This window comes from Neolamprologus multifasciatus, chromosome 12 (assembly GCF_963576455.1).
Source record: "Neolamprologus multifasciatus chromosome 12, fNeoMul1.2, whole genome shotgun sequence".
Classification (NCBI taxonomy): domain Eukaryota; kingdom Metazoa; phylum Chordata; class Actinopteri; order Cichliformes; family Cichlidae; genus Neolamprologus; species Neolamprologus multifasciatus.
Window position 1 is genome coordinate 551,195 of NC_140450.1, and position 68,241 is coordinate 619,435.

At 47.5% G+C, this 68,241-nt stretch overlaps 3 protein-coding genes across 6 annotated transcripts in view; all 3 read left to right on the top strand.

Moving 5' to 3' along the window:
• The first annotated feature begins 24,979 nt into the window (after positions 1-24,979).
• On the top strand, positions 24,980-46,959 carry LOC146506037 (far upstream element-binding protein 3-like). Of its 4 annotated transcripts, none has more exons than XM_085179612.1 (19): positions 24,980-25,124; positions 29,303-29,411; positions 29,732-29,762; positions 29,982-30,028; positions 30,524-30,595; positions 30,682-30,739; positions 30,816-30,978; positions 31,699-31,797; positions 32,302-32,403; positions 32,479-32,581; positions 33,152-33,252; positions 33,344-33,482; positions 35,486-35,646; positions 35,715-35,785; positions 38,555-38,640; positions 41,972-42,040; positions 42,260-42,331; positions 43,613-43,716; positions 43,805-46,959. In XM_085179612.1, exons 1-19 carry the CDS (start codon positions 25,032-25,034, stop codon positions 43,811-43,813), a joined length of 1,689 nt encoding a protein of 562 aa, XP_085035738.1. In that variant the 5' UTR covers positions 24,980-25,031; the 3' UTR covers positions 43,814-46,959. The 4 variants fall into 4 exon arrangements, with proteins under 4 accessions (XP_085035738.1, XP_085035736.1, XP_085035737.1 ...); XM_085179610.1 differs by having other exon boundaries at positions 24,981-25,124; positions 29,729-29,762; XM_085179611.1 differs by having other exon boundaries at positions 24,981-25,124; positions 29,729-29,762; positions 30,685-30,739.
• Positions 46,960-50,887: 3,928 nt separating this feature from the next.
• On the top strand, positions 50,888-60,015 carry LOC146506038 (PR domain zinc finger protein 12-like). The gene is made up of 6 exons (XM_085179618.1): positions 50,888-52,439; positions 53,590-53,655; positions 53,757-53,881; positions 54,825-54,980; positions 55,814-55,928; positions 56,895-60,015. Exons 1-6 carry the CDS (start codon positions 52,193-52,195, stop codon positions 57,365-57,367), a joined length of 1,182 nt encoding a protein of 393 aa, XP_085035744.1. The 5' UTR covers positions 50,888-52,192; the 3' UTR covers positions 57,368-60,015.
• A 1,578-nt stretch (positions 60,016-61,593) lies between these two features.
• The window catches only part of c5 (complement component 5), a 33,000-nt gene continuing 26,352 nt past the window's right edge, over positions 61,594-68,241 (top strand). Inside the window, exons 1-10 of the mRNA XM_085179609.1 lie at positions 61,594-61,735; positions 63,580-63,775; positions 63,859-64,012; positions 65,431-65,501; positions 65,576-65,673; positions 65,743-65,825; positions 65,909-65,999; positions 66,087-66,195; positions 67,069-67,201; positions 67,282-67,397. Coding sequence (XP_085035735.1) covers positions 61,668-61,735; positions 63,580-63,775; positions 63,859-64,012; positions 65,431-65,501; positions 65,576-65,673; positions 65,743-65,825; positions 65,909-65,999; positions 66,087-66,195; positions 67,069-67,201; positions 67,282-67,397 — 1,119 coding nt within the window. The 5' untranslated portion in view covers positions 61,594-61,667. The remainder of the gene's footprint in view (positions 61,736-63,579; positions 63,776-63,858; positions 64,013-65,430; positions 65,502-65,575; positions 65,674-65,742; positions 65,826-65,908; positions 66,000-66,086; positions 66,196-67,068; positions 67,202-67,281; positions 67,398-68,241) is intronic.

The window sequence follows — 68,241 nt, forward strand, 5'->3', positions numbered from 1 at the left end:
TCTGTGTCTGTGTGTGTGTCTGCGTGTGTGTCTGTGTGTGTGTGTGTGTGTGTGTCTGCGTGTGTGTGTGTGTGTGTGTCTGCGTGTGTGTCTGTGTGTGTGTCTGCGTGTGTGTCTGTGTGTGTGTGTGTGTGTCTGTGTGTGTGTGTGTCTGTGTGTGTGTGTGTGTGTGTGTTCAGGTGCTGCCCTTGGCTGCAGATTGTTAGCTGGACAAAGCTCTGTGGTCACTGTGTGTCTGTGTGTGTGTCTGCGTGTGTGTCTGTGTGTTAAAGTGAAGGACGACACTGTAAAATAAACTCGACTCACTTCGTTCTGACTTTTCTGCTGATTTCTTCCAGAAACAGGATGAAAAACGGTTTCGTGGAGATTCTCAGAGCTCGACGTTTGTTTTCTTTAACCTTACAAACCGTTCAGCAGTGAGTGAGGCGGCGGTGATGGCTTTATGCTTCTTCATGTTTCATATTTGTCAGACGTGTGCGTCCCTGTTTCCTCACACTGTGACAGCGGCGCGGCTCCTTCACGTCTACAGGAAGACGTTTCTGCTGCGGCTGCTTCACCGGCTGATGTCTCTGCTCCTGCTGACTGTGGACTCGTGCGCAGGTGTTTTGAAGTCGGCTGTTTTGCAGTGCAGACGCTGCGCGGCCTCTCCCGCTTTAACTGAATATTGAACTGTTTTCATTCCTTCTGCTCCGAGTGGCCTTTTAAACAACCTCTGCAGAGCTGCTCGTCTCGCTTCAGCACATAAAACCTACATTACTGTCGTTCCACAGAAAACTGGCGCTCTCCCCAACGGCGTGGAGAAAAACTCATTAACGTTACAATCAGCTCTGATCAAGAAACCACAGAAACACGACAGCTGAGGATGTCATGAACAGCACCGTGAAGTCGGCCCAGAGCAGATCACACACAGCTGGAGCTTCCAGTAAAACCAACCAGAACATCGAGCCCTCCAGTTTGGCATAAATGTGTGCCTGCAGTGCCACATGTCTGTCTGTAGATGGCGCTCCTGTAGTTCAGGACTGAACTCTTTAGTGTGAGAAAGGTTCCTGTTGTTTTTATTGAAATATTGATGGAGGCGCAGCACTGATGACATTTACGCCTCCATCGAAAATAAGATGCATTATTAGGATTTTTAACAAACTGTAAATCAAAGATGGCGATCATCAGAGCGACAGCGCCCTGATGAAGAGCGGCTGGCTTCGAGCCATCAGCTGTGAAACGTGCAGACATGGCACAAAAAAACACGACGATCGTGTCTCAGACACCACGAGAACATGATGATCTGGTGGTGAGTTGTGTGATGACATCACAGCCAGCGCAGCAGCGTGTTTCCTGATTGGACGGTGGACTCGTGTCCCATGTCTCCTCGTCACTAACCGTTTTCATGCAGACTTGCACGGCTCGCTGTGAGACGCTTGCAGCCCTGCGTCTGAAGCTTCAACACTTTTTAGGATTTATTCTTCATCATCATCATCTTCACCTTTTGGTTCTGCCTCCACCTCCCAGCATCTTCCTCTTCTCCTCCTGCTCCATCTTCATCCTCCCTCCTCTGCACACGCTCAGACCATCTCAGCATCTCTGAGTCGAGCTGAGGTCTGATTGGCTCATTTCATCTTATGTGTGTCACCTGTGGTCTCCACCCTCCTTCACCTCTCTGCTCCCTGTGCTCCGGGCGTCTCCACCTGTCTCCACCTGTCTCCACCTGTCTGGCTGTCACCTGTGTCCTGTCCTGGGACGTGTTTCAGGGACAGCTCACCTGAGCAGGTGCTGTCACTGACTTTTTGGTGTGAAATGATCGTTTTCCAGGACACCTGCCAGCCAATTATCCGCTGATGGTTTCAGGCCGGTCGATCGGTGGGACGGACGCCCGGCGCCACGTTGATAAAGTTTTAGTTTGAACATCTCGTGATGGAGCGCAGAGAGGATGATGATGTTGGCGTGCGAGCGGCTCTGTTATTGATCCGTGAAGGCGTCTCATTGATTGTCAAACAGGAGACGTGGTGATGATGAGATGCTCCCGCAGGCAGAACTAAGCGATGTCAGAGGTGCAGCAGGACACCAGCTTCAGACTCGCACGGCGAGCTCAGATCAAACCGATCAGGTGACTCAGACGAGCTTCTTTGTGTCTGTTTCTGGCTCGCTGGGTTTCAGTAGTCTGACTGAGTCCAGCAGCATCTCAGGAAGTGTCTGCTGTGAGTTCTGGTTTTCCTTCTGGCCGGTGGATCAGGAGCGTTCGGGGCTCCAGCTGTCTCAGAGGCCAGATTAAGAGTAAATACACGCACTGAGCTGAGTGCGAGCACCACGACACGTCTCACTACTGAAACTCTTCCTGTGTATGTTTGTGTTGCTGATGTGGATTACTTGAAGCCCACATCCAACTGATTTGAATTGAATAGTTTGTGGAAAAAGGAGGCGGAGCTTGTTTTCTGTGGTTGCTGTTTGTTTGATTTCTTTAAAAAGCTGTTGTGTGCACGCGTGTGTCCTGTAACTCGTCCTGCAGCTTCACGAAGACGAAAACTGCATTTATCCACCTGCTGCCGACACAAGGCCAGAGCGAGCTGAGAGCCTCGTCCACGCTTTTAATTCACTTTCATTTGCTTTATCTGCATTTGAATGTACCTGCAGGTAAGTGTGTGTGTGTGTGTGTGTGTGTGTGTGTGTTTGTTTGTTCCTACATCCCGTCCAATTAAGAGGAAGTCATTAATAGTGACAAACAATGACGTACAAGGTCAAAGGAGCTGGCCTTGTGAAGCGCACTGGTCCTTTTAGTACACACACAGACACACACACACACACACAGACACACACACAGACACGCACACACACACATTCTTACATATATGCTCTGCGGGGACTTTATCCCACGTACACGTTTGAATTGACAAAATTATGTTTTAGGATTTATTTTTAGACTTTGTTTCCTTTCCTTACATTTGTCTCCTTAATTCCTTGATTCCTTGATGTCCCCGTTTTCATTTTGATCTCATTATAATGTTTCCTTTCCTAACTCCTTCACTTCTGTGTCCTTTTCCTCCTCACTTCCTTCCTTGTCTTTAAACATATTAGTCGACTTGGATTAAAGTGAGGACATCAGCTAACATCACTTTTGGCCTGTTTGTCCATAAATCAAATGTTTTCTAAAGGAAAATTACTCTTTTAGGACTATTTTTGTCCTCCGTCCTTCTCAGCCTCTTTGTATCCTTTCTTCCAGCCTTTCCTGCTTCCTTAATTCTTTCCTCTCCTCATTTGTTAGATGAATCTGTCATGGCCTCGCTCTGTTTGGTTCTTTAGCTCCATCTTTGTTTTAATTGCAGTATTTTTATTTGATATCAGATGCTGTGTAGATGTGGGCGACTTGTGTCTGTACAGTAATGATTTCTGCTTTCTGAGGACTGCATGTCCCCACAGACATGCAGGCGGTGTTGTCCTTCAGAGTCACTTTACTTCATAATGGAGAGCAAACAGTGCAGCTCTGCGTCTCTCTCTCTCTTTAATGGCAGACGCTGAACTTCGCTCTTTGTTTCTGCAACGATTTAAAAGCTTCCAGCTGAATCCAAACATCGAATAAAGCAGTTTGGAGGTTCCCCTCAGAGCGGCTCTGTGTGGGAGGTGCTTTCATTCGTTTGGTTCGCCTCGCAGACGTGACACAGATGAAGGTGCAACATCGTTTAGTGTTAAATGCAAAATGAGACAAAAACCACACGAATCACTCGTTGCTGTAACGGTTTAAACATGAAATCACGTTTGGTCTTCTGTCTGTATGAAGTCGGTCAGTCGGACACTTTTCTGTTGTTTGGCTCAAACGTCTGATCTGAAGGCGTTTAGAGCCGCCGTCAACACGTGGACGTCGTGGCTGCGATTCGTTCTGCTGCTGACGATCTTTCCTGCAGAGTGTGGGAGATGCTGAAACCATCATCACATATAAACGGATGTTTATCTTCATTCACGTTACAAATGGAGATATTTACATGAAATCAGAGCCGTCCCTCACAGCCGGCGTTTCTCTCCACGCCTGTGCTCCCGTGTTTCACTGTTTGTGTTTTGCTGAATCAGCGTTGCTGCCTCGTTCAGCTTCACGTCCACGTCACACACTACCACAGCTGGTTACGGCGTGATTTTGCCACACCAGTCAAACACTGCATCCAGGCTGAGTGAGTGAGGAAGATGATGGTGGTAGGACAGGTAGCTTTATCACATATTCACTTCAAGTATTGAAGTGAATGAACGGTGTTGCTGTGGAGGGTAGGCAGCACCAAGTTCCTGCGTGTGCACATCTCTCCTGGTCAGCAAAGCCCAACAGCGACTTTACTTCCTCTGCAAACTGAGGACAGCGAGAGCATCAACCTCCACCATGAGCAGCTTCTACACCCTGGAGAGCATCCTCACAGCTGCATCACTGTGTGGTGTGGCTCCTGCTGCTGCTGGAAACAGCTACAACGGGTAGTGAGAGCAGCAGAGAGGATCGTGGGTACCTCTGTTCCCTCCCTCCAGGACATCTGCTGCACCCGTCTCACCTGAAAGCTCTCTGCATCACAGGTGACTCCACCCATCCGTCCAACAGCTTCTTCAGTTTGCTGCCATCAGGAAGGAGACCGACGAGCCTCGAGGCCAGAACCAGCAGACTGAGAGACAGCTTCATCCATCAGGCTGTCAGGATGCTGAACTCTCACCACCTCCACACCTGCATCCACCTCTCCCCTCTTAGATCCGCTGTCTTTGCTTCCCTTCCTCATTTCTCACTTTTTCATATTTTTTCTTCTTTTATTTGTTCTTTCATGTCTCATTTGATTCTTCATCTGTTATTTCTTTTCCATCTTCCCCCAACCTCCAGAATTCCTCCGTTTCCTTCCTCACAGCTGCTCCTCTCTCCATCCGTGTTTTATTTCTGTCTAAAAAGCTTTTGTTCTGCTACCTGTGTGTGTGTGTGTGTGTGTGTGTGTGTGTGTGTGTGTGTGTGCGTGTGTGTCTGTGTGTGTGTGCATGTGTGTAATTAGCTGGCACTTTCTACCCACTGAGTGTCTAACAGCCTCATAATGTCAGTCTGTCAGTCAGAGAGGAGAAAAGGTGGAAATGGGAGGAGAGAGGAGCTAGGAGGCGACCTGAAGGAGAGAGAAGGATGAGGAGGAAGCAGCAGATAACAACTGATGAGGCCTGCATCAGCTGGTATTTATAGGATTTTTTTTTTGGTCTGTAGATTCACACAGTGATCATTTTGCTCAGCTTCATGTCATGAAGGCGGTTTGTTGCTTCACTGCACAGTTCCTCTTATGTGATCGTGTCTCACTATCATTGCTATCTGCCAACAAAAACACTGAAATACTGAAAAAGCTCTGAGAGGTTAGGAGAGACGGCATCCATCCCACTTTGGATGGAGCAGCTCTCATTTCTAGAAATATGGACAAATTTATTAAACCCCTCAAAACATGACTATCCAGAGTTGGGACCAGGAAGCAGAGTTGCAGTCTTACACGCCTCTCTGCAGCTTCTCTCCTCCTGCTACCCCCCCCAAAAAAACCCATCTCCATAGAGACTGTGTCAGCTTCCAAAATGACAAAAAACAAACTAAAAACCAGCAACAAACAACTTAAACATTTACAAAGAAAGAACAATACAGTATCCACATCTAAACCAAAGAGTAAAACAGTGAAATGTGGATTATTAAATATTAGGTCTCTCTCCTCCAAGTCTCTGTTAGTACATGACTTAATAATTGATCAACAAATTGATTTACTCTGCCTTACAGAAACCTGGTTGCAGCAGGATGATTATGTTAGTTTAAATGAATCAACACCCCCGAGTCATTCTAACTACCAGAAACCTCGAAGCACAGGTCGAGGGGGAGGTGTGGCAGCAATTTTTCACACCAGCCTGTTAATCAACCAAAGACCCAGACAGACTTTTAATTCATTTGTAAGCCTGATGCTTAACATTGTCCACCCCAGCTGTGAAACTCAGAAACCAGTCTTACTTGTTATCATCTATCGTCCACCTGGGCCTTACAGAGTTTCTCTCTGATTTCTCAGACTTTTTATCTGATTTAGTTCTGAGCAGGAGGAGAAGAGGAAAACCTCCGACAGTATTCACTGATGTAGACATCAACCTGTCAGCCTTTTTCCTCCACAGCTGACTCTGATCCCACTCAGTGGAGCTCACACTGCTGCTCCAGTCTTCCTGTGAACGTCGGCTGGCAGCGTTAACATCCAGGATGGGAGCGCCGATACGACTGCTGTGTCCAACAGTAACCCATCAACACTGCAGCCAGAAACCATCCATATCCAGCAGGAAGGTCTCCATCATCATCATCATCAAGAGGACTTCCAGGGCTTCCTCAGCCCCGAGACGTGTCCCAGTTTTCTACAGTCATGCTGTAATGCTGATAACACATTATATGTAACTTATAAGTAATGGAGTATGTTGCTTAATTACTCTAAACTACTCGCTACATTACTTTCATGTTACGTCATAAAATGACCTGAAACATAAGAACGAGGGAACAGTCCAGCCCACCTTCACAGACCTCTGTCCGATTGAGGAGACACATGCAGAACGAAGACGAAAACCAGAACAAGCTGACCTCGGAGTGGTTGTCATGGTGATTCTACCGTAGAAACGAGGCTGCAGCCTGACTGCCTTTGCTGAAGTTCCTGCTCTGGCTGCTGGACTCGGGTCTGTGTACACTCGGCTTTGCCATCACACTGGGTTCTTGGCTAGCTTAGCGTTAGCAAGCTGTCAGTGATGGTGCTGTGTTTGCTCTATAAATCCAGCTGTTTCTGGATCCAGATCACTGATGAGCCTGAATTTGTACTGAATTTAGTACATTAACATGTTTCAGCTCAGTTCAGTTTCATTTGTCATATGCAAGTTAGCACAGGGTCAACATTGCAATGAAATGCATTTGACGAGCAGCAGACAGTAACTCAGCAGTACAGTAAGTAAAAAAAAAAATCTCTCTCTATACACATACATACTTACATATGTGTTTGTGCGGGGGGGGGGGTTCTTGTAAAACAGAGGGGGCCCTAGCAAAAAAAGTTTGGGAACCACTGCGATAGGGGAACTGAAGAGGGTCGAGTGTGTCGGGGGGAGGAACAGATGTGACCTTTGACCAGCCGCTCCAGGCACTTCATGATGACGATGTCAGTGCAACAGGACGGTGGTCATTCAGACAGGAGACCACTGATTTCTTAGGAACGGGGATGATGGTGGATGTTTTAAGGGACGTGGGGACCACTGACTGCCTCAGGCAGAAGTTGAAGATGTTGGTGAACACCCCTGCCAGCACACGCTCTGAGAAGCCGGCCTGGGATGCCGTCCGGTCCCGGAGCTTTGTGAGGATTGACCTTTTTGAAAGTCCATCTCACAGCTTCTGTTTTGAGAGTTACAGCCTCCCTGTGCTCCTGAGGGTCGAGGATCTGCTCTCTGTTGTCTTCATCAAAACGAGCACAGAAGCTGTTGAGCTCGTCTGCGAGAGATGCAGTGGGCTGAGCACTGACCGTGTTGTCCTTCTTGTAGTCAGTGATGCAGTCAGTCCATCCCACCGTCGCCTGGTGTCAGAGCTGTGGTAGCTGGACTCCACTTTGTCCCTGTAGTCCTTTCTGGCCTTTTTATGGACTTTCGGAGGTCGTACCTGCTGCTTTATATGCATCAGCATCCCTGGAGTTAAAGGCTGAGGTCCGCACTTTTAGCTTAGCACGAATGTCTTTAATTACCCAGGGTTACTGACTTGGATATATGTTTCTTTACTGTGTTACTGAAAAATGTAATCTGATTACACTGATCATACATCACCATTATGTGGAAGTGATCACAAACAGAAAGATCTGCAGCTGCAGCGAAGGGTGGGAAACATGCAACAATGAAGCCGGTGGAAGGTGATTCTGCCATGGCTCTGCTCTTTTCTTCTTCAGAAGCTAAATGCCAAAATTGAAATCTGTGCTGGAAAACTTCAGTTTGATCAGATGTGGTCCGTCTACATGACGGGGTCCTGATCACAGAGGCCTCCCCGCCCAGCGGGAGCTTGGGATCTGTGTGGGCCAAACTGAAGGATTCTGGGAAGTCGACACCTAACCTGCCGCTGATGCAAAGACTCTGTTCAGCTTTAGGCTGCACTTCAATCCATCCATGATAGCATGCAACTGCAGAACCTTTCTCCTGAAATCTGTAATAAACGTCCGTATTAGAACGAAGCTGTGCACAAATCGCTGCCATCATTTTTACTTTTTAGTGCCACTGAATGAAAAAGGTGTAATTCACTTGTTCTAAGTGTTTCCTGTCAGGTTCAGACCTGCGGCTCAAACAAAGCACAAAGAATTCATTCACATTCACATTCAGAGAGAAAGCAGCCACAAAATGATCCCCCTTCAGGCTGACGCGTCCCCCGCAGCTCACACTCACATGCAAAGGTAACCTCCCTGCTCAGCATTAAAAGGCAGCTGTCATTAAGGCCACTGCAGTGTGCAACCACGTGTGTGTGTGAGCTGCCATTAGGCGCCCACCGCAGAGCAGCTCGGTCCACTCTGGCCCACGGCATGCTGGGAAAATCTTCAGCTTCCCTGCCGGTCTGAGCTCAGAGCCAGAGAGCTAAATGACAGGGTTGGCTCCTCCTGGACACCCCGCACGGCGAATCCAGCGCTCCCTCCACTGCTACCCTGCAATTAACACACTGCTGAGAGGAGAAGGAGGAGGAGAGAGCTGAGGGAAAATAAAAGTGATGAATGTGTCAGATGAGGATAAAGATGTACTGAAGGAGTCGCAGCCATGATGGAAAAGCTCCATGTTCATGTATGTAGTCTGTGTACCACTCAGCCTCTCCTCACTGCTGCTGAATCATCATTCAGAGCCTGAAGAGTTCATGATGTAAATAAAACAGCAGAATAGCAAAACAGTCCTCTTTCATCTAACTGATGAAGTAAGAACGCTTTGAGTCAATTCAGATTAAACTTTGGGGTGAAAAAAGCACCAGGGAGCCTCCTGGGTGGGTATTTCATTACCAACATCATGGAGACCCAGATCATGCTGGGGGTGGATGGAGGGATGACAGATGGAGGGATGGATGATGGATGGATGGATGGATGGATGATGGATGGATGATGGATGACAGATGGATGGATGGATGACAGATGGATGGATGGATGACAGATGGATGGATGACAGATGGATGGATGGATGATGGATGGATGACAGATGGATGGATGGATGATGGATGGATGACAGATGGGTGGATGGATGGATGATGGATGGAGGAATGGATGACAGATGGATGAATGGATGGATGGATGATGGATGATGGATGGAGGGATGATGGATGGATGACAGATGGGTGGATGGATGGAGGGATGGATGACAGATGGATGGATGACAGATGGATGGATGGATGGATGACAGATGGGTGGATGACAGATGGATGGATGACAGATGGATGGATGGATGGATGACGGATGGATGACAGATGGATGGATGGATGACAGATGGATGACGGATGGATGACGGATGATGGATGGATGATGGATAGATGGATGGATGGATGGATGGATGATGGATGGATGATGGATGGATGGATGGATGACAGATGGATGGATGGATGATGGATGGATGGATGAATGGGTGGATGGATGGATGATGGATGATGGATGGATGATGGATGGATGGATGGATGGATGATGGATGGATGATGGATGGATGGATGGATGACAGATGGATGGATGGATGACAGATGGATGGATGATGACAGATGGATGGATGGATGATGGATGGATGATGGATGGATGATGGATGGATGATAGATGGATGGATGGATGAATGGGTGGATGGATGGATGATGGATGGATGGATGATGGATGATGGATGGATGGATGGATGGATGATGGATGATGAATGGGTGGATGAATGGGTGGATGAATGGTTGGATGTTAAGCTGCATCTGTCCTGACTGCACGAAATTTAATGCAGATATTTGCATTCTAGTAAACAAAGTAAACAGACCTACAAAGCTTTGTCTCTCTCAGGTCATCTTCTGACCTGAAGGTCGATAGTTTGATGCCGGATGCTCCGGTCCACATGCCAAAGTATCCTTGAGCAAGATGGGACCCTGAGCTGCTCATGATGGAATTACTGAAGTGTGACTGTGTGTGGTGACATATAAAGTGCTTTGAGGGCTACAGTGGAAACGTGGAAACAAGGACCGGTCCTGATGACCTGCAGCTGACGGCCCTGCACGTTCCACACTGACGCATCATGATGTGACGCCGACTGTGGATCAGAGACGCGTCGGACGAGCTTAAACGTCTCGCAGCGTCTGTGCTCAGTCTTTATGTGATTTATTATGTGATTTATTGATTGTTTTGTAGCGATCAGCAGTCAGACTGACGGCTGCACTTCCTGTCCTCTCGACTCAGAGTGCTAATTGGATAATTATCCAATCAAACATCAGAGCTTGTCCACAAATTAGCTGCTAATTGACCTGAGAGCCCCGAGAGAGCCAGAAACATCCACCCCCGCCTCTGTGTGTGTGTCTGTGTGTGTGCGTCTGTGTGCGTCTGTGTGCGTCTGTGTGTGTCGCAGTGGGGGTTACTAATGGAGCAGGTAGGCAGTGAATTCATTACTGTGTCATTTCTAAGGAGGCCGTTTAAATGACCGAACCCCACGGAGCGCAATTACAGGTCTGTGTGTGTGCGTGTGTGCGTGTGTGTCTGTGTGTGTGCGTGTGTGTGCATGTGTGCGTGTGTGTGTGCATGTGTGCGTGTGTGTCTGTGTCCCCGTGTGTGTGTGTGTGTGCGTGTGTCTGTGTGTGTGCGTGTGTGCGTGTGTGTCTGTGTGTGTGCGTGTGTGTCTGTGTCCCCGTGTGTGTGTGTGTGTGTGTGCGTGTGTCTGTGTGTGTGCATGTGTGTGCGTGTGTGCCTGCGCGTGTGTGTGTGTGTTACCGTCTGAAGGTCAGATGTGTTTTCAGGTGGAAATAAATAAAAGTAAACTAACAGTAGAAGATGATTTTACTTTCCTAACCTTGATCGTCTGCAGGCGTCTGTTTCAGTCTCACCTGTGTTTTTATTGGTTTCCAGTGCGCTGAGCCTCCCACACTCTGCGTGAGTCGTCCTCCAACACGAGCTCGTGGTCCTGGTCTAGAGGAGATCACATTTAAACCCGTCTCGTCTCTACGCCGTCCTCAGACCGCCACACAGACCGAGCACGTCCAAACTTTCTCATCTCTACCATCATCTCGTGCTTCTTAAAAAGAAGACAACCTCCATTTACCCAAATGTAATTCACCAATGGCACGTCCTCCTGACGAGCGTGACAGGAGCGCTTTCATTATGTCTGAACAGACGTGTTTTCGCCACCATCGTCCATAAACAGATTTCTCCATGAAAACACACAAAGCGCGTTTATGACGAGGAGGAATGAGACAAAACGAGAGCAGACGCCGCCGTAGGAACAAACGGGGACGCTCAGGGTCTTTCATCACAAACTGCATCTGAATGAAGACAAAAGAAATCCCATTTTCATCACGCAGGTGGAACAAAAGGCAGGAAACACAAAGAGCTTCCTGTCGAGCTCTTTGTGTTTGTGTCAGAGTTTCTGACAAACACCAGGAGGAGGAGGAGGAGGAAGGTCGTTTAACCTGTGTGAGCAAACATCCTAAAAGTTCACATCATCACTGAACGGCCTCTAACATGTTTTTATTACTCTGCAGCTTTGTGTGTTCTGGTTTTACACTGGTTTACACTGGTTTTACACTGGTTTACACTGGTTTTACACTGGTTTTACACTGGTTTATTCTAGTCAGTTTTTTGTTTTTTACTTTAGTTTTGTCTCATTAAATTATGCAGAATATCACCAATAATTAAAACTCAATGTAAACTGAAACTGGATTGTTTTACTTTCCAGAAACTTCCTTGATTCTCCGGATGAAATAAAGCATCACGGGAACATCTCCATCACGAGCGTCTCCTGAACGCTAACGAGCACCTCCACCCGAGTCTCAGTCCCGCGTCTGAAGAGAGGACCTTACAGGCTCTGCTTTGTCATTGGTCCTCACGTGAGTCGCACACACACACACACACACACTGTAACTGGTACATAATTGACTCACGAGTTGTTTTCACTGCGTGGATCGGCTAACACGCCGTGACTTCTAATGGACGTCCGCACAATGAGGCCTCATTAGTCGGCCGACCGCCTCTCCTCGCTGCGAGGCCACAGCTGTGGGACTTGTTGCAAACAGATGGACTCGTTTTTGCGGGCGGCCCTCGACACGGCGCGCTCGGCCTGTATTGTAGCGGCACAAAGAGCAGCTGGTATTTAGCGGCTGCTGCAGTCATGTTCGAGGAGGAGGAGGCCGCTGCGCGTTCTTAATCTTTTGACTCTCGAGGCTTTAATGATCCTTTAATGAAAACACTCATTTGTCACATTTATTGGTGGAAAGTCGTCGGCGTGTGGAGGCCGCGGGAGCGCCTGCAGATATTTGAAACTGCAGCTCAGCCGGTGAAACGTAACAATATTAATAATAATTATCTTTTCTTTATATTATTTATATTTGTTGTGTGCAGGAATCCGACAGCGCTCCTGTTTCCCATTTTAAACATGACAGATTTCCAGTGGTTCCCAAACTTTTTCTGCTCGGCCCCCCTTTGTTTAACAAGAAAAATGTTCCCCCCCCCTCGCACAAACACATCCTCCAACCACACGCGCCCATAAATATTTATTTCACACCTCAAACATTTAGTAAACAATTAAACAAATAAAAGTAAACAGCAATAAATTACAGGCAGTAATAAAATAAACGACTAACTCTGCGTCTGCACCTACACGGGTGATTTGACCACGTAAACGGCGTTTCCAATCACCGAAAACTGAGATTTTTAAAACTCCTTTTTTGCGTTTAGTTTTAGTTTGGTTATTATTTCACTTTGAAACAGGAAGTCGTCTGTTCAAACGCATCATCAATAGTCCTCGTGAAACAACACAGTAATCAGATTACCAAAGGCTGCCAGTACAAACCGTGGCAGTGAGAACAGTCATCAATCTGTTGACCTTGAAGGAGAGGTCAGAGGTCAAATGTGACACCATGTTTGAAGTCCTATGTTGACAGCACGCTCATGCTAATAAATCCTGACTTGAGCTCGTGGATAGACCGTTACCGTGAGCCCGTTCGCTCTGACGTCTGTGGCGTTTATGTGGCGGGACGCTCCCATCGCGCTGAAGTACCATCAGCAACACGTGGCGTGTGCAGCAGGCCTCCACCCTGGAGCCCGTTTTCCTCCGAGCGCGTCTCTGAGGGCTTGTGCAGCTGGCAGTTTGTCCCGCGAGCTTCACACTTTGTTTGGGGCTCGTCGAGGGCTCGGAGCGAGCCGCCGTCTTCAGCTCTTTAAGCTCAACAGATTTCCGCTCTCACCGCTTCATTTGCAGCCTCGACAAACACAAAAAGAAAAGATGAATATTTTTCAAGGAAAGTGACGCTATTGAACTGCATGACTTTGTCCTCCAGAGCCAGGCGGAGATCGACGAGCGCTAATTTTCCCCCTGAAAGGCTCCTATTCAGTAAGAGGACTTTCTTTCAGCGCTGAAATCATTATGATTAACATTATTATGAAAAGGAAGAAAAACTAAGGTCAACACGTCTCCCACAGGTCAGCAGCTGAGAAAAGCTCGCCCATTAGCACACGCATGACAGCTGATAGGAGAGAGAGGGGTGATACTGAGCCACACACACACGTTTGTCCTTATATCCCTGTGGGGTCCCAGATCAGTGCCGAAACAGGAACCTGCTTCTAGCCAAAATAATAAAAATACAAAGGTCCCCACAAGCTATATTAATCTGTCCTGACAGATGACAATTAATTTTCCTTTTAATCTAATTTTACATTCAATTATTTTTGAATTTATTTTCCATTTTACTTTATTTTTTATTCTATTCAGACTATTTTTGTATTTTCCTGTAACATTTTAATGTGATTTTTATTATTTGTGCTCATTTTATAGTTTTCCCTGCAGCATTTTCAACTTTAAACTCATGTAATTTTAAACGTGCACACATCATATCATCTGCAGGTAAATACACTTAAATGTTCGACCTCCAGCACGAGCTCAGCTTCACGGTCTGTCTCCATGAAGTGACATTTAATATTATATATAGTATTAAACACCATTGAAATGATACTCTTGTAGGACCCGAGCATTTCTCCCTGAAGCCGAGCTGGTTTAAAGTGTCCTCGCAGCGTTGGTTAAAAGCTGAGGCCGGTCCTCACAGAGGTAGCCCGGCGAGCGCACACACACACCAAAGATTCAGAATTGCTAATTGAATTTCATGGCCTGTCTTTGTCGCCGGCTCGCCACCTTCTGCTACTGTTGTCGTGCTCTGTAACAGTGAATGAGTGAAAGTGTGTTTATGGGGGGGAGGCGATGAAATGGCTCTTTGGCAATAAATGGCTCTTTTCAGTGGCGGTGTGTGTGTGTGTGTGTGTGTATATGGGGGGGTAATAGACAAGCCTATATACTCCCAAACAATAGCTCCCCTCCCCTGGTGGAGGTGGGGGGCGGCGGAGGATCAAGGCCTTTCCAGCCCATGAATTCATTAGTGCTGCTTTCTGGGCGAGGGGGCGCGCTGCCTCGTCTTTATCGTGCTGAAATGAGCAATAAAAGAGGCTTAGGGAGGTGACGGGGGGGCGGCGAGGGCTGACAGGACTCGGGCGAGGGACGGAGGGTGGATTTAGGGAGACAAGAGAGAAACTTTTGTGGAGGTGGAGAGCGAGAAGAAAAGTGGAGGGTGTGGAGAATGGGGAGTGACGGGTGCGCTAATCTGGCATCCATCTGCTGCTGCTCGTATGTGACTGCCGGCGGCCCCCAGCACCTCGAAATGACACCAAAACATTGGACTAAATGTTTCTGGATTAGGGGCTTTGTCAGTGACACCCCTCAGCACCCGGCCCGGTGCATGACAAAGAGCCCCCCCACCACCAAATGGTTAATAATTAGATTAAAACTGAAAATAAATGAGGTGTGAATGAGGCTGAAAGCTGTCTGCCCGTCCCCAGTTCCACTCGTGGAACCAGTTCACAGCACTCTGCTGGTTCCCAACGTGCAGCTCGGGCCCCCCCAAAGTTCAGACAGATGATTAATGGTCACGGGCGTCAGTCCGCGTGCACGCTCAGTCGTACAGGTCGCTGTCGACTTCTCTGTGCCTCGTGAACATGTTTAGATCCTGACCAGCGGCCTTCTGCTCGACCGCGGATCTCTGCAGCAGTCACTTTATTAGGAACACCTGCGTGTCACGCAGTGATCGGACGAGTCAGGATGTGACAGGATGTGACAGGATGTGACAGGATGTGACAGGATGTTGCCGATTCTTGACCAACAAAACAAGAGAACGGCGTGTGGCATCACTGAGATGAAATGAGCTTTTCTACTGGTTTCTGATCAGTTAGTGAATCAGAACGAAATAAATAAAATATGAGAGAGGAATAAAAGTTCCCGGTCCATCCTCCCAACCCGCGCCCATGATCTGGATTTGCTTCGTGACTGGACCGATAATATTTCAGTTTGAATTTCATGACACGATGCAGCTCAGAGCGTCGAGTGTTTGGCACCAAACATCCTCCCATCTGCACACACACATCTCACCAGAGTCCACTGACATTTTCCCAATTTTTAGAGTTTTGTGACAGAAGCAGAGGCTTCGATGCAGAGACGTGCGTTTGTGCGTGTGCACAGAGATAATGCAGGCAGGACGAGGCGGCTCGTCCCTGAAGCTGTAATAGCGTCGATGTTGTTGTTGTTGAACCATCTCGGCGCTCAGCGGCGGCGTTCGAGGAGATTGAGGCGCAGATGACATTTTGTGTTTGGAGCTGATGTGAGTTTTCCCAGCGGGAGGTAAAAAGGACTCGACTGCACTTTATTATCACTTAGACACACAGGAGGGTGAAATCAGGCTGTTTGTATTCAGCCTGACACTCCTCTTCATCACCTCCTCCTCCTTCCTGCCTTTCGCTTTCTCTCCTCTTTTCTCATCCTGCACACCTCACTCGGTTCAGTTCAATGATTCAGTCAGCAGGCAGTGCTGGAATGTAACTAAATACATTTACTCGAGTAAATCAGATTACTCGATTACTTTCTTTTTAACTCGGCAGGAAATATTCTGCACTTCCTGGATCCAGTGAATGCACACTGAATGAGTTCATGTTGATGGTATGGCTATAAAAACATAAAATATGCAAAGTTTTAGCACCTCTGCTCATTTTAATATACGGCCATCATCATCATCATCATCATTATCATCATCATCACCAGCTGTACCTTAACAGCTCCGGACTGAAAAACATATAAATGCTGTTTTTCTGTGTGTTTAAGACAACAGCTGTGATTGGTTATGACGCCAGTCGACGTCCACATGGAAACACCAAACCTGCAGTTCCTCCAGCAGCCAGCAGGGGCAGCAGTGAGTCAGCCCCACACACTTCCATGTTAAAACTTTCCAGCAGAAATAAACATGTTTACAGCCGGATACACAAACTGCTCGTCTACAGATCAGCGCCCCCTTGGTTATTTTTAGGGGCGTGGCCTCTTTGACTGACACTGTAGCTGCTTGCTAGCTGCCTGCTAGCTGCCGCCTGCTAGCTGCCTGCTAGCTGTCGCCTGCTAGCTGCCTGCTAGCTGTCGCCTGCTAGCTGCCTGCTAGCTGTCGCCTGCTAGCTGCCTGCTAGCTGCCGCCTGCTAGCTGCCTGCTAGCTGTCGCCTGCTAGCTGCCTGCTAGCTGTCGCCTGCTAGCTGCCTGCTAGCTGTCGCCTGCTAGCTGCCTGCTAGCTGTCGCCTGCTAGCTGCCTGCTAGCTGTCGCCTGCTAGCTGCCTGCTAGCTGTCGCCTGCTAGCTGCCTGCTAGCTGTCGCCTGCTAGCTGCCTGCTAGCTGTCGCCTGCTAGCTGCCTGCTAGCTGTCGCCTGCTAGCTTCACCTGAACTCGACCTCTGGACCGTGTTTGTGCTGTTGGAGCCTTTTGGGACATTTAGAGTTATATGACCAGTAACAGGTTACTGTACTAACAGGCCGTCCAAGAAGCTCCAGCTTTACTGAGAGAAATTGTGGTCAATTTATGTTGACTCCACCCTCTCATCCCATTGTGGTCACCAACGCAACGACAGCCACAAAGCAGTCGTTGCCCGTTGAAGTCGATGATCTCAGCCGGCTTTGCTGAACGTTGCTTTGAGCTTGAGTCACAGTGATACCGTAAACACGCCTCCGTCTGATTGCGCCCAAGTGCCTGAGAGCAAAACAACCCCGAAGACGAGTAAAGAAAGAACAACAATTAAAAGCGTGGTAAGAGAGCAAACTGAGCTGAGAGCCGTGCTCGTCGTCACCGATGGAGCTGCCGTGAATGCGGCAGCGTCCACAGTCTCCCTGCAGTCTGCGTTTGCTCAGTCGGAGCACGCTCACTGGGCTGAACGCCTTTAAATGTGATGTTCCAGAGGAAAAGTTTGTGGCTCCATACATTTGGATGTGCCGGGCGTCTGCCTGTCTCAGTAATGTGTAATGGATTGAGTCTGCAGGAGGCCGCCATAATGAGTCGTCTAAAAGCAGCAGGCCTCTGATCATCTGTGCGATCAGCCCTCCTCCGCACACTTCAATCAGAGCTAGCCGAGCGGCCACAAGTATGTGGACACGCTGCTCAACGGGAAGAGCTTTTTATTCTTTGAATGATGATGAGCACAGAGGCAATCTGTCAGAGATGATTCAGAGAGCAGAGCCTCTCCTCAGCAGCACATACATCCCTCATAAACTGTATGTGTCTGAACACCTCTCCTTATCACACTTTGTGCTTATCTTTTACATATTTAGCGACATCCATCCATTTTTAACCATTTGTCCGGCTTTCCTCACCTCAAGCACCACTTCCAGCTTTCCACTGCGAGTCATTCCCAGGCTGTAGTATCCTGCAGCGAGTATGGGTTTGGAGCAGTGGTGAGCCGACAGCTTCTCTACAGACGCTCCGTCTGTGTTATTGACAATGATTCAATTCAACTTTATTTACACAGCGCCAAATCACAACAACAGTCACCTCAAGGTGCTTTATATCGTAAGGTCGACCCTACAATGATACACACAGAGAAAAACCCAACAATCATGTGACCCCTGTGAGCAGCTTTTTGGCGACAGTGGGAAGGAAAAACTCCCTTTAAACAGGAAGAACCAGGCTCAGGCAGGGGCGGGGCCATCTGCTGTGATTGGTTGGGGTGAGAGAAGGAAGACAGGATAAAGACATGCTGTGGAAGAGAGACAGATTAATAACAGTATGATCACCTGCGATGGTCTTTGGCTAGAGTTGGCTCTGTGTTTAGGTACATGTGATTATCAGAAACTAGCAGAGACGCACTTTTTAAATGACGTCTCCTACAGTCAGGCGGGAAAGTCTGTAAAAAGGAGAGGACGTTAACCACACCCTAAGCCTGGATGGGTCACCGGAGGCCTGAGGTACGCAGTCAGGTGTAGGACTGTCATTCAAGTGCTAAACCAGGCCTGGTGTGTAACATGATGTTAGTTCATGCTTCATGTTTTATTATAAGAGTATGAGGGGCATCAGACTGCAGCTTGTGCGTCACCGTCCCATCAGGACAGAAACCTTTCAGCAGCTCTGCGCCGACCTGAAGCGGGACGAGCGGACCCAAACCCGCCGCTGCAGGAGCCTCAGCTATTACTCAGAATCACAGTCTTCCTCATCCTCGCTGAGAGCTCCCTGACCCGTGCAGCTCGGGCCCCGCCCTGCTCTGCGATTCCAACAAAGAGTCACTCTGAGCACGAAAACCGGACTTCTTACAGCAGCTCGCTGACCCGACCGTCGTCATTCTGAGACGTGACTGATGGTTGCAAACGCTGACCCCACCCTCTCTCGTGTGTAAGTATATTTAATGTCTGCAGCAGGAAGGACGTACAGGCTCCTCCCCCAGGATGCATTGTCATGGCAACCAAAAGAGGAAAGCTTTAAGGAGAAGCGGCAGGGTTTTCCATGTCTGAGTGTGTGCGAGCGCTTTGTCCACAGCTGGCCTTCAGTCAGCCCAAACTCCGCCTCAGGTCCAGCTGCTGTGGGCCAGATGTTACTATTCATCTCATCTGTAAAGGCCCGTGTACGGTAGTACCATACATGCTGTCGTTGTTGATGAGAGGCCACTGCCCGAAAGCAGAAGAAGGTACAGTTCAGTCTTCAGCTGATCCTCGTTGATCTGATGGAGCGAAATCAGTAAAGTGAAGCAGCGAGGAGGTGCCAGACCGTTTCTGATGTTAAACACCAAACACACGCTTTTCTAAACTGCAGACTCTCACCGAGGTGGGACTGCACATCTTTTTAGTGGAGCGCTTCGGTCAAAAGCCAAAGTTGCTGTCAGGTGCTGGCAGCAGACTGATGGTCCTCCAGTCAGTGATGAAGGCCTCGAACTTTGGTCTGAGGTTGTGTTTGGTAACGTTTCCGGCGTCTGCTGAATGTGTTGTGGTTGGTAGGACCTCCGTGTACCCCGACTTACACTCGTCCAGCTTATTTTAGACGCTGCACAGACGGCTCTTCAGCTCATTCAGACACACTTGCACAAACTTGTCGTACTTTCTGTCGCCAAGCACACTCACTTCCTCTTCCTCTTTCACAATAAAACTTTATATTATACATAAAAATTATTTATATATAGGTAATTTTAAATTATTAAAATTATGCATAAATGTTCTTTTAAATTCATGAAAATGAATCGTGAATTTTCAGAATCACGTTTCATAAATTTAAAAGAGCAAAATGGATTCAAAATGTTCGAAATCCTTTAAAAATGAAAATCTGATGAAAGTTATGAGCGAGTGAGACGCTGCAGTAAAACAGCTGTTAAATCCAGCAGGGACACAGACGGGACACAGATGGGACACAGACGGGACACAGACGGGACACAGACGGGACACAGACGGGACGAGGCCACGCAAGACTGAGGAAACCCACATCTACATGTTGGATTCTGCAAAAGGGAGCGGTGAGATTTTATGGGAACATTTAAAGCAACCGCGTTTTTTTACAGTTAAAACTGCTGCGACTTCGTCACTGATTCAGTAAATAAGTCAAAAAGATTTTTGATCCCACAAACACAGACGGGAGTAAAAATCTCGACATGTTTCTCAGACTTACATGTATGAAATCAAACTGTAGGTACAAACAGGCCATTATCCTTCGTCCAGCCTGCGCGCTAAACACGTCCACGGTGTCTGTCACAGGTACAGGATTAATAAATGTGATATTTTTACATTTACAAATATCAACATGATACATATGATTTATTCTGTGGGGTTGTTTTTATTTTACATTTTGCTGTTTTTCTTTAACTGCTTTGTTTATTTAGGTAGATCAACACATTTCTTTGTAATGAGGTTAAACTGTCAGTTATTAAAATGTGTTGAAATATTAAAAATGTTGAAATCTGTTGTAACATATAAAATAATAATGTTCAACGTTTTTTCAGCTTTTATTCTGAAAACGGTCCCTGAATTTATTTAATCAGCAAAAATGTTGCGACATGATTTCACTAATGACGTCATCACCTTCAGATCATTTCTTTCTTCACGCAATGAAAACGTCGAGTCACGTTTCTCCACGATCACTGAGTCTGTCTGACGTCAGAGCAGAAACAGGTTTAACTTGTTGTCTTTAAATATTCACGCGTATTTTTTATTTCCCGTTTTTCTTTTTCATTTATGCTTCCGCCCATAAACACGTGCAGCGGGAGGCCTGCGCACTCCACACCTGTTGAGACCTTTCACACCTGTGTCCTCCGACGTGGAACACGTTCACCTGTAATGCCGTCTCTAACACGGGAAACGTGACGTCAGCCGTGTCGCGCGCTGACCTGTGGAAGTGTCCCGGCCTCAGGCCCGCGGTGACCTCAGCCAATCAACAGCGTGTCCGCCGAGGTCCCGCTGACCTCGGCGTGTTCGGGACCGTCGCCGCTGCGGGGACCTCGGGCGGTTCAATATCGGAGAAAAGAAGAAAAACAGGAATTATCCACATGATTAGAGCAGAAACCTTCACTTCACGCACCATTTCACTCCAATACTCCCCCCAATGTCTCCGCCCCCCGCTGGGATCACGCACACCTTCAGGAGAAAGACTCAGTCAGGAGCTGCTGGAAAAATCCTCAAGTACCAAAGTGCCGCTCGTCCATCAGCGCTGCTGCTTTGCTGTGCCGCCATAATAATAATAATAATAATAATAGTAATAATAATAATAATAATAATAATGCTCTCTCCGTGTATTTAATAAATGATTTGGAGTTTCACAGCCTCTCCTGATGCCAGCGAGGATGAGACCGGTTGTTTGACACCAGCACGCAGTTTCCACCTCACGCCACGGCTGACTGCAGACACGGCACAGAAAGCCCGACAGACCCCAGTGCGTTCGTGGCCAAACTGACATCATCTGTTGATGCTTATAAGTCCGTTTTTATCTCGAATTACTTCCCATTTTTATTCTTTCTGCTTTTTATTTAGTGCTATTTTATCCGAGGCGCACGAAGTTGTTTCCTATAATAACGATTCAGATCTTTGCTTTATGAATGCTGAGGGACTGACAGGCTGTCTCCATCTCTCACAGACACAGATGATGCTTTGATTTAGCACCAAAACCAGGTGATGCTGATGAAGCATTCGTAGAAATGACGGTGAGGTGATGACTCGTGTGCGCAAACAGTAACAAATGCAAGGAGCGAGCTTTCAAAACGCCAGGTTTGAGTAGGGATGGATATCGTTTAGGTTTTATCCCATACCGGTGCCAAACCGGTACTTTTGAAATGGTGCCGGTGCTTAAAGAATGGAGAACACAAACTTTGTCCAAAAACCTCTCATGTTTAACTGTTTTCCACTTTTTCTTTGGTCATTTTAGCCTTTTTGTCCAGGGTGAAGGGAGTATCTGCCATCAAACAAGAAGACAGCTGCATGTAGCTATGATGGTGTTTGCTAGTTCACCTTACATACATTAATGTAATAACGTGGTTAGCCTACTCAACGTAAATTACACACGAACAACATTAAGCTTCTCACGCAGAGAAGAACGGCTGCTGCTGCATCATCATCCTCATCATTTCTGCTACACTAGCAGGGCTAGGGGCCAGGACTCTCCTCTTCGGGTTTTTGGGGGATGTTGCTAACTCCGGGTCCGATAACAGGCACCACACCCGCAGTAGATGTGCTCGGTGTGAGGTCTCGCAGCAAGCTATTAAATACGGCGCATTTCTCGGCTTTTAAAAAAACGCTATGTGTCGCCAGGTGTTTCATCAGATTTGAGGTGTTACCTCCTTTGACAGCATCACAGTATCAGCTTAAAGCACTTGTTGCAGCTGCTGAGTTTGCATCTTTTGCTGTGAAGTACAGCCAGACTTTGACCACTTCGCCTTGGACATTTTTAATCTGTAGCTCTGCTCTAAAAGAACGTACGTACCTGGACCCGCCTACTATCCTCGGAAACGTAAAATGATTGGCTAGAATCTAAAGTGTATCACAGCTCAGGGGAAAAAAAAGCACCGAAATGTGCGCTGCTTTTCGGTCTGGTTACTACAGTTTATGTCAGAATTGGCCATCATGGCACCGGACACCGGTACCCGTCCATAGGTAGGAGCAGCGGGTGCAGCCGTGCACCTCCTGCGGACATGGACACTTTGAAAACACACTTTAATATTTGTACTTTTTGGAAACGAAGCTCCAGAAACATGAGCTGTGAAACTCCTTCAGCTCTTTAGTCTGTGACGTTTTCATGGCCGTAAATAATCCGAGTTCTTTATCGGCCCCAGTGCGTGGATCGTGATTCACCAGCGCGCTGTGATGTTGACATCAGCACTGAGCTTTAAACAGAGAAAAGGTCAAACCAGCTGCTGCACGAGCTTTTTATTTTTAACCTCGTGCACGACAAACGATCCAGAAAACATCAGACGCAGATTGAACGACTCCACGCGTGTCTGCGGAGTGCTCCACATGAAACCACAATACTTGATTCATCCATCAACAGTCACGCACTGGATCACGTTAAATAACACAAGTGCCTGTGCAGTATCCCATCTGCCCTCACGTCATATTTCTTTTCAAGATTTTCTTATTTAATCACTAGTGTACATATATTTATATTTATAGATACATATATATTTAGTCATTTTTTCTCTTTTACCATGTCTCTCTAATATTTAGCTCCTTACTATTTTTATATTTTATTATATTTTATTATATTTTATTATATTTTCTCCTACTGTATCATGCTGCTGAGTGACTGCTGCTCGTCAAACACATTTCATTGCAATGTTGACCCTGTGCTAACTTGCATATGACAAATAAAACTGAAACTGAACTGAAACAAAAAATGACAAAGTTTACAAAACACTCCTCTTCGTGGTGTGTGTGTGGGAAGCAGATGGAGAGGATGAGAAAGAAAAAACTGGAAAGAGGAAATGAAAATATAAAAACGTTCAGATGTTCTTTGAAACAGATCCTGGTGATTTTAAACTTCAGGTAACTCAGAATTATTCTGCTGTTGTTTATCTGATGCTCTGTTAACTGTTTTTCTTCTATCTGAAACAGGAAAGTGATTAAAATGATCACTGCAGCCAACTGTGCAGCACAAACTAAGCAGAGGAGGGTAAAAAGTCGTGATTCATGTGTAAGTTACCGACTGGACGTGACCTCTGACCCTCATCACGTCCAGCAGGGTGGACACACTCTCTGCAGGCTTTAATGTGTGTGATAGAAGAAAGGCCCACATGGTCCAACAGGAGAACCCTCACTGTAGGACACACACACACACACACACACACACACACACACACACACACACACACACACACACTGTGGGTCTTAATGCCACTTAAGGCTGTTAGTGTTTCCTGTTGATGGTCAGCAATAACCTCTTCAGAAGCCATCCTTTTCCACTTTGCAGAGCTACACACACACACACACACACACACACACACACTGCAGTCTGAAGTCTCAGACGGAGCGATTACGGGGACACCGACTGGCTCTTCATAAATCACAGCAGAAAGCATAAATCAGATTGGTCCTTAAACGCCTCGCTGCTGTGACACTAAAGAGCAAAAAATGTGTATATTAAGAGTAGAGTAATCTGATTACTTCTTATCCTTATTGCTGTGGACTACACGGTGAAGTCAAGTTGAGTCTTTATGTGCAGTGGAACCAGAGGTCAAAGGTCAGAGGTCTGTTTGCACACACACAGAAAACCTCTGCCTGATAGATCCTCCTCCTCCTCCTTCATCTTCTTCTGCTGCAGCTTAAACTTCACTCCGCTCTCCACCTGTGGAGCTGGCTCTGACACGTGACTCAACGCGGAAGCGGAAACAGAGCAGCGAAGTGGCAACAGCTGAGCAGCCCAGCAGAGATCGTCTATGACGGAGACGCTCCGCTCAGAGTTTAAAGAGACCGGAAACGGCTCCGGAGCACGTGTTCACCGAGAGCTGCAGGAAGTGCAGCAATGAACAAACATTAAAAACCGATCAGTGTTATTGATCACTGATAAATATCAGACAACAGTGAGAACTCTTAAAAACATTTTTATTGACCGGAAACATTTCACACAAATTCTTTGTGGCCTTTTTAGGGTCATTTGTAGGTTTTCACGGGTCTTTGTGAGTCTCTGAGTTGGTTTGTGATGTTATTTCAGTCAAAGCTCTGATATATGTCCATCGAGCATTAAGACCAGGATTCTTTATTAAAGGTCTGAATCTTTTTGGTCATGCTGAGCTTCCTTGTTATTGTTGTTTAACGGTTTGTGTTATTTTGTGCGAGCTTCCGCATCATTTGTGTTGATATATTTGCTAAAGTTGTATTATTTGGTAGAACTGGGTTTAAAGCCAGCTTTTATCGTGTCCGTGTGGCCACGCGGGCTCGCACTTTCAGTAGAGTTTCATTCGAGCGCGGTGCAGCTCCGGGTCTAGTTTTTCTCTCGGAGTGACACCTCTCGCCTCTTTTTTCAGCGCAGCTAACAGCGCGAGCTAATCCGGCTAACAGCTAACGGCTAACGGCTTGCTAGTGGCGCTATGATGGCGGAGCTGGTGCAGGGACAGGCCTCGATGAACCAGCCGGGGCTGAAGTCAGAGGGCCTGGCCGATGTTTTGCAGCGGGCCCGGCAGGTAACAACTCCACCCGGGCTCAGCCCACACCCGTTCCGGGCCGAATCGGGTCGTTTAGATCGAGCCAAAGCACTTTTATCGGAATTGTCCGTGTTTTGCTGCTGCTACTCGAACTTGTACCACACACACACACACACACACAGTTACACTCACACACTCCGCAGCATGCTAACTAGCTAGAAGCAGCTCGGAGTTGGACTTGTGGCCGCTTGTGTAAACTTTTCCGGGGCTGACACGCTCCGGGAGAGAGTTTGGGGGGAGTTTGCCGAGCTGTCACCCGGAGGGGAGCGCGCTGGGACGGCGGAGGGGAGACGAGGGTGGGGGGAGCGGGACAGAAGTTTGGCCACACGTGTCACTCCGCCAGCGGGCAACCTGTTGGGCTGCGAGGGGCAGAAAGGACGCGGGTCACAGGGGTTACTGCGCCTTCTGCCCCCGACGAGGGTCTCCCGCAGGCCGGGGGGTGTCTGTACCGAGTCCCAGCGGTTAATCGGGGAGCCGGGCCCCCTCCCCCCCCAGGCTGCTGTTTACTGTAAGTTGGTTAGAAAGTAGGCTGGCGTTACGCAACAGCCTGAGAGCCATATACAGGCAGGAGGTGTGTCTGCGCCTATAGACAGACAGGTTCACCCTCCTGTGTCTGCGTGCACCTCACTCTGCGCTTCTGCCTGCGTGCACCACACCTAAGAGTCAGCCTCAGGTAAACAGACGAGTGAGCGTGCCCTTTAAATTGGCACCCTGACCTCTGAGTGCCACCCCAGCCAATCACAGCCTGCTCCCCCAGGACTGACTGAAGAACTCCTCCAGGCACCGGTAACTTTCACCTGAAGACCTGAGAGCTCACAAAGTCACGGCGATAGTTTCCCTGTTAATGGGTCTGTTTTATTGGACCAGAAACAAGCCAGTGCCACAGGTGTGTTCCTCCAGGTGTCACTGCGGTGACCTCAGGTGTGAGGTGCAAGCAGTCGGCAGGAAGTTGGATCATTTGTGTTTTACTTCCTGTTAGTGTGTTGTCTCTTAAACTCCCTTAACTCTCAGCCACACTCTGTCACACTGGGTAAAAACATCCGTCACTGCCCGCTAACACCTGGGGTGACGCTCGGTGGGCGATGCAGACTAACCAGGCGCAGTCCTCCGTGTACAGAGTGCTCGCCGACTTCCTGGCAACCACCAGTTGCTAAGGAATGATGTGTTGAGTGGTTGCTGCTTGTCATCGCGTAGAATTGGTCACGAAACGATGCTTTACCAAAAACCTCGGTGCGATTGGTCACCAGCACGTTGATTCGATCGCCTGTAGTTTACATGCAGCCAACCTGTCTGCAAACTCTCACAAAGCGAAGTGAAACGTGCGACACAAACCGGAAATGTAGAACGCTCGTCTTCAAAGTAAAAGCTGTGCTTTTTGTTAGTGATAAAGGATGACTTTTACTTTGAAGGCAAACGTTCTACATTTCCGGTTGGTGTCACAGTGTATTTAGCGTCTTCCATCAGCCAGCTCGCTGATTTGATGGTGATTAGAATTTTTTCCCCCCCCCAAGTCTGGTCGAAGTTTAGCTCCACCCTGTTCCTCTGATGATGGTTTACACCAAGTGAACCTCCACTAAAGAAACTGTAACACCTCCAGCAGATGGTCAGGAATCGCACACTTCGCCTCTCATTTACTACGTAGGAAGTGATGTCACAGTGTTACCATACTGAACTGTGGAATCACTTCTTTTTGAGTGCAAGTGCTGCTGCTGACCAATCAAATTATGCTCTGTAAATCTGTTAGGACAGCGAGCTGGTTGTGAGACATCGGCCTGCTGCAGGTTGGTAACCTGCTGCTGCCAGCACTGGTGATGTTAGCTATGTTGTGCTAACTCACAACGTGTGTGTGTGTGTGTGTCAGATGTGCAACAGACGTGTGAGACATTTAAAACGTGACTGGTTTTTAAGGTTTGTGACTTGATGTTTGTGCGGTCAGCGTTGAGCTCCCTCTCGGTTTTTCGGCTGCTCGTGGCTGCTCTCGTGTTTTCTCTTAATGAGTCAATTTGTTGATGCGTTCATCCTGAGAGCAGTCAGCAAGCTCTTATTTTGAAAAGTCAGTTGTTGTTAACCAGTTGTCCCTGGTCCTTACGAGTAAGTCACGACAGTGGTTGATGTCATTAGCAGCTTCTCGTCCTCTTGTTGGAGGCTTCTCCTCCTTTGTGCCGCACTCCAGGTGTGATGGTAACCTTGGTTCTGTTCTTCACACCAGAACCTGCAGCAGGTGAAAAATGGTTCATGAGCAGAACTGGGACCATTTGGAGAATAACGTGGAGAAGAATGAGTGTTCGAGCTCAAGAGAGGCGGTGGGGGAGCCTCTCCTGAGTGTGGAAATCTCACCACTAATGTCAGTAGATTGGAATTATTTAAGTTCTGTTTTCTTTCTCCTCCAAGTTTAAGGGCATAATCTTCGCTGTGTTGGCTGCTGAAGGACAAACAAATGTAGCTGCTGTTGATCTCCAGTGAGTGTAGGCTTTCAGCCTGCTGTGTACCTCAACTGTCCAGGTGTGTTTACTCTGGAGGCTATAACACTGTCTGAAAGTACGATACGAGCTCACTTCTGTCCAATGACGCTGTTTCTAGCCTTTGTTTAGCCTCAGGTAGCTTCTCTTAGATGCTGTTAGCCTCAGTTGGCTGCTGTTAGCCTCAGTTAGCTGCTGTTAGCCTCAGTTAGTGACTGTTTGCTGCTGTTAGCCTCAGTTAGCTGCTGTTAGCCGCAGTTAGTGACTGTTTGCTGCTGTTAGCCTCAGTTAGCTGCTGTTAGCCTCAGTTAGTGACTGTTTGCTGCTGTTAGCCTCAGTTAGATGCTGTTAGCCTCAGTTAGTGACTGTTTGCTGCTGTTAGCCTCAGTTAGCTGCTGTTAGCCTCAGTTAGTGAATGTTTGCTGCTCTTAACCTCAGTTAGCTGCTGTTAGCCTCAGTTAGCTGCCGTTACTGAAACTGCCTTCGAAGTGAGTATAAAGTAGTTGGAGTTTGATGGCTGGTGAATAAAACCTCACACGATGTGAAATCACTGGGAAAGCATGATTCTTTAAAAAAAAAAAATAGCGTAATGTTAGCAGTTGTTGATGTTTAGCTTGTTAGGTGTCAGTTGACCAGCGATGGGAGGGTCACATGTCTAATCTCCTGACAATAAGTTAGTGCAGCATTATCAGGAGTAAATGAGCACGTTTAGTGTTCGAGCCCTGACCACAGTTCAGCAGACGAGGCTTGAGCTGAGGACGAAGAGGGCGACGCCTCCGTCAGGTGTCGGGTCAGAAACCTTTGTTTAAAGTTTGCACGTTTCAGCTGAGAGAGTTTCAACGGTTTATTTTCTTTACTAGCTGTCTGCGGCTCACCTTCTACAGGTAATACTGTGAGGCTGTGGAGCACTGTGAGCAGGTGTGAGCAGGTGCAGCAGACTGACTCCGCCCACTGGACTATTTTTACTGAGCAGCAGATTTAGTCTTCATCAGGAAAACACTGAAGGTTTCCTCTGTGTGCGTCTGTCTGTGTGTGTGTGTGTGTATTTAATAGTATTTGCAGTCTGCGTACCGTCAGTTCGTCCTCACAGTTTTAGCTCCTCCCCCTAAATGGCAGCTGAAGTCTTGATGTCATTTCCTGGTTCTTTGTGGCCTTCTTTATAGTTTGATGAACATTTTCTGGGTGTTTGTGGTAGAAGAACATCTGAAGAAGATGATGGACGCGATGAGGAAGGTTTAGTCTCCCAGGTAGAGCTGTGATGTTTGAGGCTCACACTTTTAACGGCTCCACCAAATCTTTGTTCCAACTGTGGTTAAACTTGAATGAGCTGCAGCTCTGTTAGAAATATCTGTGCCCAGTCAGTCGAGTGCGTCTGCAGCCAAACCGGGCGCCTTATTAGGAAGCCTCCTGGTTTAGGGAGTGAGGAAGAGGAGTGTGAAGCTGAGCTGTGTCGGCCTCTGGAAACAGGCTGCATATGAAGACACGTCGGCCTGCTCTAAAGCAGAGGTGCTGTTGGACTTTCTGCTGACCTGGGACCAGTTTGGGACCTAGTCTTTATCCTGCTGTGGTTTTGGACCCGTGTGCTGTAAAAACGTTCCCGTTCTAATTTTATTATCGCTGTTAGTTTCTGGCCGCTCCCGTGTGCTGAGCTGCTGTGAACAGATGCAGGTGTTACAGCTGTTTCTGCCATGTTCACAGATGGTGGGCAAGCTGGGCGGAGAAGGGATGTCTCACCTCAACAGCTCCTCAGTAAGTGTCGAGCCCTCGCTGTACTACCCGGGCCAGAAACGACCAGGAGAGGATGGAGGTAAGAGGCTCGTACACCCGCACTCCACCCGTCAGACTGATCAGTGACAGGACGGCCGTGACGTTCGAGCATTCGCCGAGTTCTGATGAAAACACTTTACAGGCCGTCTGTAAGAAGGGAAACTGCTGTAACTGCGGCCCGACTGAAGCTGCAGTGACGTTTTTATTTTGTTTAATAAACGACGGCGGGAGAAAAGCGTGCGTCTGTGCTCCGACGTGTTCCCGTGTTTGCCGCACACAGTTCGATTCTCGCTGTTTGCTCTGATGATCGGCGCCGTCACATCAGCCTGACGTCTAATCTCTGTCTCTGTTTCCCAGTAGGTAACCAGCTAGCAGCCATGGGGCATCAAAGGTACGACCCGCAGCTCGTATTGATCACACTCACACACTCTGTGGTGTGTAATGATGCGTGTGCAGCTTCATATTCTGGTTTGCAAATGGCCACGTGTGAGGTCGTGGAGGTGCACCGGTGTTATAGATCTGTGCTCCTGCAGTCTGCGTCAGAATAATCACTTATTGACACACAGCCATGCGTGACCAGGATGCCAAAGTGTTTCTGTGTGTGTTGCAGGGTAATCACAGAGGATTACAAGGTCCCTGACAGGATGGTGGGCTTCAGTGAGTATGACCTCTGACCTTTCGCTGGGCTCTCGAACCTTTACGTAGAATATGCGTGTGAACCTGCAGCTGTGCTCTGCAGGCTTCCTGGTGTCTGTCTGTAGTCTCATTTCTAGCGACCAATCACATGTGAGCAGCCTGTGGCTGTGTGCAGGTAAACTTTTCTCACAGAGACTGAATCCTCTCCTCAGCCAATGGGCTTCCAGTCTGAGGGTAACCTGCTGTCTCAGCGTTTTTACCGAACCTTTCCTTTGACTCAGAACTGCGACGGTTCTGGTTTGTCTGGATGCAAACCCCATAAGTCAGACGTTAATGTCAGAACCAGAACGTGTGTCTGTTTGGCCTCAGAGGCCTCGGGCAGATCAGCTGAGCCTCATTGTCCTTCCCCGTACCTCAGAGGAAGCAGGCTGACGTCAGTGTGTTTGACCTGCAGTCTCAGTCCTTTCCTTATTGGGTGGATGTTCCTCTAATCATGTCTGTCCTCCTCCACCTCAGTTATTGGCAGAGGAGGAGAACAGATCACCAGGATCCAGTTGGAGTCGGGCTGTAAGATCCAGATCGCTCCCGGTGAGTTCAGTGCTCCGTGTTTTTACGTTTCCTCGGACCACGGAGAATCCAAACTTCTCATACCTGACACATGCGTGTTTCTGCAGAAGGCGGGGGTCTGATGGAGCGGCCGTGCTCTCTGACGGGGACTCCGGAGAGCATCGAGTGAGTTGGTGAAGCTGGCAGAGCTGCAGGTGAAGCGACGCTGCCGCTAAACTCTGTCACGTCTGGCTGTTTTCAGGCAGGCGAAGCGGCTGCTGGCCCAGATCGTGGACCGCTGCAGAAACGGTCCGGGTTTCCATGGCGATGGAGAGGGTGGGGCCTCGGTGCAGGAAATGCTGATCCCAGCCAGCAAGGTGGGGCTGGTGATTGGCCGAGGAGGAGACACCATCAAACAGCTGCAGGTAGATTCACGTTACAGGTTCAGATCAACGGGGGGGGGGGGGGCTCTCGCTCAAGGAAGTGATGTCACTGCGAGGGGTGAAATGTGTTTGACAGCTGACATCACTGTTGGGTCTGCAGACAGAGCCTTTGATCTTACTCGAGTAACAATGTTTCCAAGTCTTTGAACTTTAGATAAACAAGTTTAGTCTTTTACATAATTATAATCATCTAATGACTCAAATAGTTTTATTCTTTGTAGTTATTTTATGGTAAATGGTCTGTATGTGTACAGCGCTTTACACATCCACACATTCACACACTGGTGATGGCAGCTACATTGTAGCCACAGCCACCCTGGGGCGCACTGACAGAGGCGAGGCTGCCGGACACTGGCGCCACCGGGCCCTCTGACCACCACGGGTGAAGTGTCTCACCCAAGGACACAACGACCGAGACTGTCCAAGCCGGGGCTCGAACCAGCAACCTTCCGATTACAAGACGAACTCCCAACTCTTGATCAGATCAAGTTTTCACTTTCGTAACGCTGCTGAGGAGAGTCATCTGTGCTGGCTGTGTGCGTTTAGAGCGTTCGCCATGAAATCAGGTGTTTTCCTTTCATAGAACAAATCGTGACGATCGTGAAGCAGGAACGTTTGTAGGGTCCGGACTGAGGTGCCGATTGAATAACAAGGTTTCAAACAGCAGGAAATGTTAGTGATGTTAACTGCTCTGGTTTTCAGGAGCGAGCTGGAGTGAAGATGATGATGATCCAGGACGGCCCGATGCCGACGGGGGCCGACAAACCCCTGCGCATCTCCGGAGACCCGTACAAAGTGCAGGTAAGCCAGCGAGTCCAGGAGGAATCGTTCTGCAGGACGATAACTGTGACTGCTGATTTATTATTGAGCATCAGTGCAGCGGGAGCTGTCAAAGCTGAGGACACCTCGAGCCACTGACAGCAGCTGCGTGAAACGAGACCATGTGACTATCTGCAGCTTATTAACACAGGAAACTGACCAGTTACAATCATCTAAAAACATCCTGATCTGATTGTTTTCACTACAGATTTGCTGTAAAGTGTTTAGTGAGGAAAGTTTTACTGCATCCTGTAACAGGATTTATCAGTGAAGCCTACGGGCAGATTCAGGGCTCTGATTGGTTGGATCTGTCATGGGTTCCTCCGAGGTCCTGGGCTGGTTTGGTTTAGATGATCCTTAAAAGATTTTGGCTTTCAATGAGAAAAGGTTACTGGAGACTTGAGGTCAAGCAGGAAGTAAATATTTTGATGCTTTTTAGTTCCATCCTTTGAGGCGGGGCTAATCCCGGGCCGTTTCCTCCTGCAGGCAGCGAGGGAGCTGGTGTTGGAGGTGATCCGGGAGAAGGACGGAGACTTCAGATCGGGTCGCAGTGACTTCGGCGCCCGACTGGGAGGCACCAGCCTGGATGTATGACTTGGGCAAACAAGCGTACCTGGGATGGTTGTGTTTAGGCGCCGTGCTGATCTCTCCGTCTGTCCTCAGGTTCCCGTTCCCAGGTTTGCTGTCGGCATCGTGATTGGCAGAAATGGAGAAATGATCAAGAAGATCCAGAACGATGCAGGGGTCCGGATCCAGTTTAAAGCAGGTGTGTCATGCTGCTCGTTACTGGCTGAATCTTTGTAAACGTGAGCTTCGAGTCCGCTTCATTCTGCAGCTGCTATCATCACATCATCCATGAACACCAGTGAGCCGCTTCCACCATGACGTGGACGCTTCAGCTGCTTCATCATCTTCAGCGACGTTATTGTGAACGTCATCCTGGTTTCATCTCTGTCCTATTTAAAGCTGTTAGCTTGTCCGGCTGCTTTTGGAGGAACAAACGCTCAGATTGACTTGACACACTGCCTTTCTTCTGACTAGCGTTAGCTTACTAGTTGACTTCTTGATGGCTACCTTAGCAGCTAGCTGGGAACCGTTAGCTTGCTCTTTGTCCCCATTTAATCCTCTGAGGCGACGTTTTTCTTTGCAGGTAAGCTAGCTAACGTTAGCAGAGAGACAGCTCAGGCTGGTTAGTTTTGTGTTCACACCAGTTTAATCCACAGTTCAACTGGTCAGTGTGAGTTAAGCATTTTATTACAGTGCTCGTTTACACACGTGTAGAAACAGATAAGACTTTCTGTTCACACTGCTGAGGATTTGACCTCTGACCTTTTAGATGATGGTGTCAGTCTAGAACGTGTCGCCATGGTGATGGGTCAGCCGGACCGCTGTCAGCATGCTGTCCACCTCATCAATGAACTCATCCAAACAGCACAGGTAAACACACACACGTTGGTTTTTCTTTTGAGTGGGGACCTTTGTTCTTGTTCTTCTTCATGGGTCCTTTTACATGTTGCTGTTTTCACAGGAACGTGATGGTTTTGGTTCAGCATTGCGGGGCGGGCGGGTCAGAGGTCGTGGTGATTGGACTATGGGCTCTCCTGGCCCCCTACAGGAAGTGACATACACCATCCCTGCTGACAAATGTGGCTTGGTCATTGGCAAAGGTAGGAAACTGAGTCTGCTTAGAAAACTGAAGGTGAGGAAAACGTTCACACTGCTGTCGTTTGTGTTTACCAACGTGTTTACATTAATGCAAAGGTCAAGGTTCAACCTTGAATACGCTTGGATTTTAATGTTGTCCAAGGTTTGAAATGTGCCCCTGCATGACTGCACTAACATGCTGCAGGTTTTAATGACAAATACAGATCGTGGCTCAGGTAACAATCCGCCTGAAACGTCTGCAAACAGGATTTGCACCTTTTCACACGGGGGGAGTTTGTGTAAGTCCGAGTAGATCATTTTCCACCATGTGTGCGTTACTCATGCTAATCACAACAATTATTATTACTATTTTTGTAGCTAGCACACTCGTGAGATGGATGATTGACATGCATGTGTGATGCCACACAGCAGCGCCAGTATAGCAGTTATGGTGATTTATGGAACATGCTGTGAACTCAGACTGAATATGGTTGTTTTCTCCCTGAACAGAATAAAAATAGAGCCTGTCTAAAGATCACAGCGATCTGAGGAAGTTTAATCCACGTGAACGAGGCTGCGTTAGCTCATTTCTGCAGAAACTGCGACGTGGATTGGATGAGTAACATGATAATGATCTTTAATCCTGTCACTCTGCGTCTTATTCTGGTGTTTTGGTCCTGAGTGTTTGTGCTGTGAGCAGACGTCCTGCAGACATCAGTGAGACACATTTTAACCCCACAGTACCAACAACAGGCAGCGCAGCCTCGTTCACTCTATTTAAAAACCTCTTACAGCCCATCAACCACTCGCTGTGTGTGTGTGTGTGTGTGTGTGTGTGTGTGTGTGTGTGAGAGAGAGAGAGAGAGAGTTGGAGGTCAAGAGGGTCGAGCAGCAGCCTCCAAATTAAAAGCCACAAAGAAGAAAATGTCAAGTGCAGCGTGTTTAGACACCATATGGCCTGTTTGCACACACACACACACACACACACATGCGCTTACTTTGCACCACTTTAGAGGACCTCATGTTCGTTTCCTCTGATGAATTCTTCGTGCTGACGGTCGACTCAGTCGATGAACACTGAATGAAAATACATTTTACCCCCCCCCCCCCCCCCCCCCCTTCAGACCTGCTGGTTGTGAGGAGCAGCCAATCACAGAGGTGGAGGATGAGGTGAGGGGCTGATGATGGATTATTAATGCAAAACTGCTGAAACAGAATCCAAGAATGAAACAAAAGAAGAGGTGACCTTTAACCTCTAATTATCAGGGTTATACTCGGCAGGCTCCACTGTGTTCATGGAAATGAGGTTCGGTATGGAGGTTGGCCCCGCCCCTCCCTGAGCCTGGTTCTGCTGGAGGTTTCTTCCTGTTAAAAGGGAGTTTTTCCTTCCCACTGTCGCCAAAGTGCTGCTCATAGGGGGTCATATGATTGTTGGGTTTCTTTGTATCATTGTAGGCTTCAGACTGACAGCAGCTCTGTCGACACGTCCTCCTCCTGGTCTCTGCCAGCAGGTTAATGCTTCCTGTCCTCACCTTGACCGTCCTGCTGGGACCAGCTGTACCTGTGAAGCCCCCCAGGCTCCGCGGCTCATTACACAAACTGAAATTTAATTTAATAATTTTCCCAGAATTAAGCAAATCAGATAAAATCCTCAAGTCAGGTTTAAAGTTACAGTCGAGGTTTTCAACTTTTATTTAAAGTCACATAGACCGACATGTTCAAGAGTGCTAAGCTACCCCCGCCATTGAGGTCGTCCCTGATGGCGTGCAGCATCCTGCAACATGATTCTTCTTTGAGTGTAAACATTAAAATCCCACCGATGAGTGAAGTCACAGAAACAGCAAAGAACAGCAGCGTCGACTCTTTTCTACTCTGAGCGTCTGTCGGACGCTCCCAACGATGGTTTCCTACCTGAGCGTTGTCTCGTTTTCCCAGCAGTGACACCACTGAGCCCTGCTGAATGACTCCGCCCCCGGCGCTCATATTGATCAGCTGTGTGAATGACACCTGCTGTTTGTGTCTGCAGGTGGAGAAACCATCAAGAGCATTAACCAGCAGTCTGGAGCTCACGTGGAGCTGCAGAGGAACCCCCCACCCTCCACTGACCCCAACACCCGGGTCTTTACCATCAGAGGCACCGCCCAGCAGATGGACCTGGCTCGCCAGCTAATAGATGACAAGATCGGGGTATGTAAAACAGGCACACCTCTGTAGATGCTCGAAGGACGAGCGCTGACCTGTGTCTCCTCCCACAGGGTTCGGGTATCATGAGTAACGGAGGGTTCGGCTTCAGCCCCTTCACCCAGGGTCCCGCTGCACACCAGAAGTAAGAGTCCTCAGATCTTAGCGCACGCCGCCGTCACACAGCACATACGTCCGTGATCCACGTCCCTCAGAAGCAGGAAGGACGCTGCACCCACGGAGCGAGTCCAGTCCACGAGTGGGCGGGGCTGCTTTGGTGTTCTTCTACAGCGGGGGTGGGGAAGTCCAGGCCTGCAGGTTTTAGATGATCACAGCTGATTTAAAGGACCTCCTCAGTTCCCCACCCCCGCTCTGAGTCTGAACTTCCTGTTGTAATGATAGCAAGCTGCGCTCTGATTGGCTGACTGTTTAAAGGCATTGCTAACTTCACTGCAGGTAAATGTGATACCTAAAAGGTAGTTTCAGGTAACCATGGAAACTAGGGCTGCCACAAACGATTATTTTGATAATCGACCAATCAGATCATCATCCAACGTACAGCTTATTGCACCAGCAGCATCTGCTCTTATATAACTATCATTAGCTTACAGCTCTAAGTGTTTAAGGTCTGTGCTAACTAAAAATAAAGACAAGATGATAGTTTATTAAAGTTAAATGAAATTTGCAGATTGTTTCGGTGAAGTTTAATAAACTCCTTGCTATCTAAAATATAACAGGACACCGGAGTAAATTCTCAGCATCTCACACTTCTGATAATCAGCTGTCTGCTTGAGTTTATTCAGCTGTGTAAAAACTATAACTTTAATCTCAGCCAAACCGATTTACTCAGGAACAAATAAAATACTAAAAAAAAGCCAAACAATAACATTTTTAAGTTATCTAAGTAACTTATATATCATGTTTAACCTGAGTAGCGAAAGATGGCGGTGGGTTTGAAAACGATTAGCCGGGAGTCCGGTGTTCTCACGGCTCTAGTTAGCCTAGCCCCCGGCTAGCTATCGAGCTAGTGGCTAACAGACGTCTCCGAAAACGTCGGAGCGCTTTTGAAAATATGTGGTGTCTTGATAAACTGAGCAGATATTTGAGGTTTACACAGCTACATTCTCGCCTGAAAATATGTTAAATGTTTATTTTGTGACCCAGAAAGAATAATAAGAGTAATATTAAAACTAACTAGCTGCCGCCATTGTTGGAAACTGAGCTGGGCCGCGCTATGAATTCTGGGACACAGCTTCTTCTTCTTCGGGGTTTAACGGCAGCTGGCATCCTTGTACATGCAGTGCTGCCATCTTCTGTTTCAGTCCGTTATTACACTCTTAAATCCTACTACTTATTCCTGCGTCTTTTGTGATCTTACAAAGCTTCAAACGACGCGTCGACTATTAAATCAGTCGTCGACGATTTTGATAGTCGACTAATCGTAGCAGCCCTAGTTTCAGGTAACCATGGAAACTAAGGTTGGGTATCGTCACTGATTTCTGGAATCGATTCGATTTGATTTGAATCGGGGAAATTTTGCCTCAGACAGTCAGAAATATTATAACTCTGATCACTTGTCAGTGCATATCTATATTTTTATATCTGTGACACTGACCTCAGCTGACACTGTGAGACTATCAGGTGTGAGCATCACAGCAGAGGCCTTTGTGTCAAAGTCACTGAGGATAAAACAAAAACACGAAGGAGATTTTCCTGGTTTGGGATTTTATAGCAGATGACCTTAAAAATATTCTGCAGTCGATTAAAAATGGAGTGAAGCAGAGAAAGTTACAGAGGTTTGATTAGAGACACGACCGAGCGTTTCGCACTTTTGCATAATTTTAAAAAGTTTACATTTGTTCAGTATTGAACGGCAGGAATGAGGCTTTGTTTGTGGAAGTAAGTAAAAAACAAAACAGCGGCCGACAGCGTGGAGGGTAAAGAGAGAGAGGGGGGGAGAGAGAGAGAGAGAGAGGGGGAGAGAGAGAGAGAGAGAGAGAGGGAGGGGGAGAGCTGTGCATGAAGTGAGATCGTGGTGGAAGCAAAGCAGCAAAACTAAGAGTGAATTCATGACGATGTTTATGTGAAGCGTAGTTTGGATCAGGTTCAGAGGTCAAACTAACAGCATCAGAATCAGCGAGCTGTCGGCTTTCAGCGAGCGCGTCCGTGCCGTCGGTGAGGAAGGCGACAGCTCGCTGATTCTGATGCGTCGGCGCTTTGTGTTCACGTCTCTGTGCAGAATCGTGCTCCTGCTCTCATTGACTGTTTCAGCTGTTTGGAGGTTGTTGAGATGTTGTGAGGTGTAACCTGAGATTCTGGCGTTTCGGCCAAAATAAATTGATATTAAAAAATCGATTCAGGATTTTGATGAATCGATGTCACGTTATCCAGAATCGACTTTAATGATAATCCAAACCCACCCTGAGAGAAACCCTGATGACGTGACGTTCTCTCAATGAGCAGTTCCACACTCTGCCTCAGGGGGAGTGAGGGCGGAGGCCGTGTTTGCTGTGGGCGTGCTCCGTGATGGCGCCGTGTGATGACGGTTCATGGAGAAGTTCAAGAGCTACGAGTGTGACCCGTTTACTGTGGTCACCATGAAAACCTTTGCGGTCCACACACACGTGACGTTTCCACCTCCAACACGACCACGGCAGCGCCGCAGGACCGTGTGAGCTCCTGCGTGAGTCTGAGGCGGCTGTGGGCGTGGCTGTGGGCGTGGCTGTGGGCGCTCTGCCACATCAGCTGATTCGTTTAACTGTCTTCTGCATTCTGTTGCGTTCGTTTGTCTAACGGCCTCATGCTGAGACGCTGATGATGATGGACACGGGCGTGTGTGTGTGTGTGTCTGTCCATGTGTGTGTGTGTGTCTTTAACTCAGCCAGCTGTGTGTTAAACACATGTTTTTATGCAGCTGTGGGAGTGGGCAGACCTTCCTGACCGGCGTCTGGGGAAACACCTACCAGACCAGCTGGCAGAACCCAGGACAGCAAGACCCAGGTAACACACACAGGGACACACACACGGAGAGGGACACACACACACACACACACACAGGGACACGGACACAGGGACACACACGGACAGGGACACACACGGACACACACAGGGACACGGACAGGGACACACACACACACGGACACACACACACAGGGACAGGGACACACACGGACAGGGACACACACACGGACACACACACACAGGGACAGGGACACACACGGACAGGGACACACACAGGGACAGGGACACACACGGACAGGGACACACACACACGGACACACACACAGGGACACACACACAGGGACACGGACACACACACACGGACACACACACACAGGGACACACACACACGGACAGGGACACATACACACACGGACGGAGAGGGACACACAGACAGGGACACACACACAGGGACACACACACACGGACAGGGACACACACACGGACAGGGACACACACACACGGACACACACACGGACAGGGACACACACACACGGACAGGGACACACACACGGAGAGGGACACACACACACACAGGGACACGGACACAGGGACACACACGGACAGGGACACACACGGACACACACAGGGACACACACACACACAGGGACACACACACACACACAGGGACATGGACACAGGGACACACACGGACAGGGACACACACACAGGGACACGGACACAGGGACACACACGGACAGGGACACACACACACAGGGACACACACACACAGGGACAGGGACACACACACGGACACACACACACACAGGGACAGGGACACACAGGGACAGGGACACACACACGGACACACACACGGACACACACACACAGGGACAGGGACACACACAGGGACAGGGACACACACACACGGACACACACACAGGGACACACACACAGGGACACGGACACACACACACGGACACACACACAGGGACACACACACAGGGACACACACACGGACAGGGACACATACACACACGGACGGAGAGGGACACACAGACAGGGACACACACACAGGGACACACACACACGGACAGGGACACACACACACGGACAGGGACACACACACACGGACAGGGACACACACACGGACAGGGACACACACACACGGACAGGGACACACACACACGGACAGGGACACAGGACAGGGGGACACACACGGACAGGGACACACACACAGGGACAGGGACACACACACACACACGGACACACACACGGACAGGGACACACAAACAGAGACACACACACACAGAGACACACACACGGACAGGGACACACACACGGACAGGGACACACGGACAGGGACACACACACAGACAGGGACACACACACACGGACAGGGACACACGGACAGGGACACACACACACGGACAGGGACACAGGGACAGGGACACACACACAGGGACACACACACGGACAGGGACACACACACACAGGGACAGGGACACACACACAGGGACAGGGACACGGACACACACACACACGGACAGGGACACACGGACAGGGACACAGGGACAGGGACACACACACAGGGACAGGGACACACACAGGGACAGGGACTCACACACAGGGACACACACACACATGGACAGGGACACACACGGACAGGGACACACACACACGGACAGGGACACACACACAGGGACACACACACACGGACAGGGACACACACACAGGGACACACACACACACAGGGACACACACACACACACAGGGACATGGACACAGGGACACACACGGACAGGGACACACACACAGGGACACGGACACAGGGACACACACGGACAGGGACACACACACACAGGGACACACACACACAGGGACAGGGACACACACACGGACACACACACACAGGGACAGGGACACACAGGGACAGGGACACACACACGGACACACACACGGACACACACACACAGGGACAGGGACACACACAGGGACAGGGACACACACACACGGACACACACACAGGGACACACACACAGGGACACGGACACACACACACGGACACACACACAGGGACACACACACAGGGACACACACACGGACAGGGACACATACACACACGGACGGAGAGGGACACACAGACAGGGACACACACACAGGGACACACACACACGGACAGGGACACACACACACGGACAGGGACACACACACACGGACAGGGACACACACACGGACAGGGACACACACACACGGACAGGGACACACACACACGGACAGGGACACACACACACGGACAGGGACACAGGACAGGGGGACACACACGGACAGGGACACACACACAGGGACAGGGACACACACACACACACGGACACACACACGGACAGGGACACACAAACAGAGACACACACACACAGAGACACACACACGGACAGGGACACACACACGGACAGGGACACACGGACAGGGACACACACACAGACAGGGACACACACACACGGACAGGGACACACGGACAGGGACACACACACACGGACAGGGACACAGGGACAGGGACACACACACAGGGACACACACACGGACAGGGACACACACACACAGGGACAGGGACACACACACAGGGACAGGGACACGGACACACACACACACGGACAGGGACACACGGACAGGGACACAGGGACAGGGACACACACACAGGGACAGGGACACACACAGGGACAGGGACTCACACACAGGGACACACACACACATGGACAGGGACACACACGGACAGGGACACACACACACGGACAGGGACACACACACAGGGACACACACACACGGACAGGGACACACACACAGGGACACACACACACGGACAGGGACACACACACACAGGGACAGGGACACACACACACGGCCAGGGACACACGGACAGGGACACACACACACACACGGACAGGGACACACGGACAGGGACACACACACACACACGGACAGGGACACACGGACAGGGACACACACACACACACGGACAGGGACACACGGACAGGGACACACACACACACACGGACAGGGACACACGGACAGGGACACACACACACACACGGACAGGGACACACGGACAGGGACACACACACAGGGACAGGGACACACACACAGGGACACACACACACGGACAGGGACACACAGGGACACAGGGACACACACACACGGACAGGGACACACACAGGGACAGGGACTCACACACAGGGACACACACACAGGGACACACGGACAGGGACACACACACACGGACAGGGACACACACAGGGACAGGGACTCACACACAGGGACACACACACAGCCTTTGTTTAGTGTAGAAGCTAAGACTTGTGTGTGTGTCCCTGTCCGTGTGTGTGTGTGTGTGTAGGTCACAGTATGGCTCAGACAGGACAGATGGACTACTCTAAAGCATGGGAGCAGTACTATAAGAAGCTAGGCAAGTCAACAGACACACACACGGACAGGGACACACACACACACACACACACACAGAGCTGTGACAGAAACATATTTTGTATCTGAATGTGTGATGTTTATGTATCTGAGCTCCGAGCAGTGACATTGACTGTGTGTGTGTCTGTGTGTGTGTGTGTGTCCCTGTGTGTGTGTGTCCCTGTCCCTGTGTGTGTGTGTGTGTGTCCCTGTGTGTGTCCAGGTCAGCAGAACCAGCCTCAGAGCTTGATGACAGACTACAGTAAGGCCTGGGAGGACTACTACAAGAAACAGAGTAAGATGTGTGTCATTGAGGTTGTGAAGCTCAGTGTTAAGAAGGTTACTTTTAAAATGTATTCCACTACAGATTACAGATTACATGCCCCAAAATGTATTTTGTAACTTATTCTGTTACGTTACTCAGTGAGAGTAACGTATTCTGATTACTTTGGATTACTTAATATATCATCATGTTTTTTACAGCTACATGAATGTACTATTGCTGTGTGATTTATTACTGTTACTGAAGGTTACTCTCCACACCAACACCAGCTAGATGTTTAAATCTTAATATAAATGAGTAACAGTAGGTGGACATTAGGTAAGGCTGCACTTTTTGCAGCGATCTCGTGTAGAAAACTATTCCGCGCGTATATAAAACAGGTCCGCGGCTCCGAACCGTAGTAAAGGGACCTCTGACTAATACGGTGGGTTCTGTGTCGGCTCGTAGCTGAAAACTAGCTTTACTTTGTTGTCTGGGTCAACTTTGCTAGCAGAGACAGAGAGAGGCGTTGAAAGGCTGCTCCAACAGAACTTATTGTTTCAGAGGAAAACACGAACACGGTGTACAGTCGAGTCTTAATAGCTTACTTACAGCTGGACTACACTACCCACGAGGCTTCAGGGCGATGCCTGTGACACTCTGCCTGTTGCCTTCTTATTAAGTCATTTTTGTGAATAATTTTTTAAAATATTTCTTCATGTCATTATGCAGCCACATGTAGAGGTGATGTGGGCCGTTAGATTGAGACGCAGACATTAGAGCCTCTTAATGCGTGTTTTGTTTGGGGCGTGGAAACCAAAAACAGAGAGGGCATAGCCGAACATACGAAACAGGAAGTACCGCCGTGTAATCCCTTTATTTCAACAAAGTAACTGTATTCTGAATACCACCTTTTTAAACGGTAACAGAATACAGTTACTGATATTTTGTATTTTAAATACGTAACGGCGGCACATGTACTCTGTTACTCCCCAACACTGGTGAAGCTTCAGGCTGTTCCTCCATCTCAGGAAGAAAAGTCACTTCTCTGCGTTTCTCTCTGAGCGGCTGTCAGGTGTGCGTTACAAGCTTGAGTTAAAAGACAAAGGTAGGCGTGCACAGGTGTGTGCGGGGCAGCTGACACTTCCTGTTTCTACCTGTGCTGCTCTGCTCAGTGACATTTGTAGTGTGAAGGTCAAGTTTGGCCTCATTGCTTATTCGGGAACAACATCACATCAAAGTGAACGTTTGAGAAAGCTCGAGAGGCTTTGAAGTAATGTGTGTGTGTTTGTGCGTGTGTGTGTGTGTGTGCAGCTCAGTCGTCTCAGCAGAGTTCGGTGCCAGACTACACTGCAGCATTAGCAGAATACTACAGACAGCAGCAGCAGCCCTACCTGTGGAACCCCGCCCAGATACAGGTAACACCGGCGGCTTCTGCTTCACGGCGATCTCCTCCTCCCGTTGGTCACGACGGCTAAACGTCACTGTCACTTCCTGTCTCCTCAGGATCACTAGAGGCTCCTCCCTCACCGGCGAAGGCCTCGGATGGTTGTCGATGGCGTCCGAATCGGGGTTTCCTAGCAACGCTCTGCCGCTTCCTCCTTTTGTAGAGAAAAACTAAGGATTAACTGAAAAATCACGAACTCTTTCTTTCTGTTTTTTAACCTTACAAAGTCGATATTTTGTCAGGCAGATGTTTTTGGACTAGCCTCCGGTCTCCCCGCGGTGTAGACCTGGTTTTTCTTTGTTTTTATTTTTTATCAAACTTGAATTTCAAGATGTATCCGTGTGGCTTTGAACAAAACGAAATCCAGTATAATCTATATTTTGTCTAGTTTTATTTTCCAATAAGAAAACGGTATAAGGCTTAGCAGTCTTGAGTATGAAAATCAGATATTATTATTATTATTTTGGTTATGATAATGTTTTAAAGCATGCGTCAGGCTGTGTGTTGACTCAGTTTTTTATTTTGGCATCAAACCGTTTTAATGACATCGGATGGAAATGTAAAGTTTTTGTACTAAATCTGCTCGCTGGGTCTGTTTCTCCTAATTTTACCTGTTCAGTCGCCAACTTGGAGGTGCAATGATGCATTACTGTTTTCTTTTGGTTTGACCATAGCTCTTATTCTTGTATCTTTATAGTGATTTCTTTAGGTTTTTATGATGTAACAATGAATAAATAGCGACTTGTATTGCGTTGTCTAAAGCCAGATCTCTCTGTGGTCTAACGCTTTGTATTCTCACACGATTTAACCTCCAGTCACCGCCACGTTTTCCTGCCTCCGCTTTTATGACCGAGTCTGTGGAGATAAGTTTTCTTTGAGTGAACTTTATTATTGTTGTTGGTCGCATTTCTATTTTCTGATTTGTTTTTAGAGGAAATTTCAGGAGCTGATCAATGAAGTTATCGATTCCGTGTTAGCTAAACAAACGTGTGTGTTACCTCAGCTGTGTGAATGTTTCTGTTAGCTGTGCTTCGTTAGCTAAGTGGTGCCTGTTAGCTGAATGTAAGTAAATGGAAATGCTGTCCGAGCGCTACGTTAGCTGCTGTGGGGTTGTTTGTTTTTTTCTATGCGCACGTTACAAAGGCTAGCTGAATAAATGTGCTAACTGAACACCGTGCTTGTTGTGTGCTAACCAGGTGTCGGGTAGGTCTGCAAAACCACGTTCCCAAAATTGTTCTCAAGATCATTTATGCCTAAGGTCACATGTTCCCAAAGTTGCTTCCCAGTTTCCAGGTTCCTAAGTTCTCAGGCTTCTTTGTTCCAAGGTTATATGTTCCCATTTTTGTTCCCTAGGTGCTTTATGGTTAAGCTAACCTCTAAGCCTCGTTTCCATCTCAGGAAGCGCTAAGCTTATTTCAAGTTCCCTGACATGTCGGGCAGTCTAACTAAAAGCCATACAGGGAACAGAAAATCCCTTTCACAGGTTCCAACAGTCGTCACGTTGTGTGGCTAACGACTTACATTACGTATAGCTGTGGGGAACGTAGCCGTAGTGACTGTTTGGGAACTTGGTGTTACTCTGCGCTCGTGACGTGTTGCACAGACTGTAAATAACGACCAATAACATTTAACCTGATACAGATCGTGGAGAGTTTGTAAACATTTTAGAGGAAAAGTAGAGCTGTACGGGATAATGTCTGAACGTGGAAGCATGAGCTCTCACACTGTTACTGCTAAATGGTGTAATCTGATGTGTTAGCAAAAGGCCAAAAGCAGCATTTCTAGGCTGAACGTCCATCTGTCTCATTCAACCGCATGACTAGCATGAACGAATGACTCGGTAAATACGACTTTAATGTTCGTTAGCCAAACAAACTAGCCGGCTGCTGTACATTAGCTGTATGTTCTGTTTATATTAGGGCTGGTTTACACTTCAAAATAAATGTACAATTGTTTTGTTGCTGTTTTATACTTGCACAGATTGTAAATGTGTTTTTTTGTTTGTTTTTCAAACGCAGCCGGACTTTGAATCTACTGATTAGTTTCTTTAGCGTTAACATGGAGTTAGCAATAAAATTGTTTTGTGCATAAATTCAAATTCATTGATACTTTTTAAAAACGTGCTCATCTGTGCTACACTTAGCGTTAGCACTGTTTGTTAGCTTTTTTGCCTACTAGCAAAACCTTGTTAGTTGAACGTTATCAGCTAAGCAAGTGGTAAGAATTTAATCTGTGTGTTAGCTGAACGTTTAGCTAAACTTTGCGTGCGCGTTAGCGTATGTATGCTAGCGCTGTGTGCTGTTATAAGTTTTGTTTGTTAGCTGAGCGTTTAATGAAAATGTGTGCGTTTTGTGCGTCAGCTCGGCGCTGTGTGCGTGTTGGCAGTTCTCTGAACGTTGTGCGTGTCGGACCACAGAGAGGTTTGTCTTGTCGAGGGAGATCTGGTTGTCGTTGAATCAGTGCTTCTGCTTCGTGTATGTGTGATGATGATGATGCTGATAATAATGACGATAATAATGAGTTCTCCTGTTCAGGGGTCTATTTAAATCTGTTATGAATATTCATTTTGTCGATGTGATGATATGGTTTGTGTAAATTTCCACTCTGGCGGGTGCTCTCCAGTTAAAATGTACTTTGTTAAAGATGATATTGTTTAATTCACGTGTCGTGTCTAACCGAAGCTGAATATGTGTTATATTCTCAAGACTGCTAGGCTAACTGTCTCTCTCTCCTCTCCTCGCCTCTTCCCGTCTGGACGCCGCCACCTTCAACACGCCTGTAATTGGACCAGACGAGCTGAGCGTTGTCGTCGCAGGCGTGTTGAAGTCCCGCAGCTCGTTGTTGTGGCCGCTCCGAGGCGTGGGGAGCTATAGTGAAGGGGTTAACCCCCCCCCCGGAGTTGTTAACGGTGGAGCGGACGCCGGCCTGGTGTCCGGTTCTCGCAGCGTCTCAGGACCTGAACCGGACACGAGGCTCGCTCCACTCTGGCCTAGAACTTCCCAGTCCCGATCCCGGTCCTGAAGGGGGGACGGGGAGCTTTTTGGTTTTATGGTTTCTGTTGTTTTTCTAATGGACAGACGTCCTAACTGTAACCTGCAGATTTTTCTATTAGATTCTATTGACAGATAGAGTTGTGTATGAACCCGAGCCACGAGACTGTCGGTGGTCGAGGATGATGATTAACATGAGGGTTAATAAATGGGCTCATTCTTTCTGACTGTGTCTTTGTGCATTCACATCAAACATCCAGCTGCTGAGAGCTGCAGCCACGGGACAAACCGTTCAAGTCTTTGTTCCATCTCTACATAAACCCGCTGTGACGTTTGATTCCCTTTAATGAGTCCTGACACTTCTGATGCAAACCCAGTGCTTTAGTTCTGGTCGGAAACAGAAACCGCCCGTCAGTTTGTGCTTGGTGTTATTTTAGGTTCAGCCTCTTCAGATGGGGTCAACGTGAACGAGCTGCGTGGACGGCCGCTGCTCCGGACGAGTCCTGCCCAGATGTTCTCAAACAGCAGTGCTGAGAGCCTTGTTGGCCGGTTCCCACAGCAGCCTGTAAACAAGCAGCAAACCATCCAAAAAACTTGATTCTGTTCATCTGGACGTTTCCTTCAGTGCTGGCTGACTGCAGGGTTCAACCTTATAAACAGGACATCTGCACAATGGCTGACACATGCAGCACTGATGAACGATGCTGCAGCCGCTCTGTGTGAACAGTTCTCATGGACATTGATCAGTGGACATAAGAATTTGCATATTAATGATGATGAACTGACCTCCCAGCACAATGACCTGTTCATAAGGTTGAACCCTGCAGTCAGCTGAGACTGAAGGAGTCACCTGATGATGATGAAACGTTTGTCTGAAAACATCCAGATGAACAGAATCAACCTTTTCCTTTTCCTTACCTGGATGACTGAGCGTGCATCAACATGACCAAACTCATCGTTTCCATAGAAACAGCTTCCTTTGACCCACACTAGGCTGAGTTTGCCATATCTGAGCCATAACTGCCAAGCGTGGCATCGATGTTTCTGCTGTCAGGAAACTGATTGAAGGTTTACTCTTACTGACCTTAAAACTTGTTGCTGTGCTGGAATCAGCCGATCTAACCCCAAGTCTCCTCTGCAGTCTGCGCCTCAGCCAACCGGTCCAAATCTTTCAGATGGATTTCAAACTTCCAGTTAAAACGTGTTTGTCACACAGGCGGACCTTCAGAACCTGCAACATTTAAAGTTTTCAGCCGGATGTTTGTGAAGACCCGGGAAGATTCCTGAGCCATCTGAGGAAAGCTGGGACATCTCGGGTCAAAGCTCAGACTTCAGACATTTTTCTGCTCGTCTGTTAGATTCTGAATTTTCATTAGCTGGTGTGGAGTCGGTCCTCACAAATACATAGCAGCTCTTCTCACATGAAAAGTGGGAGTTATCATTTATTCATGTTCCCGGAGCGCAGACAGATGGTCTGAGTGACGGCCTGATGTCATCCATCATTAGGGCATTACTGTAATCACACGCCTGCAGATCCCCGGGGATCAATAACGGTGATCCATCAGGTCTGCAGCTCGAGGCGCCGGGCACCTGAGCAGAGTTAAAAGCCCCGCCCCAACACGGCCTCCTGCAGGAGCAACAAGTTTCAAAGATGGCCTCTGTTTCACGATGAGCGTGACCTGAAGCTGACCGACAGGCGTTTGTTCGCACTGCGCTGAACAGAGTGAAAAATCTTTAAAGTGATGAAGATGGAGGGAAAACGTGAGAGCTCTGTTATTACTGCCAGTGTAGGTGTACTCGTATATGTGCCTTTGTGGGGACTGTGGTGTCATTAGCGTCCTCGGGGGACCCTGCAGTCGCTGAGTGCAGCACTTCAGTAATTATTCAGTATGAAACTGGCAGCTATCAATTCTTTTGTTAACTTATCAAAGAATGAGGACGTTTCCTTATCGTCTGATGACTTCATGGAAGGTTTTCGTGTGCCATCCTCAGACACCTGCACAGGGGCCGAGTATCTGAACACGTTTCGCTCACGGTAGAATCCAGCTCAGGGTCAGCGCCACAGTCCCGATGTTGCATTATACTGCCGCGGGTCCTCACAGAGACAGCTGGACCGGCGTGAGTGTGTGCTGCGGTGCAGAGGAGAGTGTTGGCGGTCGTAAAGTACAGGAAGCAGCTCGGTAAGTACAGATGAACCCTGAGTCTGTGGCAGGCCTGATTAAACATTAAAGTAATGGTGATCTGGATCCAGTCCAAACCTTTTCCCCGAAGCTCGGAGACCAGCAGGCCAATAATGTGTCTGCCAGCCTCGCTGCAGGGGGCAGAAGTATGTGGACGCGTGACTCAGTGTTCATTAATGCGCTGCTCTAAAAGCCTGCACTCGTGCGGTTTCAGTCCTGCGGTCGATGTTTGTCCCGCTGATATGACAGAACATTACAACGAACATTAACCCTTCACGAGGCAAAGAGCCGAGGTTACAGAGCAGCGTGACGCCGTTCATCATCCAGGCTTTGTTTGCTCCGGAGGACTCAGACCACACGTTTGTGGACGCTCCCGCAGTTGCTGCTTCATCTTATGAGTTTGAAATGAGGAAAAAGCTGTGATGTGAGCAGGTGAACATCCTTCCAAAGGAAGCGTGACTTGTCTTTAACACGTACCTGCATGTCTGTACCGCCCAGCCCTCCGTGCACACACCAGCCCAAACAGCTGCAGACTGACGTTTCCTGTCGTTGGCACCAAAGTTAAACTGAAGTGATGATAACATACATATGAGTGATGTCACAGACACACAGTGAGCGACGTCATCGTCCTCTGTTACTGAACAGCTGCAGACCAGATGTGCACCTGATGTGAGCGACGTCATCGAGATGCTCACCTGGTTGTTCCACAGCGTGTCCGCAGCACTCGGAGGCGTTGTTCTGCGCTGCACTGAACCTCAGACTCATGTTTGAATTGTGCTCGCGGCGCCCTGCTGAACTTTGACCTCCGCTTGAAGCCATGTTGAAGGAGCTCTGCCTCAGCGCCCCGGGTCACATGACCACGCGGAGCAGAAACATTTCTAAGCATCGGTTCGTCTTAGAAACGTAAGTACTAAGAGTACATGTACTCTATTACAACCTGACAGAGCTCAAGTTACTTTCCAACTTACAGCGAACCTGAACCTGAGCAGCTCCACGCATGGAACACTGAAACATGCCGATACGTTGAGCCGAACTCGGATCGACCTCCGATTGGGTGGTTCCGTGTGGTCGTTGGTGGAGGAGGGCGGAGACAACAGCCTCAGAAGATGACGTTTAACGCCATCTTTTATTTACAGTCTCACGCAGCAGGGCTCAGGTTTGTCTCAAAAAAACTGAATTTAACAGAAAGACGATCACCGCTGACCTCTGACAGCAGAGGAGGATGATGATGGTGGTGGTGATGATGAGGCTCGGAGCGGGGGGGGGTGTCTCGCGCAGCTGAGCTCATTAACGCGCTTTTAAACGCGGATTATTTGCGGCTCCGTCTGCGCGCCGCATGAATACTAATGAGGCCGCAGCGCTGCTTAATCACGTTAGCGGAACAATATCAGTGCGCCATTTGTGCGCGTTCCCACCACCTCTTCCTCACCTCTCCTTTCACCTCCTCCCCGCCTCCCCCTCTTGTCTTCACGCGTGCCAGTCACCTGCCGCCCCCCCGCCCCTGACTTCCCGCCTAAAGTGGATCCTGATTGGCCGTGAAGAGCGGGATAAAGGCGCGAGGACACCGGGCACGCTCACGGGCCTTTTTGTCGGAGAAGCTCATTAAAGCGTGTCCCCTTCAATACATGCGCGTCCCCGTCAGCAAATCCCTGCTCTGCTCCGGGAACGCGCGGCGGGGGAGTCCCGGGGCCGAGGCCGCCGGAGGAGTCACCGAGGAGTCACCGAGCCCGGGAGGAGACACCGAGGAGTCACCGAGGAGTCCCGGAGCAGATTGATGTCAGATTTTATATTTACATTCAAATAAGCACAAATATTAAGATCACACACACACACACACACACACACACACACACACACACACACACACACACACACACACACACACACACACACACAAAAGCCCGTTCAGCTATCTTCGTGAGGACCTTCATTGACATACTGCTTTCCCTAACATTAACGATGAACGCCTGACACTGAAACCACATTTTGAGCCTCAAAAAGGCTTCAAACTTGTGAGGACCTGTGTCTGTGTGTGTGTGTGTGTGTGTGTGTGTGTGTGTGTGTGTGTGTGTGTGCGTGTGTGTGTCCTCACAAGTGACTGTTGGTTCTCACAAGTATAGTAGAATGCAGATTTCGGTCCTCACCAAGATAGCTAGTCAGGTACACACACACACACACAGCGTCATGAAGTGTGTGTGTGTGTGTGTGTGTGTGAGGACAATAAATGTTTAAAAGCTCATAAATACAGATCAGAGTGAGCGAGAGAATCATAATCCTGTTGAGAGACAGCGGGAGGATGAGGAGGAGGTGATGAAGAAAGCAGCTGTTGTCCTCTAATCGGTTTTTCTGCTCTGTCACTCAGCCCCCCAAACACACACACACACACACACACACACACACACACACACACACATTCCTGCGCTTCATTTTCAAACCTGTTAAACAGAAGAAATCTGCGTTTGATTGAATTTCAAACACACAAATGACACATTTTACATTTTTGTGTCAGCTTGATTAAAATGATAACAATGTATCAGTCATCAGTTTATCATCAGTAACAGTTTCTGAGCTGTGGGCGGGTCTCAGTCTGATGTTAGGATCATTTTTCTCATATTTGATTGATGATTTTTTTTTTTTTATCGCTTTTAGTCTCCGCCCAGTTTTGTGACGTAGTTGTAAACTAAAATATTTCCTGTTTTTGTTTTTAACGATCAGCTGTTTGTTTGATCAGCTGCCCATGAGCCTGACCTGCGGGCTGAAATCAAACTACCAACCCTGCCTTCAGGCAGGAGCAGGTGAGCTCTGAAACACGCGCCAGGAAGCTGACCTGCGCATGCGTGAACACCTGCCCTATGAGGTCCTGTCCTAAGAGGGCTTGGACCTCCGCGGGGCCTCGGTCCAGTACCGGCCCGGCTCCGCTCCTCCCGGTGGGGTGTCGGTGTCACGAGCCGAGCTGTAAACGGAGCCAATAACAGCGCGTGCAGGATTCCCCCCTCCCCCTGTTAGAGGAGGAGGAGGTGATGGAGCTCCATATAAAGACCCCCCCACACGGCCCGCGCCCGCTTTGCTCCTGCTCCTCTCAGGATTTAAACTTCACCTCTGACTGAGACGCGAGCTGCTCCTCTGCTGCGTCTCCTCCTCGCGCCTCGGTCGGTGGAAACAGGAGTTTTTGACTGTGTTTTTTTTTTGTTTTTAATTTGTTCAGCGGCAGGATTTCTCCCTGACCCCGGCTCTGACCCCGGCTCTGACCCCGGCTCTGACCTCGGCTCTCCCCGCCATGGGCTCCGTGCTGCCCGGCTCTTCTCTGGGCCTGAAGCCGGGCTTCAAGCCTCCGCTGTCCCTCGCGGACATCATCACCTCGGACATCCTGCACAGCTTCCTGTACGGCCGCTGGAGGCACGTGCTGGGCGAGCAGCAGCACCACCCGCACCAGCATCACCTGCAGCACGAGGACCGCACCGCCCCGAGCGCGAGCCCCAAGACCGCGTTCACCGCCGAGGTGCTCGCGCAGTCCTTCTCCGGAGGTCAGTGACCAACCGTACAGCTCAGAAACAGCAGATAACAACAAGCATAATAACAATAATAATGATGATAATAATAATAATACTGTCAGTGGTAACTTTATTGTCTCCAAATTGATTTGCAGTATGTCCACACATCACACAACACAAAAAACAAACACACAAAATATTATTTTACTTATACTAATATAATAAAATAAATTATAGTAGTATAAGTGTTGTTATTATTAATAATATAATACTATTATTAATAATAACAACAACAATAATAATTGTTTGATTGATTGATCACATTTCTTCTTCTGTTTTTTTTTTTTACTCTTTTTATTTATTCTCTATATTTACAAATACTTGTAAATATTTACACAAGTGTCGCATAAATTTAAATTTTGGAGCCTAAAACGAAAAAGATAAAAATCTTTAATGAAACAGAAAAAAGATTTAATTTAACATTTAAACTCGTATTTAAAATAAATCTGTTAAACTGTTTAAATATGAATTTAAAATATTGATTCTTGTTCGTTTGTTGCTAATTATCCTCATCAATAACTGATCAGATTTGATCAAATTCTTTGGATGATTTGTTAATGAACAAACAGCTGCTGATCGGTAATCACGTCCGTGATCTCTCTTTCAAAGCGCGAGCCGCGGCCCGTTTCTCGCTGTCGCGCGCTCACTTCTTTTTTATTTTAATGCGATTTTATTGTGAAATTCGTTTCCGTTCTGGGTGAAGTTCGTTGGGGATAATTTAGGAGGAGCGGCCGGGCTTCGGGTGGATGCTCCGGGTCAACTCTCCGACGGACGTGTCGCGTTTTCCCGCGGCGGCCTCAGCTTTCATCTTCACGCCTTTACTCCCGCTTTTCTCTCCCCGCGCGCTCCTTCTGCTCTCCCGTATAATGTCCCGGGGTTTCCTGATTGTAGACGTGTTCTCGGGAACATTTCCTGCTGCTTCCATCAGGTATTCATCTTTCATGGACTTTTTCATCCATAAACCGGCAGAAAAATGCGCTCCGAGCGTTTCCGACGCAGTTTAAAATGCGTTTAAAAAGTTCGAAGCAGCGCTGTCATTTCTGTTTTCATTTTTGAATTCCAATTGTAGAAGCAGGAGTGACACATGTTGACATGAAAATCTGCGCGCTGTGTTTGTGTCCAGAGGTGCAGAAGCTGTCCAGCCTGGTTTTACCCAGTGAGGTGATCATCGCTCAGAGCTCAGTCCCAGGTAAGCTCACCTGTAAACCTCTGTGGGTTCGCTGGTCTCTCTTTAATCACCGGTGCCGTGTTCTACTTACGCCCTCTCTTTACTGTTTTCTGTGGTCCCAGGAGAAGGTCTGGGCATTTTCTCTAAAACCTGGATCAAAGCGGGGACAGAGATGGGTCCGTTCACCGGACGCCTGGTGTCACCTGAACACATCGACCTGTACAAGAACAACAACCTGATGTGGGAGGTGAGGCAGACTGCTCTGTTCCAGCGCTCATGTTTTGGTGTCTTTCTTTTTCCTTGGATTTTTTTTCTCGAGCAGCTTTGTGTGTTTCATAATGAAAAATAACCCTCCGTTATCCTCTACTGGAAAGCAGCTGTTTGTGTTCCTCAAAAATAAATCAATAAATCATTAAAAACAAAAAACTGTGTCTTTGTTAGAGGAAAGTTTTAGGTTCAGTGTTGCCCCCATGTGGAGTTCCCCAAGGCTTGATTCTGGGGCCGTGTCTTTTCTCCCTTTAAGCTAAGAAGTCTGCAGACTTTCAGCTGTCAGACTAACTCACTCAGTTTTAACACTCTACTTAATTAGTCACCTACTAGTAACGAGCTCCCGCTAACTCTACAGCCAGTCAACTTTTAAAACTCACAGGAGCAAGTGGCTGGCTAAATGCAAACATACTTGCTAAATAAATACCCGAAGGCTAACTCAATGCTAACCATCGAGTCTTCCAGCTTATTTCCAGTGTTAGCTAGCTGCTGGCTGAACCTTTACAGACAAACCTCAGTATTTACTTAAAGTTTGCTGGTTAAGAAGTTTAGTGACTTGCTTTTAGCATACTAGCTAGCTCACACCTAACTAACAAGTCAATTGCTAGCTAGCCAGCTAATTGGTTTATCAACAACATGGTTAACTGTTAACTATCCAACTACTTGCAACAAGTTACATGGCTAATCTAACTTACAAACTTATATGCTGATTCTTAGCTTGCTATTAAAATAACTGAACCAACAGATTAGCATGATGATAACTGTTAACTGGTCCTCATATGCAGTTCCACTGGTTAGCATGTCAAAAAGCTTAGTTATTATCTGTGTATGAGGTCTTTGAAATAACCACCTACTGAGAACACTAAACTAATGACTTTAGCTGGTAATAGTGTTTACTTTCTTCTTCCTGCCTCCCTCCTCAGGTGTTTAATGAGGACGGCACAGTCAGGTATTTTATCGATGCGAGTCAGGAGGACCAGAGGAGCTGGATGACGTACATCAAGTGTGCGAGGAACGAGCAGGAGCAGAACCTCGAGGTGGTCCAGATCGGCAGCAGCATCTTCTACAAGGCGGTGGAGGTTAGTGAAACTCGGTCATGTTCTAGCTCCTCAGGTATCATCGCACCTGCTTCCACCTGCAGGGTGACATCATGTGACCCAGGTACATGTACACCTGCGTTCACGGTGAGATGTTGGTGGTTCAGAGGCTGAGGTTCTTGGTGGTTCAGGGATCTTTTCCTCCTCATGTCTGCTCAGAAGTATTTATCTTTGCTTTTATCAAAGCGCCTGCTGGAACAACAAAGGAATCAATAAAGACGTCCATGTTCCAGTGAATAAACCCAACATCACTGCACACCTGAACAGACTCTACACGCCTCTTAACCTACACCATAAACGTGCACACAAAGGTCACTGAAGCAGCACAGCAACTACAGAAACAGCCAAAACAGCAGTGGAGCAGAGGAGGGTGGTTGTTATTCCACGTCGCTTCATCATGTTCGGAAAAGCTTCTGAGAAGACTCCAGATCCACGTGAAGGAAACATGGGAAGCTTCAGCGTGCTGCCGTCACCTGTTCTCTAAAATGAATCCTTGAGCGATGAAGCTCGGCCTGATTTCAGGCGCCGTTCTTCGACCGGCTCCTCCAGGTGTCTGAGCGTAACCCTCCACTCCGGCGGTTCTGATGCTCGAAGGTTAACGACATGCAGCTGGAATTTAAATAGATTTGAACTGAAGAAAAGAAAAACAGAAATTCTGAAAATGTTTCAGAATTTATGACAAGTTTGAAAGAAAGAATCAAATATTTACAATAAAACAATAATACTGTGATAATGAAACGCAGTAATGTTGCTATGATGAAGTAAACGCTGATCCAAGTATTTATTGCTCTTCCTCTTTTCTCTTCCCTCCTCAGACCATCCCTCCCGACCAGGAGCTGCTCGTCTGGTACGGAAACTCTCACAACACATTCCTGGGAATCCCTGGAATTCCTGGAGGAGAGGACGAACAGAGCAAGAAGACCAAGAGCGGTAATCATTTTTGATTATTGATCAGTGAGGTCATTGATAAATCTACTCAGTTAGCCAAACATCCAGCAGCGCTGCAAGAACCCTGAAAACAGCAGCAAAAATATTGTTTCATTGATATTTTATTAAATCTGTGTTGGAGTCATCGAAAGGGCCTTAATCCATCACACTGTTATTATTATTATTATTATTATTATTATTATTATTGTTGTTGTTGTTGTTGTTGTTGTTGTTGTTATTATTATTATTATTATTATTATTGTTACACATGAAGTTCTTTCAGATATAAAATATTATTTTGGAAAATAAAAATTTATATTATTATGAATGTGTGAGAAAAATAATGTATATTTAATTTATCTTTAATCAGTCTGGAAAAATAACCATTTAAAAAGTAAATGTATATTTTATATTTGGTTTTATGTGTGTGTGTGTGTGTGTGTGTGTGTGTGTGTGTGTGTTATAATGGATAATATAAGTATATCATTGTAATATTGCAGTTAAAGTACACATTAGTATAAAAGTGTACACATTTAAAATTTGTAGTAATAATAATATAATAAAATGACAAATTAAAAATTAAATGCATGTATGTTCAAATATATTATTGTTGGATTGCTATTCATAGAACTAATAATCATTATTATAGGAAAAATAAATAACATATATATAGTTCCATACATATTTAGTGTTATAATAATAATAAGAAGAAGAAGAAGAAGAAGAAGAAGAAGAAGAAGAAGAAGAAGAAGCAGCAGCCAAGTTTCAGAGCGGTGCTGTTGGGGCAGTAGCTTGACAGTGACCGTGGGGAGGAAACACTCCCTCCAGCAGAACCTTTCAACATAAAGGGCTGTGAGGCGATTGTTGTTGTGATTTGGTGCTGTATAAATAAAGTTGAATTGAAAGGTTCCTCTCCACAGGTGAGAGGGTGGTCTGAGTTCAGTCTGAAGCTCTTCTTCTTCTCTGCAGATGATTTCCACACCTGTGAAGGCTCCACCTCCACGACCTCCACCTCTTCCACCAGTCTGGGGCGCATGCGATGTGTTATCTGCCACCGCGGCTTCAACTCTCGCAGCAACCTTCGCTCCCACATGCGCATCCACACTCTGGACAAGCCGTTCGTCTGCCGCTTCTGCAACCGTCGCTTCAGCCAGTCGTCCACGCTGAGGAACCACGTCCGGCTGCACACCGGAGAGCGCCCCTACAAGTGCCACGTCTGCCAGTCCGCGTACTCGCAGCTGGCCGGTTTGCGGGCGCACCAGAAGAGCGCCAGGCACCGCCCCACGGGGGACAGCGCCGCCGCAGGAGGAGGTGTACTGGTGGTGGGAGGAGGAGGCGGGGTGCACTCGACGCACTCGCCGCCGCCTCCTCACCCTCCCCAGCTGACCGCCGTGCCTCACCCAGCGTCGCTGGTTCACCACATACCCACCATGGTGCTGTGATGGGGCGACGGCGAGAGGAGACGAGCTGAAATAACTGAGGCGCACATGGACACGTTTCAGGCCGGAAATAAGACAGGAACCTGCTCACGTCTCATCAACCAATCAGAGAGATGTTTCCAACCAACCACTAGAGGGCGCCATCGTCTTCTGCAGAAACAGCAAAGCTTCGTCATTAAACTCACCAACAAACAAACGTCCTCCTCCAAACATCCAGCAGCTCCATCACCCAACCCAGGGCACTTCCTGTGGGGGGGCGTGGGGCGCTGTTACGTGCATGGAAACGAGTTTTAGCCGACATATGACCCTCCGCCCCCCGTACCCCACCCACTGGTACAGTTTGTTCTGAATGCGCTGCTTCATGAGGACAAGCTGAAACAAAAGATGCATGCTCCTGTTGCATGACGAGTCGTGTTCGGTCCTTCGTGTACGTTTGAATCTGTGTCCGTGAGCTTACGTGTGCCGTGCTTTGGTCTGCATGCTCCAGCTTCTCTGTTAAAGGATGTCATGTACGTGTGAAAACAAGAAGAAGATGCTACAGTCTCCAAGTCTTTCAACACTCAGACTTCTTCAGAGGACAACACTGAGTTTCTGGTAGACAGCCCACCTGGTCAGTTTGTCCAGGTGTGGTCACAGTGAAAAGAAAGTACACGACATATCTGCTGCTTAGCTGGTTTCAAAATGAATTAAATCTGATGAACAACAACACAGTCTGTGAAATCTTAAGTCCACCCTTTGTTTGGATGGAAGGGTTACTAGAGAAAGCCTCTTCTCAGTTTATGTTTCCAAACCCCACCAACACCTCGTACCAACTGTCAGCACGGTGGCTCGCTGAATGAACCATGAACTCCTCTGTATGCCAAAGTATTCACATGTGAGGCCGTCTGTCTCACAGCTAAAGCTTGGACCAAACCGGACATTGATTACAAGCACAGCAGGAAACCTGCAGCAGAACGGCTGGAAAAGACAAGAATGGAGCTGCTGCAGCGGTCCAGTCAAAGTCCAGACCTCAGAGAGCTGTGCATGACTGAATGCTGGTTTTACTTACCGCTGAAGCGTGGGGTGGACTCAGTTTTTCACAGGACTGCATGCTGTGCCTGAATACTAATTCAGTAGTAATGTGTTAGTTTGTTGAGTTAATTATAAAATAACTATTTGTGACTACATTCATCTATTATCAGAGCAACTTTATTGACACTTTAGCCTTGTTATGCAGCAGTAGCCACCACGCTAGCACTTTAGCTTACACGTTATGTATTTAATTAAAAAAAGCTCAAATGAAAAATTTAAATGTAGAGCATCATTTTACTTTCACTCTAAAAGTTTTCGTTTTAAACATTTTAAGCTTAAATGGTACCTGCTAGCCTAACATACTGTGGTAGTTACAGATAGTTTCATACAAATGTATTAGCCTGCTAAGGCAAATTAGCAGGCTAATGAATACATTCATGTATTTTATCTCATGCTCACCACTGAAGAAGGAAGTTGTGTTTTGATATTTGGTGTAGCTAACATGTTAGCTGCATGCTAACATGTTAGCTACAAACACATTACTGGCCAACGAATCAATCTGCTAAAAAAGTCATTAAATCCCTCTGAAGAAGTTCACCACTTATTAGAGTAAGTAGAGTCTGAAATTTAGCATGTTTTACTGTTTTTTCATTATTAATGCTGATAATGTTTTAGCTGTGATGCTAACTAATTAGCAGGCCTAAACGGGCTAACAGATATGTTCGATAGAAAAAAAGAGAACTGTAATTTTATCTCTTCCCCACTTTTTACCCTGAGGCCTGATTTGTGTATATGATGCTCAGAATGATGACAAGAGACACTAATAACTGACTGAGCCTGTTAACTGACAACTAGCTGTCAGCCTTTTTTCCTGCTGTGTAAATTAGCATCGTCAAAGATAAGAATGTGAATATAAACATGAGATGTGCCCAGAACATAATTCTATTGTCACTTTATCTCTGTATATGTATATGTAGAAGGTCATATATGGCACATGTATTGGTAATGAAGTATGTTGACTTCTAAAAGGGACACTGTATTTGAGCCTATATACTCTTAATAAAGTGTTACTGTATCTCATCTTCACCCAGCAGTCGCCTCAGGACAACTGTAAACTAACGTAAAGACCCTGCAACAATCTGACAACCTCCAGTGAGGAAGCACTTAGTGACACACATACGCATGCACACACACATACACGCACACATGCACACATACGCATGCGCACACACACATGCACACGCACACAATGGCATCAACTGGGAATTTAGTGTCTTGCCCAAGACTGGAGCAGCCAGATCGAACCACCAACGTCCAAAGATGACCTGATTGACCTCCTGAGCTACAGCTCTTTCAAGAACGTTTGAGATGAAGGTTGGAGACTGGCTGCGCTGTTTGAACAAGGAAAAGATCAGACACTGCATGAAGTTTGTTTATTGACAATTACAAAATGTTCAGTGACGCTGATGGTTTTTGATTATTTCCTCTTTTCACTGCTAGAGATTTTGTGTTTGAATTAAAATAATTTTTTGTTGTCTTTAATGAAACTGCTGTTGTGTAGAGGTGAAGATGACAGTGCAGACAGGGTGGAGTGGGTGGAGACGACTGTCACGGGGGATTGATAGATGTTTGTGAAGGACGCTTAGTGTTGGTGCGACACAGGAAGATGCTGGGATAGGAGGAGTCAGAGGAAGGACCAGTTCCCTGTGCAGCATAGTTTAGCTGGTGGGCGTGTACTGGACGTGTCATCTGGATGTTTCAGTGGGAGAAACGTTTCATCATTATCATCAGGTGACTTCTTCAATCTAGACTTGTAGTCGAGACCGAGACAAAAACGTCTTTAAACTGCTGCTTCGTTTACAGGTGTCGGGCATATTATGTGTTTTTGCGATGCACAGCCTCCTCACCGCTGTCCACTGTCTCACTCACTCACTGAGAGGACAGACGACGCTCCACGTGACTCTCACGCTCTCTGTTTTTCACACAATGATATTATCCTGTATCCTCACATGTGATTGGCCACAGTATGGAGGGATTGGAGCATAGCTGAGCCACTGTGAGAGCTGAGCAGCCAAAGGACATTAAGTGAGGAGCGGCTCTCGCTCAGTGGGAGTCGAGTCTGATTCACTACAAAGCGCTCTGTAAGCACGGCTCTTAGAGCTGATGCTTTTGAAATGACACATCATCGAACGTTACGTTGTGTGTCATGGAAACTGTTGACTCCAGATCTCCCGACCACTATGTCGACCTGAGACGGCGAGACCGAGACAAAACCGAGACCACGTAAAAGTGGTCTCGAGACATCCAAGTCTACTTCAGTCTCAGCTGAGTGTAGGCCTCCAACCTTATAAACAGGACACTGACTGAAACCAGTAGCACTGACAACAGTGCGCTGTGAGGTGGAGCGAGGACCCAAATGCAGCCTAACCGTAGCCCGGCTGGAGCAAACAAACATAATGAAGCAAACTGATCTCAGTGCACATGAGACAGAGGCCCAGACATGACTGAGCTGAGGGAGAGATACGAGCAGAGCAGAGAAACAATACACAAGATCTCAAACCTCATTCAGAAATAACTAACAGTTCCACGCAAACACAAACCCGGGACAGCGACAGTCTGTGAGGGACCCGCAACCCAAACCAGGTACAAAAAGTAGGACTGTAGAAGATGTTCATCAAGGGTCGCAGCTTCTCCTGCTTTAGATGGATTCTGATGGCCCCAATTCCCAGGTGGTGCAGCACCTGCTGGTGCAGCACCTGGTGGTGCAGCGCCTGGTGGTGCAGATGCTCCTCAGAGACAGAAAGGCCTCGGAGGTCTGCAGCCCAGTAAGAGCAGAACCACCAGAAAACCCAGATCTGGTCTCACAGCAGTCTCAGCCTTCAGACGCTGTTTGCTCTTGTTGTGGTCACTGCGCCCTCTAGTGGGCGCTAACAACACCTCACTCAGTTGGTCTGTTTTATTAAAATTCTCCAAAATGCTTCAGTGCTGACCTTTGATCGTGTTTTCTGGCGTCGCGAGGAGCCCAGCCGGCAGCAGAGAGGTGAATGCCTGCGTTCTGATAACCTGAGAGTCAACAGTGTTAGGTAAGACCCAAAAACCCCTGCTGAGTAAACTCACCTTTGTTACACACTCAGCTCTGCATACAAACAAACAGAGGAGCTTCCACCTCGGTTGTGTTTCACTCAGGACCCCCAGCCGTTTGCCAATAGCCGAGTAAATGAATAACTAATCAAATCCAGCTGTGTCGCTCAGTTCTCTGCAGAGCTCAGTGTGTTTCTGACTCACCTTCAGGATGAAGGTGTGTGTCCTCCTCGCGTGTGTGTGGCTTCTCTGCTGGAGGTCGGAGGCTCAGTCCAGCTCGTAAGTCTGTTTGAACTTTATTACTTGTTAATGAATGTTTTATTACCCTGCAGCCTCACATTTACTGCCGCAGCTGTTTTGGCTTAAACAGCTGCGTTCGTGTTCAGCTGCAGAGTGTGCAGAAGAAACAAAAGGTCAGAACAACTTATTTGATGCCCAAGCACAAAGAAGCTTGTAGCGTCCTGCATTTCCTCGATCAGGCCGGCCGTGTCAAACAGCAGAGAGTCAGCGTGGTCCTCGTTAGTCCATCAGGTCACCAGTGGATAAGTGAGGGTTAAGGTTAGGTTGAATTTCCCCACATGCTAAACATGCCCAGCTTTTCAAACTAGAAGATTTTACCTCTCCAACCAAATGTCATAGATCCATTTTGACCTTCCAGATTTCCGGCACGCCAAACAGGTGAAAATTCCATATAAATGTGATCCTATTCCAAACAGGTCAGTGGAAACCTGTGGTTGTCAAGAGGTTAAGAACCACAGAATCAATAACTTCTATAGACAGGGACAAGGTTTTTGTGCAAGAAGCTTTTGTTGACCAATCACATTTGACCGGGTGAGTCACACACCTCCAGGAGAGCGTTAACCAACCCAAACGCCCCCCTGCTCAACGGTCATGTTTGCCAAGGCTTCAGCAGGTACGGTGCGGAGCAGTCGGGGCTGTTTTTGCAACCAACATTTTAAATTTGCAGCTGCAACAAAGTTTGTAGTCTTTCGATAAAAAGAGCTGCAAGATAACGTTGTTGTGAGTTGGCACTACGTGATAAACTGAAATCTTCACACCGAGTTCTGAGTTTCCAGCAGCCTGAAATAAACCAAAATTACATCCAGTTGACTTTTAAGACCCCGAAATAAGAAGGTGGAAAAAACTACTAAAGGTTTGTTTCACCCTTTAAAGACACCTCTGAACTCTGGGTACTTCCTGGAGATTGAGAGCATTGGACTTGTGGGGATGTGTGTGGGGGAAACAGCTCGTAGCTTGCATGGAGTGTTAGTCTGTGAAGGTTCTCAGTCATCCAGGTCATCGTAGTCCAAGGAGCTCGGAAAGAAAAGGGTCTGGACTTCTTTAAGTTGCTTGACGACGCTTCATCCGAGAAGCTTCTTCAGGTATAAGGTTAAATGGTGGAGAGTCCCAGATTAGACTATCCTCTCTACATAATCACACGAGCCAAGAGTGATTATGGAGGTCTCCGTCTTCTAAAGAGAAGACAGATGGTTTGAAAGAGGAGTGGAAGAAGCATCTATGTCCACTGTGAGCAGCCATCTTTGAACAAAGGCGAGGCTTATGACCCCAACTGTCTGCCTATAATCCAGAAACCTTGACGCCCACTCACATCCTGGGCCATCTGACCTCAGTTAGTCACATGACAGGGTGGGGCCAGGTTTCACAATGAGCTCACCCGAAACCCTGGCTGATTGTGACCCACACCCAGTTTCACACCTTGGCTCAGGCGATTAGAGGATCATCAGGGGGTCCTTTGTCCCTCTTTGGGGGGACTCTCCGCCTTTTGACCTTAAAACTGAAGAAGCTTCTTGGATGAGATGTGAAACGTCTTCAAGCAACTTACAGAAGTCCAGACGCTCTTCTTTCCAAGCTACTTAGACCATGGAGCGCTAGCTTTGAGTTGTTTCTGACTCATTGGAATAACAGCAGAATATTCACTGAGCATAAATATGCTTTTTAAAAATGTAATTCCTTAAATTTAAATTTGATACGAGTCTGGACAAACGTTCACAGACTGTATGTGCTGATATGTGCAAGTATCAACAGCATAAGCCGCTCTAGACGAACGTGACAAACTGATAACAACCTAAATATGCATCAACTTAAAACGTCTCCTCTCTCAGGTATCTGATAACGGCACCTCTATCGCTCCGCCTGGACGCCGTGGAGACCGTGGTGGTGCAGCTGTTTGGTTTTACAGGTGAAGTCACCGTCTACCTGTTCCTGAAGACGTCAATGGCTCAGAGTCACCGGGTTCTGGCTCGGGAGGTCGTGACCCTCAATGCACAAAATAACCACCAGGCTGAAGCCAAAGTCCGGGTGAGAAAAGATGCTAACAGGCTAACACCTGCAGTTTACCTGAAGGCATCTGAAATACTTATGATGTTACTTCCTTTTTACAGCTGTACCCAAACCAGCTGGACAAGAGTGCAGATCATGTGATTCTCCATGTGCAGTCAGACGTGATCAATCAGCACCAGTCTGTGCCCATCAGTCGCACCAATGGCTTCCTGTTCATCCAAACCGACAAACCGCTGTACACGCCGCGTCAGAGCGGTGAGAGAAGTTTGTCCCAGTTCAGACTCCAGCCTTCTCATTAATCTTATGTTGTATAACCCATCTTTACACTCAGCTAGACAGGTGGTTGTCTTGTAGTCATAAAGACAGACTGGTTTGGGGGTCTGAGGATAGAGGGTGTGGCCTGTTGAGGCTGCTGGAGCTTAAACTGCAGAAGAAGTTCATGGTGGTTCTGATAGAAAGCTGCCACAGTACACAGAGCATGCAGTTTGTTGCATAAGGGACGCATAGTCACAGACCAATCACGTTACCCGTGTTCAGCTGACAGTACCAACGATGGGCACGAGAGCTTCAGAACTGGACCACAAATCGCAAATTATACAGCTCCAAATCCCAACAACAGTGTCAAGGTGCTTTATATTGTAAGGTCGACCCTACAATAATACATACAGAGAAAACCCAACAATCATATGACGCCCTATGAGCAGCACTTTGGCGACAGTGGGAAGGAAAAACTCCCTTTTAACAGGAAGTAACCTCCAGCAGAACCAGGCTCAGGGAGGGGTGGGGCATCTGCTGTGATTGGTTGGGGTGAGAGAAGGAAGACAGGATAAAGACATGCTGTGGAAGAGAGACAGAGGTTAATAACAGATATGATTCAATACAGAGAGGTCTGTTAATACATAGTGAGTGAGAAAGGTGACTGGAAAGGAAAAACTCAATGCATCATGGGAATCCCCCGGCAGCCTACGTCTATTGCAGCATCACTAAGGGAGGATTCAGGGTCACCTGGTCCAGCCCTAACTATATGCTTTAGCAAAAAGGAAAGTTTGAAGCCTAATCTTAAAAGTAGAGATAGTGTCTGTCTCCTGAATCCAAACTGGAAGCTGGTTCCACAGAAGAGGGGCCTGAAAACTGAAGGCTCTCCCTCCCATTCTACTTTTAAATACTCTAGGAACAACAAGTAGGCCTGCAGAGCGAGAGCGAAGTGCTCTAATAGGGTGATATGGTACTACAAGGTCATTAAGATAAGATGGGGCCTGATTATTTAAGACCTTGTATGTGAGGAGCAGGATTTTGAATTCTGGATTTAACAGGAAGCCAAAACAGGAGAAATCTGCTCTCTCTTTCTAGTCCCTGTCAGGACTCTTGCTGCAGCATTTTGGATTAGCTGAAGGCTTTTCAGCGAGTTTTTAGGACTTCCTGATAATAATGAACCAGGTGGAAAAGATCAAATATTACTCGGTGTGTTGGTAGATCTCCTCAGCCAGTCCTTGCCAAGGGTTCCTGTTAAGGTCTCCATCAGCTCAGAGCTGGATTTCATCTCTCAGGCTGTCTTTGTCATGGTTTCTGTAGTCGGATGACTCTCATTAACCTAAAAATTCAGACGATCCTCTTTCAGGTTCTCCGTTACACCATCACCCTCGTCACTCATACAGCTGTGTTTCTGTTCCCAGTCAAAGTGAGGGCGTTCTCCTTGAACCAGGAGCTGAGACCGGCTAATCGCAGCGTCTACCTGACATTTAAGGTAAGCGGGAAGTTGTCCTGTGTAGTAGCAGGAGGGTGCAGTTCCATAAAATCTTACCCCCTCCCTCCCGCCAGGACCCGGACTATACAACAGTGGACATTGTGGAGATGGTCGATGTGAACAATGGAATCCCATCTCTGCAAAACCCCTTTAAGATCCCCGTCAACCCAAAGTAAGAAATAAGAGTGTGAAACAAGCAGCACACAGCTGCGTGTATCTAAGGTCATGTCTGTGATTCCAGGTTGGGCATCTGGTCCATTGAAGCTTCTTACTCCAAGGATTTCACCACAACAGCAACCACCGACTTTGAAGTTAGAGAATACGGTACATTATAATATCATGAAGCAAACTGCTGGTGCTGATCGAGGGTAAAACACACATTATTAATGGCTTTCACCCTGCATCAGTTCTTCCCAGTTTCTCCATCCAAGTGGAACCAGAAGCAAATTACATCAGTCACAATTCATTCACCAGTTTCAACTTCAAGGTTTCAGCCAGGTGAATAAACATTTCTGCACTATTTATAGACTTTCAAATAATTTAAAGCTGTCAGTTACACACGAGTGGTATTTTTACCTGTCCCAGGTATCTCCACGGCGCTCCGGTGGCTGATGGTGACGTGTTTCTGCGCTACGGCTATGTTAGTGGGAAAAGTCCTCCAGTTATCATCCCAAACTCTATCACCAGAGAAAGTGTAAGAGACATGAACAAACACAAGGACACTTGTTATTATTATTAATAATGCTGATTAATGTTGACATTATTGTTATTTGAACCATTTCACTCGTGCTCCAGCTGTTTTATGCTACAGAAACCATCCAGGTATCCAAATGTTCAGCTTTTTCAGGATGACTGATGTATTACTTTGACTTTTTGTAACTTTTATAGTTGTTTTTTCAATATTTAGACTGTTATGGATTTCTTTTATCAGGCAAGTTTACTAATAACCAAAACAGATGTTTTGAAGTTGCAGACGGTCCATTTTAGCTCAGAACTGTGTGATGTGTGGGAGACCTGCCGTGGTATTCACCTCGTACACTACTCACTTGATCTGAATGCCGGAGGTTGTCACGACTCTTACAGGTCTCCAAACAGGTACTGAACTTCAGCTCCGTGTGGAGGTGGGAATGCTCGATGTGGTCTCTTAAAAAGATCGCAGAGTGAATCAGTTTGTCCTCCTGGTTTAAGCAGTCTTCATTCAAATCTTTGACTGGACTTTGGGGGATAGTCAGGCTCTTTGTCCAGCTGCTTCACAGTGCTGGTGTTTTTTAAGAACCAGCTCACATTTCAGAATGTTGATTTGAACTTTGGCACCAAGACCGCAGAAACACTGTGTTTGCTGCATCTGCAAATTATCTATGAACCTCTTACAGCAATCCCACTGACAGTTGATGAGGTCAGTGCTTCTAACTTTGGGCTTTTTTTTAGGGTGTTACCTGCATAAAGAGAAGCCGACATTATTCTAGTGGTGTTAGGTTATTGACGATCCTCCTCCAGGTGATTCTCATCATGTAACTCATATCTGTTGTGTTTCTTTGACAGCGGTGTCTGTGTGTGTCTCTTTCAGTTGTCCTCAGCGGGTGACGTGGATGTGAATGTTAATATGCAGAAGGTTCTGTCTGAATACAATGGACCAAAAGACCTCAACAGCCTGCTGGGGAAGTACCTGTACATAGCTGTACTGGTGGAAGAGAGCACAGGTGAGCATGGATCACTGCTCTTAGCCCGATTCTTTGAAATACTTAAATATTTAATTTGTGGGGCGGATTTTGTCTCTCAGGTGGTATTACTCAGGAGACTGAGTTTGCTGCAGTGAAGTTTGTCAAATCACCTTACAGCCTGAGCCTGGTGTCCACGCCCCCCTTCCTCAAACCTGGACTGCCTTATAACATCCAGGTGTGTGTCATAGAAGCTCTTTATGTTTAACGTGTGGTTCAGGCGACCGTCGCTCAGTTTGAAGCCTTTTTGAGGGATTGTGCGATGCCGTGTTCAGACCAAGTTTCATGTCATGGTTCTCGCACGAATACAATCGCTGTGCTCTAGAAGCACTTCACATCCCACAAATACTTTCCTATTATAGCCAATGGGAGCGGGAGCAGTATTAGTGATAGCTGCAGTCGTTTCACGGCGGCATATCTTCAGGGTTTTCAGAACCAGGAAGTCTGACTATGCTTACTTTTTTCTGAATCCTCTTCTTCTTTGCTGTGCTGACGTTATCTTCCATTTGTGAGTGTCCATAGTGTCTCAGGCTGTGGACCAACCTCAGAGAACAGGTATTAGCACCACAGTGTCAAAGTCATTTTTCACCAAAGCTCAAATAGTTTCTGAAAATGCTGGTTAGAAAATGACCCAACTAAAAACTAAAAACATTGATAGGAAACTCGCAGAACAGACTAAACAATATATGAAAGGACACAGTTTCTTTTGTAATAACACAAAAAACACAAGAATCCAATAATTCCAAACTGTGGGTCAGAGACCGATGACCACATCAGGCTGGCTGCCCAGATGCTGCCCACTCCTGATCATCTATTTCAGTTTAACCCTTTCATGCATGAATTATGACAGCCTCAATCAGGATTTCTTAAGTATTTTTATTCATCTTTGAACTTCATTTTTATTAAACATGTACTTTTTGAAGAGTTTTTTTTACATGTCCACTTAGGTGGACAACATACGTGTCACTGGGTGGCAGGTATGGAGTGACACATTAGTGTCCAGTGTAGTGGTTTATGTGCAA

Bases quoted from the DNA above. Each gene is read 5' to 3' on its own strand.
- LOC146506037 (XM_085179610.1), top strand. From the start codon at position 25,032: ATGATGGCGGAGCTGGTGCAGGGACAGGCCTCGATGAACCAGCCGGGG. The intron at 31,798-32,301 runs GTAAGCCAGCGA...TTCCTCCTGCAG, and splicing joins GAGACCCGTACAAAGTGCAG to GCAGCGAGGGAGCTGGTGTT. The intron at 35,786-38,554 runs GTAAGAGTCCTC...GTTTTTATGCAG, and splicing joins GGTCCCGCTGCACACCAGAA to CTGTGGGAGTGGGCAGACCT.
- LOC146506038 (XM_085179618.1), top strand. From the start codon at position 52,193: ATGGGCTCCGTGCTGCCCGGCTCTTCTCTGGGCCTGAAGCCGGGCTTC. The intron at 52,440-53,589 runs GTCAGTGACCAA...GTTTGTGTCCAG, and splicing joins CGCGCAGTCCTTCTCCGGAG to AGGTGCAGAAGCTGTCCAGC. The intron at 54,981-55,813 runs GTTAGTGAAACT...TTCCCTCCTCAG, and splicing joins TCTTCTACAAGGCGGTGGAG to ACCATCCCTCCCGACCAGGA.